Source organism: Tachyglossus aculeatus, chromosome X3 (assembly GCF_015852505.1).
Source record: "Tachyglossus aculeatus isolate mTacAcu1 chromosome X3, mTacAcu1.pri, whole genome shotgun sequence".
NCBI lineage: Eukaryota > Metazoa > Chordata > Mammalia > Monotremata > Tachyglossidae > Tachyglossus > Tachyglossus aculeatus.
The window spans coordinates 23,639,377-23,711,465 of record NC_052099.1 but is presented as its reverse complement, the minus strand read 5'-3'; positions in this window follow the sequence as shown (position 1 = coordinate 23,711,465).

Below are 72,089 nucleotides of genomic sequence, written 5' to 3'. Positions count from 1 at the left end.
AATGAATGAATGAACTATTGTATTCGCCCAAGTACTTACTATAATGCTCTGCACAAAGGAGGTGTTCGATAAATACCATTGATTGATTAGCACTTTATTTCTCTTAGAGTTGATCCAATTCATTAGCTCTCGGTATTTTACTGTTAAAGCTAGAGTTCCTTAACCAATCTTTCCACTCCTCTAACTGCAGGATTTACATTGCCGACTGCTGTGTTCATGAAGCTTCCCTCCCTAAATCCTTTCTTTTCTTTTTCTGTGTTTCAAGGGCCTCGGTTTTGTTTTCCGAACCCAGGTCAGCTGATTTTAATTTCTTCCCCTTATCCCTTAATCCCTACACATCTTTCCATCATTCTTTATAAATCCTTTCACTCGCCTTCTCTCAGTACTGCTTTTTCTCTTGCTCTTGTTCATGCCATGAGCCGTGATGTCTCTGCAGTGAGTTTCAGGCCTTTGCATTTTCCAGTTTCAAACTCCAAGATGAATTTAGATTAAATACCTCTCTATATCATTTAATCCTGGTGCTAAATTCATTCATTCAATCAAATTTATTGGGCACTTACTGTGTGTAGAGCACTGTACTAAGCTCTTGGAGAGTACAGGACAAAATTAAAAGTCACATTCTCTGCCCACAACAAGCTTCTGAAAATCCACATCTAATTCTTCTTTTCAGTTTTTGTAATGGTAAAGAGATGAGATTTTAACATGCTTTCTCTTCATATCTTAATTAGACACTATATCACATTCCTTCAGTGGTCTTGCAAATGATATCTATCATGTTGAAAGCATAATACCCCAATCTAGCCTAAATTGTAGAGATTAAAAATTACAGAACAGTATGTACCAATAAAGTACCATACTAGTAGAGCTATGCAATATTTTCTGTCTTTAAAAAGACTTTTAAAGTTCATGATACTCTTTCCCATGAGATGCATTTTTAATTTATTCGTTAGCATTTCTAATTTGAAATATAATGTTGCTGTGCAGCATGGCATACTGGATAGAGCATGGGCCTGGGACTCCACCACTTTGCTGTGTGACCTTGGGCAACTCACTTCATTTTTCTGGGCCTCACTTACCTCATCTGTAAAATTGGGATTGAGACTGTGAGCCCTATGTGGGACCAGGACTGTGTCAAACCAATTTGCTTCTATCCACCCCACTACAGCTTAATACAGTGCCTGGCACATAGTAAGTGCTTAACAAATGCCACAGCTATAATAATAATAATTATTATTATTATGCAGACAGCCTATCCATTCAAAGGGTGAGACTCCACAGGCCAATTGGTGAACTAATAAATATATTGTCCTAGCGATCGAGCAGTATATTCTTATAGCAAGTCAGTGATCTAGTTATGAATACCTTTAAGGTGTGTGCCTGTGCAAAAGCAAAGATAGGGTCTTTCTTGCAGCACTAGAGCTAAGTTCTAATACTAGTAGAACTACAATTTACTCCACTCTGTTGAAATTAAAGGGCTGGTTTCAAACAGCTCCTCGGGTTATGGTCCTCCTCCCAGACTTCTCCTTTTCTTCGGTGCTATAGGAACTTAACTGACATATTATGTGGGCCAGACAGGAAAATTGCAAATTGGATGGACAGTTGTTTTCATTTCCGTTATTAGACATGAAGACTATTCGTGTTAGGGATTCAATTATCTTGACTGAACCTTAAGTTAACCCACTGTTAATGCCCTAACATATGAACAGCTAGAGATGGACAGGAAAATATTTGTCCCTTCTTTCTTCTTCATTATCACCAAAAAGGGATTTGGCATTTTATCATTTTATATTGGCTTAAACATGAGTGCTAGTTTGGCTAGTTTACCAGCCTTTAGCAGTGCCCATGCAGGCAAAGAGAAGTGAAATAATTATAACAATTAATGTATTTGGTAAATCTTGATCAGTCTGGACAACCTGACTTCTCTGAACATTTCTAGGAAGTATTTGTAGACAGGCATGGTCAAGTGGAGATTTAAGAACGTGGGGATAGGAGTCAGAAGACGTGGGTTCTAATCTTAGATCTGCCATTAGCCTGATGGATAGACTTGGAGAAGTCAGGGAGCCTCTCTGTTCCTCAGTTATCTCATCTGTAAAATAGGAAGAAAAGACCTCTTCTCACTACCTCTCAGATTGTGAGCCCCATGTTGTCCTGGAACTGCCTGGTCTAATTGTCATGTCCCTACTGCATCACTTTTTTTGAATGGCATTTATTAAGAGCGCTTACTATGTGCAAAGCACTGTTCTAAGCACTGGGGAGGTTACAGGGTGATCAGGTTGTCCCACAGGGGGCTCACATTCTTAATCCCCATTTGACAAATGAGGTAACTGAGGTACAGAGAAGTGAAGTGACTTGACCAAAATCACAGAGCTGACAATTGGCAGAGCCAGGATTTGAACCCATGACCTCTGATTCCAAAGTCCATGCTCTTTCCACTGAGCCACGCTGCTTCTCAGTACACACTTAGTACACAGCTTGGTAAATTGGCACTTGATAAATACAGTAGTAATTATTAATGAACATTCATTATCAATTATTTTTGAATCTTTAATGAGAAGCAGCGTTGCCATGTAAGAAGTACTGTGGCTTAGAGGAGACAGCAGAGGACTTGTGCTCTAAATCCCAGCTTCACCATTTGTCTGCTGTGTGCTCTTGGGTAAATTGCTGAAATTATCTATGCCTCAGTTACCTCATCTGTAAAATGTGGATTAAGACTGTAAGCCACATTTGGCATATGGACTTTGTCCAACCTGATTACCTTGTATCTGGCCCAGCAAATGGTACACTGTTACCCCAGTGCTTAGTATGCTGCCTGCCACATAGTAAGTGCTTAACAGATACTATTAAAAAAAACTATAATTATTTCAAAACTGCAGGATAAAAAAAGTTCAGTACAAACTAATTGTATTCATTGAACACTTACGTGCAAAGCACTGTACTAAGCACTGGGGAGAGTACAGTATGGCAGAGTTGGTAGACATGTTTACTATTCTATTTATTTTGTTAATGATGTGCATATAGCTTTAATTCTATTTGTTCTGGCGACTTTGACACCTGTCTCCATGTTTTGTTTTATTGTCTGTCTCCTCCTTCTAGACTGGGAGCCTGTTGTTGGGTAGGGACCATCTCTGTTGCCAACTTGTACTTCCCAAGCACTTAGTACAGTGCTCTGCACACAGTAAGCACTCAATAAATACGATTGAATGAAGAATGAATGTTCCCTGCCTACAAGGCACTTAGAGTGAAGAGGGAAAGAAAAGCCCATTAATTACTCAAGAAAAGTGGATTTTGAGACAGAGTAATTCATAGTGGCCTTTTTTCTTAGTATGTTTTTCAGCATTTCAATCTGCCTGGGTAGACTCAACCGGAATGCTCAGATTTTCTGGCTGTTTCAGCCAACATTTAAGTCTATCCTGACCCCGTCGGGCACACTGTTCTATAATTGAACAGCATTGGAATGTTTGCTAATGCTCCTTATTGAGCATTAATATTTTCCTTTCATCCTCCGTGTGTGTTTGAGGTACCCAAGGGTTTTACTTGTTTAACTCTGGGCTCAGTGAGAAGTCTGCTTTCTTGGGGTTTTTGCATTTCTGTGCCCTTTTCACACAGCAGGGGAAAGAGGAAAATAAAGGCTCTCAGGGCCATCAGAGACCTTAATCCCCAGAACCAGGCTGCTATGGGAGCTGTGATAGCATGTCTTCAAAAACTTAAAAGACTTATGGCTGGAGGAAACTAGTGGTGACAGACCTGGAAGAGAACTGACAGCTGTCTTCTGTGCTGTCCCAGAGGCTCTGAAAAGAGTCACACTTCAGTGTTTCAGAACATTAAGAAGGGAGTGTGAAAATGGGAAAGTGCCTGTGAGTGTGTGTGGGGGTGTGTGTATGAAGATGGGGAGGACTGCTTTGTCTGAAACCTCTCAGTTTGGAGAAATGTTGAGGACGTGAAAAGCAAATTCCAATTAGGTATGTCTACTGTGTGACAGTCCTCGACAACAATCTGAGGAGAAACCATAACAGAAAGTTGAGCTGAAAAGCAATAGAAAGCACAGACAGTACATGGTCTCTCCATCTCTCTAGAGGGCACAACTGTCAAAAAGGAGACTGAATCCAGGATATAGCATGGATAAGTAGGTTGCAGTGCAGATGCAAAAACTGTCAGGTCTGGCAACACAATGGGAGAAGTCTATTGTCAGATGCTCTAGCCAGGTATCAGAGAGGGAGCAGAGTTTAGGGACAGAATATTCAAAGGGAGGGGATGTTCCAGAGGGATGTGGGGATTCTGTGGACCAGACAGAGCTGCATATCAGAGTAGGAGAAGGTCCGCTTGTAAATAGTTCAATTCAATTGCAAGTTTATTTTCTATTTCATAAAACTGCAGTGAGGCTTGCTCAGTGAAGGCACACAACATAGGTAGTTTGTCTCCTTTCCGTGCTTAGACAGGGCCAATCTTAGAGGAGAAAGGGAAAAAAATCTGATTTCCCTCAGGCTTCTGAATTGCACAGTGCCTGTGCAGTTATGCAAGGAAGATGTTCACGTTATATAGCTCTCATTTTTCTATAAGAAATTTGGATTCTGTCTATAGGGCAAGGATGTTCATATGTTCTTGGTCCCAAAACATTTTTCCTCCCCTCAGTTAAACGGACTGTATCAACATTTGTAATATGAAGACTCGAAGGGTTTAAGGGTGGCTTAAGGCAGAGACAGGTAGATAAAGATGGATCGAAAGATGAGGGAGAACGCAGAGGTATTTTTTAGATACTGTGAATGTTTCCACTAGCTTTCCTTTTACGCCCTAACTTTGAAAAGTGCAGCAACCAAGATACTCTGATGGCCAAATTGCTGCCAGGACAAAAGTTTCTTTGAGGACCACTGGTCTGTTGTGATGGATACTAAATCCTCGGTGTCTATGGATTGCCTTGTGTGAACCTTGATCGTGTTGCCTTCCAGGGAATGTCGTTCTAGGGAGATGAAGGCCAGCAGCTCTAAAAGTGCGGATCCCCAGGATGGCAGGTGATAAGGCAGTTGATAGAAGGGACAGGGCGATATAATGAGTAATTTCTTTTAACACGGGCAAACCTGGTTCACAAAAGAACCTGATTCACAAAAGTGATTCTCTTCCTTGAGTTGTGTTAATAATTGAACAAACTGGATATTTGCCCCAGACCCGTTGTCTCAGACTCTCCCTCTCCCTTTACAGCGCCTAGTATAGTCCTTCCACCTTAACTGTTTTCTGCACCATGCATACTCCTCCAGTCACCAGAGCTGTTGGAAGGGAAAGGACCTGAGTGAAGTTTGGAGTAATGTGTCTGCTCCAAGCGCTTAGTACAGTGCTCTGCACACAGTAAGCACTCAATAAATACGATTGAGTGAATGAATGCTCTAGGGAGGATAGAAGAGCTATGGACTAGTGAAAAGAATATAGGCCTAGGAGTCAGAGGACTTGGGTTCTAAATCCCTGCTCCACCACTGGTCTGCCTAGTGATTCTGGGCAAGTCACTTAAATGATCTGAACCTCAGTTTCCTCATCTATAAAATGGAGATTAAATATCTGTCCTCTCTCCCCTCTAACTGGAAAACTCATGTGGGAAAGGGACTGTGTCCTATATGCTTATAGCAACTCCACTTCTCAGTAGCGTACATGGCATGTAGTCAGCACTTAACAAATTCTATTGTCATTATTATTATTATTGTGAACTTTAGCTAGGGGTCATCTCTCACCCCCACCCAACCCATCTCCCTACACATTCTAGCCTCCAGTACTCAGAACACTTGAGAGTCTGGAATTTGTCCTGATCTTTCCCTATGACAATATCTCCTTTCTTCTCTATCTGCCCTGGTTCTTTTCAGGGTCACTAACTGTTCTGAAATATCTCCATCCTGGATTCTTCATTAGCTTTCCATGTTTTGCCTCCACAGAAGACTGAAGCCAACTGTCTGAGTTGGGTATGCTAAAGCCTCAGGCAACCTTTGCTTGTGTCAGAAGCTATAGCTCTCCCCACTTTATTTTCATTACATTTTCTACATCGGTGCATCAGATGTAATCAGACATATCACACTTCCCCTTCATTGTGAGGGACCAGACCTTCATTCACTAACTTTTCCTGAGATATTTTGTTGAAGCAAACTCGTTTTGCTCTTAACAAACCTATTCTTCCCTGAATCATGTCAACATGAGTTTTCTTATAGTTTTTCTTGAAGAATAGAGTATATGCCTTCTTTTAAAATAGTGCCTCAGTTGACCTCCTTGTTCCAACCTCCATCCTGTCTGAGCTCTCTCCCCCATCACATCGGACACATCGCCACTTTCCCTTTCTTTAAGGCCCTATTAAAATCACACCTCCTCTGGGGCAGCCTTCCCTGCCTAATCTCTTACCTCTCCACCCTATTTTCCCACCCTACTGTGCTGCCTGTGGACTTGAGTCCTACCCCCTGAGCATTTAAGTACTCAACCACCTCTACCACCACAGCTATTATGTCCATATCTTTATACTACATGTAACATATTTTCATTTCTGTCTGCTAGATTTTAAACCCCTTGAGGGTAGTTAGAGTATCTCTTCTATCATACTCTCCCAAGATATTAGATCAGTGTTCTCTGCCCAGTAAGCACTGTCTACTTTTTTCGTTATGGTAATTGTTAAGCATTTACTATGTGCCAGTACGTAATAAAGTTACATACATGCATACATACTTAGTACATCAGTACTAAGCACTGAGGTAGATATAAATTAATCATATTAGACACAGTCCCAGTCTCACATGGGGTTCACAGTCTTAATCCCCATTTTACAAGTAAGGTAAATGAGGCACAGAGAAGTTAAGTGACTTGCCCAAGGACACAGCAGACAAGTGGCAGAGTTTGGATTTGAACTCAGGTCTTCTAACTCCCAGGGCTGTGCCTTTTCCACTGTCATGCTTCTTCATAATAAATACCACTGATTAATGGATCCTTATACTGTACTTCTAGTCAGGCAGAAAGAATTAGCAACACTTCATTAGGGGAAGGGAAATTGGAGTTAATATCACACTAGCGAAGTAGTAGCCAAGTTATGACTAATGTACTAACTTTGCTTTAAGAACCTATTACCATAGACTATAAACTCCTTGTGGGCAGGTGGGGTGGGAATCACACTTCCTACTTGCTTTATAGGCTTCAAAGAAAAGAATGTAGCTAGGGAGTACTACCCTCTTAAATGGATAGGCAGTTTGCAGTGGAAGTGAACACCAATGGCCTTTATCACAGATACCCATCAGATTAAGAATCTGGTAGGGCTGGATCAGAAGAAATGCAATATGGAACATGCAAGAAATGGAACATGGTGAGCTCTTAAGAAATGCAATAAAAAAATGGTAGAGCTGGGATTAGAACCCAGGTCCTCCAACTCCCAGACCTATGTTCTTTTCACTAGGCCATGCAGCTTCCCATCCCATTTGGCTTCAAATTTGTCTAAAAACTATTTCCTCTTCCCATTCCTACTGACAGTTTACTGGCTTCAGATTTTTTTAAAAAATGGTATTTGTTAAGCGCTAACTATGTGCCATACACTAAGTGCTGGGTTAGATATGAACTAATTAGGTAGGGTACAATCCATTTCCCACATGGGGCTTGCAGAATTAATTCCCATTTTACAGATGAGGTAACTGAGGCACCGAGAAGTTAGGCAACTTGCCCAAGATCACACAGGTGGCATAATTAGACTCCGGGTCAATTTATTCAGTAGCCATTTGGGTATGCTTCTCTTATATCCATTCTGAGTTTTCTAGAAAAAAAGGATACCTTCCCTCTCCCTGCCCACCAAACCCTCCAGCTTTGGCTTAGAATGAATATACCCAATGTCAGGGGAAATACAAGCATGCACACATGTAAATTCTCTATAAATTATATTCTGTCTATTGGGTACTGCAAGTTTGGTTTTATAATTATTGTATACTTGACATTTCAGCCTGCCTTTTAACGGCATTTTACTTGTTTGTTCTCCAAGTTAGCACTCTCAATTTTTGATTCACATTTGTATTTTTATGAGGTAAGAAAAAAGTTTCAAGCTAAAACATTAGGGAAATTTCATCCATTTCTCTGCAGTCATTCATTTTATATAATCAGTTTTATTTATTGAGCTCGTACTGTTGCAGAACACTGTACTAAGTGCTTGGGAAAAAACACTAAAGTACAGTTCATTCATTCATTCAATCATATTTATTGAGTGCTTACTGGGTGCAGAGCGCTGTACTAAGCATTTGGGAAGTACAATTCAGCAATAAAGTTCATATGTATAGTGTAATTTTATGCCTGTATGAATTTTTTATATATGATTTTTTCACCATGGAAATATTATGACTCCTGATGTTTCTGTATTGTGTGTTCATTGTTTTCGTTGATACCCTGGTAAATATGTCATAAAGCTTTGCCCACAGTAAATACAACTGAATTAATACAAAAACCCCAAAGCTACATCTCTAATGTCGTTAGTTGGTTCTCATTATAAATGTCCATGAGTACAATCATTCTGAGCTCTCCTCGAGGAAAATAGTGCTATTTCAGAATAATTGTTGATTCTAAGCAATTCCTGCTGGTTTACAAAGGAATCAGAGTATTTAAGCATGTAAAGGACTTATGGATCTAAAGATGAAAGAGCAGATAAATCCTGGTTTAAGCATTTCCAAAACTCTACTTGAAGTGCCATGTTAACTCTTTGAAACCATTTGTATAAACAGTTTAATTTTACATTTTAAGATTTCCAAGTGTGGGACATTTTAGGGCCACAGCCACCATTATCTCTGGACACTGCCAGCTTTTCACTTGTCAGAACCACTGACCTGTTAAAAGTATTGTGCCAGTCAAATGGCTGGTAAAGAAATTTCAATTTGTGTGCCTCTGCATAAGTGTTGAGTTATAAATAAATCTCTCTCTTGAGAGTGGACATCACAACACATTCCATGGCTTGATTTCCAAAATTTTGACTTGAACTAAAGTGTACAGTGGTTCTGTAGAAATTTGTTTGCGACTACTGGCCCATCCAATCCTGTCTCTAAGAATTGGCGGTGCATTTTAATATTTTCATGGGGATAATAGAGGACCCCTATCTCAAGCCATTACTATATTTAGATGTGTCCAGGATATCGGGCTTACTGTGTGCAGAACACTGTTCTACGTGCTTGGAAAGTGCAATTCAGCAACAGAAAGAGACAATCCCTACCCAACGATGGGCTCCCAGTGTAAAAGGGAGACAGACAATAAAACAAAATTGAAAGAGTCCTAAAGAATCAGACTTTGGAAAACTTAACAACTGATTATTTTGATTGCTCGATTAACATTCCCTGTGATAGACTGCAAATAAAGATTTAAATATTTTGAGAGAGGCTGTCAGTTAAACTAGGGATTGAAATTTATTATTCTTGTAATAATGGGAAAATGATTCTGCAAAAACCTAAGGAATATGCAGTGCAATATCTATGTCATCGTGTGTATTTTCTGTGTAGATTCTGGCTACTTCATTTCAGTAGTTCAAATTCATGTAGCTTGATAAAGGTTTAGCCTCTTGCTGTGAAATCCTAAGCATTTTGCCCTCAGGCAGTTTGCTGAAGTCAGACTTTTGTTCGTCTTCAGTCAAAATGCTTAAAATATTGTATAAAAATATGTTTGCCAGGAAGATAGTCTCAGGACTAAATTGCAGTAGAGTCATTGTGGGTCATACATTTGAAAGTTAATTTGGAAGATGTTTATACTTTTAAATCATTTGTTGATGAAAGTAATTAGTGCTATAAATTCTATTTTTCCAACCATGACTGTTTTAGAACATACTGACCATTAATCAAAATTGTCCAATCCAACAAAGTACATCAATCATTAGTGGGGTATGTTAATGCACATTTGTCTCTTTCAGGATACTATTAGAAGTAATAAAATGAAATAAATATATCTGCAGCAGAGCACAGACACAAACATATACAGCAATGTTGTTAAATATCAGAGAAACTGTTTGTTTTGTTTTCAAATGCCTGAATTAGGATCCTTAAATTAAACAGTCAGTAACTAGGCACAAGAAGAACATCTTCCCTTGTCCCTTTAGGAGTCTCATATTCTTAAATTGCCCTTGTAGAGGGCCTTTCTAGGGTCAAGGCTCCACAAGACACATCTCCTCCAGGAGACCTTCCCTGAATAAGCCCCCACCCCTTTCCTCTTCTCCCACTCCCTTCTGCATCGACCAGACTTGCTCCCTCTGTTCTTCCCTTCTCCCGGTCCCACAGAACTTATGTATATCTGTCATTTTATTTTATATTAATATGTCTCCCTCGTTCTAGACTGAAGCTCATTGTGAGCAGGGAATGTGTCTGTTTATTTATTGCACTCTCCCAAGTTCTTAGTACAATGCTGTGCACACAGTAAGCACTCAATAAATCCAATTGATTGAATGAATGAATGAACTTCATGCCTTGAAAACGAAGAATCAATGCTTCCATTACTGAATGAATCTTACCCTCTTTTAATTCCTACTCTGACTTTACACTCCGAACACTAATCCGGCCTAAATTCTCTTTGGGATTTTCTCCAAATCCCTTCTTTGGGTAGATGGATAGACAGTTGTCAGTAATTTTGGTCTGCTCTTTCTACAGTAATGATAAGAATAGCACAATGCAACAGAATTAATAGACATGTGAGCAGTCTAGAGGGGGAACTCATAATATTAGCAAGGTTGCCTCCAGCACAGTTTGGCAGCCACAACACCGCACAACTCGTCTAGGGAGTGTGAGGTTTTGATTTCCTTTTTCACATGTGGAAGCATGAAACTATTCATTCCATTAATAATATCGAAGTGCCTGCTGGTTGCAGAGTACTCTGTTAAAGACAGTAAAAGGAAAAGAGACATTCTCTTTATCTTCAAGTTGTTTACAGTCCTTTTCCATTTTAAATCAAAACGTTGCCTTTCTGGATTAGAATAAACCAGAATTATCAGCATAGCTTTGCACTCTGTATAATTGTTTTAATGAAACTAGGAAAATGAATATTCACCTTATCAAAGAAGGATGCCCTAGGCCTTTGCTTGTTAACTGATTAGAGGCCCATTTAGTGGATACAAAAATTCCAAATGTAAAACAAAGTTATGATCCATCAATCCATTAGGTACAAATACTTAAGCTTCCATATACGTTCTGGACATGAAACTATTCACTATGTCTTCCATACACGCATAGTGAAAAATCAAATCAGATTTAGAGGGGAGAAGAAATTTCAATGCATTGAAAATATAGGCCATTTCAATAGAATGTTAGGGAGGCTGCAGTACAATCAGCTATAGCAGAATGGCCCCTACACATCAATCAATCAAGCTATTAAGCACTTTCTGTGGGCAGAGCACACAGCCTGAAGATGCTGTTGCTGGTTGGAAAATTAGGTGAGCTGATGTGTTTTCAAAACTCAACTGTCCAGGCAACTAGTATATTAAAATACCCAGGGAGACAAACCTTCAGAAAGTTTATCATTTGAAAAACACTTAAAAATAACTCATCTGTTCTGATACACATATAAGTACTAGATGATGATGAATTTAGAAAACAGGTGATAATACTTAGCCTAAGATCTAGAATTTAAGAAACCCTAAATTTTCTTGGAGCTGTTTAGGAGTTCAGTCATAAACATAGCTATACAATAATCCAGAGAAGAGTTAAGTTCAGCCAAAGTTCAATAAGTAGCCTAAAGCTGATACATGACCATACTCTAGAAGCAGTGTATATTTAAAAACATATGAATAGGTTTCATTTTTTTCCAATTTTATTAGGCACACATCATGTAGCCTTTTGGGTTTTCAAACACTTGTCAGACTCACAAAAATGACTTGGATTATAAAATTGTCTGTTTTCAGTTTGCCTGAAGATATCCTCCAAAGACTGTGAATGACCTCCTACTAATTTATCTTAGCTCACATTACCAATCTTTTGAATCATGGTATATCCCCAGACCAAAAATCTTATTAGGCTTTTTGTTTGAAGGCTTATTTTCCTTTGCCTCCAGCTTTTAGAAAATTCTAATAATTCATTATCCAGTGACAGTAGTAGTAATGTTGCTCTGCTCTTCTGGAGTGAAATCATACTTTTAAGTGTTTGTCATTAAAAGAACAGCAGGAAGCATGGGTATGTAGCATAAAGGAAGATCAGAACAAAGGGAAACTAGACCAACTCCTTTCAGTTGGGCATTAGTTGTTTAGGGGTTTTTTGTCTTCATTTTTTATGGTATTTATTAGGCACTTACTCTAAGCCAGTCACTATTCTAAGTGCTGGGTATATACAAAGTAATCAGGTTGGACACAGTCCACATCCCACATGGGGCTCACATCCCACATGGGGCTCACAGATGATGTAACTGAGGCACAGAGAAGTGAAGTGACTTGCACAAGGTCACACAGCAGATGTATGGCTGAGCTGGGATTAGAACTCAGGTCACTTTGACTTCCTGAACTGTGCTCTGTCCACTAGACCACACTGCTTCTCAGTGGATATTTCTGAGGAATTGGTGAATAGTCCCAATTATTTTTAATAAGCAAATATTAACATATTATATTTATATTACTCAGTTTATATTTCATTATTCATATTACCCAACATTCTAAAAGTGTTCCTACTCTCATGTTTCTCTAAACATTTGCCATTTTATCTTTCCTTATCCTTAAATGAGACAGGAAATATTTTTAGGGTATATTTTTGAGGCATGGATACATTATAGCTGTGATCAAAATATCCACCCTCCAGGGAGAAAACCTTCAGAAAGTTTATCACTTGAAAAACTCTTAAAAATACACTTAAAACACTTGAAAAATAACCATTATGTCTTGATACACATATAAGGACTAGATGATGAATTTAGAAAACACGTGATATTACTCAGCCTAAGATCTAGAGTTTAAGAATTTTCTTGGAGCTGTTTAGGATTTCAGACATAAACGTAGCTATATAATAATCAGGAAAAGTTAAAGTTGAATAAGTAGCCTAAACTCCCTCTGGCCATGCTTTGCTAAAATATATCTGCTATTATTTTAAATTCTAAAACTCAATTGTTGAAATATTTCCAATATTACAGTCGATGCTTCCCTCTGCATCAGTGAGAAATTAATAGATTTTAAAGTCTGATTTATAATTTCAGTACTTGTCAAAAATTACCTTGGGTGTACATCCCTTTTTAGATTGTTTTGCTGATGTAGTTGAAGTATATACCTTGGAGAGGGACGAAGAAAGCCACGTGGGAGAGAAACAGGGATCCCTTTTTAGATTGTTTTGCTGATGTAGTTGAAATATATACCTTGGAGAGGGACGAAGAAAGCCACGTGGGAGAGAAACAGGGAATTTAGGAATTTACTGCAAAGTAGTGAAGGAGGAGTTGATTGTGCTGTTGTTTTTGGTAATCAACCAAACTCTTGACAGAGTTAGTAGGATAGAGTGTTAGTGTGTAGGGCGGATAAGGGATTAGCAAAACCATATTGCCAGAGTTTAGCTAATCAACAAAGATTGAAATGGGGAGATAACTAGTGTAAACATTGGCCTTTCCATTGGGACCAGGTGCTTTATGAGACAGGAAGGGTTGATAAGGTTCCACAGTAGTGTCTTTTTCAAGGACTCCTATAGCACTTTACAAATATTGACTAACCACTTTGAAGTCAAATAGGGTAAATGTTCTCCAGTGGAGGAAACTTGTTTACCGAGATGTTAAGCAATCAGTTCCCGAGAGCAGGAAGAATGAATGGTCGGACCATTACCAGTTTTTCTTTCATGCTTTAACAATTAGAAAATGTTCCCTTCTAATGATGATCAAAACTAATTTCAAGGCACACTAATTTAAATGGGAAGCCTTGGAGAGCATACATTGGGGAACTAAGTCCTACCATCAATTGCAGGAAGTTTTTCCCCTACTATAGCCCATTCATACTTCTCTGTTAAGTCTAACTGATTAAGTCAGGGAGGAAAATTTCACTTTGTTGAGTTCTTTCCAATTAGGTTTAATGACTTTTTGTCCAATAGTGATCAGAATGTTAATCGGCTTGAAAAGACTTTCTTGGTTTCATCTGGTAACGGTGCAGCCTGTAAAAGGAAAGCAACAGCTCCTGGGAGAGAGAAGAAAACCAAGAAAGGAAAAAATCTCCAAACACATTTGCTTCCCTTTCTGCTCCACAAAGATGACTGCTCAGTGGTAGTCCTGGTCCTCTAGACTTTAAACTCGTTGTGGTCAGGGATTGTGTCAACAATCCTGTTACTATTTTCCAAGTGCTCAGTACAGTGCTCAGTAAATTCATTCATTCATTCATTCAATCTTATTTATTTAGTGCTTATTCATTCATTCATCCAGTGGTATTTATTGAGCGCTCACTGTGTGCAGAGCACTGCACTAAGCGCTTGGGAAGTACAACTTGGCAACATATAGAGACAATCCCTACCCGACAACGGGCTCACAGTCTAGAAGGGGGAGACAGACAACAAAACAAGACATATTAACAAAGTAAAATAAATAGAATAGCAAATATGTACAAATAAAATAGAGTAATAAATCTGTACAAACGTATATACAGGTGCTGTGGGGAGGGGAAGGAGGTAGGGTGGGGGGATGAGGAGGGGGAGAGGAAGGAGGGGGCTCAGGCTTACTGTGTGCAGAGCACTGTACTAAGCACTTGGAAGTACAAGTCGGCAACATGTAGAGACAGTCCCTTCCCAACAATGGGATTGATTTAAGATCATGCTGCAAGGCAGCGCTTTATCCGATCATCGAATTGTATTTATTTAGTGCTCACTGTGTGCAGAGCACTGTACTAAGCACTTGGAAAGTACAATTCAGCAGTAGAGAGTGGCAATCCCTGCCCAAACCGGGTTTACAGTCTAGAAGCAGGGAGAGAGACATCAAAACAAATAAACAGGCATCAATGTAAATAAATAGAATTATAGATATATGCACAACAAAACAAGCAAACAGGCATCAATATCAATAAATAGAATTAGATATGTACATATTCATTCATTCATTCAATCATATTCATTGAGCGCTTACTGTGTGCAGAGCACTGTACTAAGCGCTTGGGAAGTACAAATTGGCAACATATAGAGATGGTTCCTACCCAACAGTGGGCTCACAGTCTAGAAGGGGGAGGCAGACAACAAAACAAAACATATTAACAAAACAAATAGAATAGTAAATATGTACAAGTAAATAGAGTAAATAAACCTGTGCAAACATATATACAGGTGCTGTTGGGAGGGGAAGGAGGTAGGGCAGGGGGAATAGGGAGGGGGAGAGGAAGGAGGGGGCTCAGTCTGGGAAGGCCTCCTGGAGGAGGTGAGCTCTCAGTAGGGCTTTGAAGGGAGGAAGAGAGCTAGCTTGGCAGATGTGCGGAGGGAGGGCATTCCAGGCCACGGGGAGGACGTGGGCCGGGGGTCGACAGCGGGACAGGCCAGAACGAGGCACAGTGAGGAGATTAGCAGCAGAGGAGTGGAGGGTGTGGGCTGGGCTGTAGAAGGAAAGAAGGGAGGTGAGGTAGGAGGTAGCAAGTTGATGGAGAGCCTTGAAGCTGAGAGTGAGGCGTTTTTGCTTGATGCGTAGGTTGACTGGTAGCCACTGGCGATTTTTGAGGAGGGGAGTAACATGCCCAGAGCCTTTCTGCACAAAGATGATCCAGGCAGTGGTGTGAAGTATAGACTGAAGTGGGGAGAGACAGGAGGATGGGAGATCAGAGAGGAGGCTGATGCAATAATCCAGTCGGTATAGGATGAGAGATTGAACGAGCAGGGTAGCGGTTTGGTTGGAGAGGAAAGGGTGGATCATGGCGATGTTGCGGAGGTGAGACCAGCAGGTTTTGGTGACAGATTGGATGTGAGGGGTGAACGATAGAACAGAGTTGAGGATGACACCAAGGTTGCGGGCTTGTGAAACGGGAAGGATGGTAGTACCGTCTACAGTGATGGGAAAGTCAGGGGGAGGGCAGGGTTTGGGAGGGAAGGTAAGGGGTTCAGTCTTGGACATATTGAGTTTTAGATGGCGGGCAGACAACCAGATAGAGATGTCCTGAAGGCTGTAGGATATACATCTCTCTCTCTCTCTCTCTCTCTCTCTCTCTCTCTCTCTCTCTCTCTCTCTCTCTCTCTCTCACACTCTCTCTCTCTCTCTCACACTCTCTCTCTCTCTCTCTCTCACACTCTCTCTCTCTATATATACATAAGTGCTGTGGAGTGGGGAGGGGGGAAGACTAAAGGGAGTAAGTTGAGGTGATGGGGAAGGGAGGGGGAACTGAGGAAAAGTGAGGGCTTAGTCTGGGAAGGTTTTAGTGCTGCTTGCATTCTGGATTTAAAACACTTTATATTATGGCTTCTGTCTCCATGCTCATTTAGTCAAATATAGCAGTAAGAATGATGTTTAGCTGCCAATGTCTCCATCTTTCCAACAGAAAGTGAGCTTTGCAGGTGGTAAAGTGTGGACAAAGGAAGGCAGATAACATGTGTGCAAAACTCATCAACATATTCAGTACCTTTTTACAGCACAGACTCATGGGAGGGTGGATAGATGATAAAGAAAATAAGTGTTAATTTACTGTATTAGAAAGAATCAATATCACATGTATATCCATTCTTCCTTCTATTTTATTCTTCATATTCCAATTTTAGATATTAAAAAAATCCTTTCTCATTTTAAGTATGTTCTAGATTTGCAGTATCTACATCTATCTATCTGTCTAGTAAGATGACTGATTGATGCATGGAAAGAAAGCTGTCCTCTTTTGATTTTATTTTGTAAAATAAGGTGTTTTCCTTGTGTCCCAAAAGGAAATTGCTAATTGTGTTTTCGACGTCTCCCCACTTCACTGAATCCCAATTCTCAAATGCCTACATCACTAACACGACAATTTTTCTTAAAAATTCCATCTGTTCTCTTTTAATATAACATCCTTAAAAAAACATCACTTTAAGGAGAAACCCCATTGTGAATTTGTGCTTTGATTGAGACTCTGCAGTGGCACACAGCTGTTTCGTCCCATAGTACATTGACTTGTTTCCGGAAAGACAAGCCTTTTTAGAACATCTCCTAATACCTTAGCCTTAACAGCCATTAACTAGCTAAAATGTTAATGAAAATATACATCATGACAGAACTCACTGTATTCTGTTATGTTCATTTTGTGATCCTTCATAGAAAACGTCTGAAAGTCAAAAGGACCTGGGTTTAAATCCCAGCCCCGCCATTGTCTGCTGTGAGACCTTGGGCTAGTAATCAACTTCTCTGGGCCTCAGTTACCTCATCTGTAAGATTAAGACTGTGAGTCCCATGTGGGGTAAAGACTGTGTCCACCCTGATTAGCTTGTATCTTCCCCAACGATTAGTACACAGCCTGGTACATCATAATGACACAGCAAATACCTTAAGAAAAAGCATGCCACTTTGTCAGGGCTGAGGAAAAATCACCTATATTACAATCCTGGGGCCTAATTTTATCTTTTCCCACCCTTTTGCTTCACAAATTACTGTCCATTTTTAAATAGTGCTATTTGATAGTTGCTGGTCTTCAAATGGATGGCTTTATTTTATAAAACCAAAGTGCTGGGACTGCTATTGCTAAAACAAAGTAGATGTTTAGAGGTCAATTTTCTAAGCCACAAATGGGAAATGTATCACATTTTTTTCCATTCAGAATAGCAAGCCTTACAATTCAACATTCTAGCTCATTACTTTGAAATAGGCTCCTCATTTAGATTTTGTTGGTTGATGCAATGGATATAACTGTGATAATTATTTCAGAGTTTCTGTTGTTTAAAAAAACAAATTATGCAGAGAATTGGCTCCATTTAAATACACATTAACTGGTATTTACAAATGTTCTTGCTTTAAGCAGCACGGCTCAGTGGAAAGAGCCTGGGCTTTGGAGTCAGAGGTTATGGGTTCAAATCCCGGGTCCACCAACTGTCAGCTGTGTGCCTTTGGGCAAGTCACTTAACTTCTCTGTGCCTCAGTTCTCTCATCTGTAAAATGGGGATTAAAACTGTGAGCCCCCCTTGAGACAACCTGATCACCTTGTAACTTCCCCAGTGCTTAGAACAGTGCTTTGCATATAGTAAGCACTTAACAAATATCATCATTATTAGTATTATTATTAAGTATGGGTAATAAAACTGACCTCACAAAGCTGTTTGTCTTAGGAGGAGATTAGAGATTCATTCATTCATTCAGTAGTATTTATTGAATGCTCACTATGTGCAGAGCACTATACTAAGTGCTTGGGAAGTACAAATTGGCAATATATGGAGACAGTCCCTACCCAACAACAGGCTCATTGTCTGGAAGGGGGAGACAGAGAACAAAACAAAACAAGTAGACAGGTGATGTAAGACAGCCTTGCATTCTTGGGGAACCTGGTGCTAAATCTTTCATCCAGGGCCTGAATTTTTCAAAGATATAATAGAAAGTCTTAAGCATGAGGTCCGTATTCTTGCTGATTACTTCAGTTCTTCCATGAAGTGTATTTTTACCACAGTATTTGGGTAGAATTGATTGAAATTCTTGATTGAATTGATTGATTGAATTGATCAATTGAATTGAATTGATTGAATTGATTGAAATAGAATTGATTGAAATCAATTGAATACAATTGATTGAAATATGAATGAATGGTAGATGCATTCCCAGCCCACAATGAGCTGACAGTCTAAAGGGAGAGACGGTCATTAATATAAATGACAGATATGTTCCCAGACTGAGCCCCTTCCTTCCTCTCCCCCTCATCCCCCTCTCCATCCCCCCATCTTACCTCCTTCCCTTCCCCACAGCACCTGTATATATATATGCTTGTACATATTTATTACTCTATTTATTTATTTATTTATTTTACTTGTACATATCTATTCTATTTATTTTATTTTGTTAGTATGTTTGGTTTTGTTCTCTGTCTCCCCCTTTTAGACTGTGAGCCCACTGTTGGGTAGGGACTGTCTCTATATGTTGCCAACTTGTACTTCCCAAGCGCTTAGTACAGTGCTCTGCACACAGTAAGCGCTCAATAAATATGATTGATGATGATGATGATGATAGAACATTATTAGAGAACTGGGGAGTATTCGTCTGACATCATGTATCAGTCTGGATAGGACATGTCGTAATGTTGAAAGAAAGGGTTGTGCCTGTTTGGCAGCAGTGGAAAAACACATAACACAAATTTTCCTTGTGTAGGGATCAATCAGGAATCTAGCCCTGAGTTATATGAGAACTCAGTGTACACTATTTGCTTGTACTTAGAGAAGCAGTGTGGCTCAGTGGAAAGAGCCCAGGCTTGGAAGTCTGAGGTCATGGATTCTAATTCCAGCTCCGCCACTTATCAGCTGTGTGATTTTGGACAAGTCACTTAACTTCTCTGTGTCTGTTACCCCATCTGTAAAATAGGGATTAAGACTGTGAGCCCTGCATGGGACAATGTGATTACCCTGTATCTACTCCAGCACTTAGAATAGTGCTTAGCACATAGTAAGTGCTTCACAAATGCCATCATTATTATAATTATTATTATTTATCTTGCTGTAAGTAGTAAAAGTGTGTGGGTGTGTGTTTGTGGGAGGGGGGTGTCCCATAAAATTTAAATTACATTTCTTCCCCAAAATAAAAAATACAAGCAGAGTGGCTCAGTGGAAAAGAGCACGGGCTTTGGAGTCAGAGGTCATGGGTTCAAATCTTGGCTCTGGTAATTGTCAGCTGTAACTTTGGGCAAGTCACTTAACTTCTCTTTGCCTCAGTTCCCTCATCTGTAAAATGGGATTAAGACTGTGAGCTCCCCGTGGGACAACCTGATCACCTTGTAACCGCCCCAGCACTTAGAACAGTGCTTTGCACATAGTAAGCACTTAATAAATGCCGTCATTATTATTCTTATTATACCACACACTTCCACTGTGCTCACATTTTTTTCATTTTTGCTTCACTGCATCTCTACCCAAACTGCCAAATGAATGAGATTACGGGCCTCAATTCAAATCTAAGCTATGAATCTTTACTACCTTCCATTAAGAAAACTATTGCATTATTTTCCACATCTTGCATAAACTGGATTTTTTTTGAGTGCTCTGCTGTCTGTAGAAGGCTTTCTTCACTCAGTCTTTCTTATCTGTATTCATGGGTTTTTCAGGGACTGAGCAGTTACATGTCAGAATGATGAGTCCCAACCTTGTTTCAGGATGAGGCATCAATCTCCCTTGGCTGTGAAGTGGAGTCTGACCTAATTCAATTGAAGAGGTACTGTAGGCTTTCGGATTCCTCTTCAGAATGTAATTTTGAACTCAGGGCTCAGTCAGTGATGGACAAGAGGCTGTTCTATCAAAACGGCCTCTCAGACTTCAGGCAAGAGCTATCCGAGGAGTATATCTTGAAGGTTTTTACCAATCTATCCATTTGTGGATATGTACAGCACTTTTAGAATTGATCTTTTTTACCCCATGTAGTATGGAATTCTGATTATTTGTCTTGGTAAAATGAAATGAGTCAACTGTTTATTTACCTCAAAATATTAATCATCTTGTTGAATGTATTTTTGGGGGATGACAGCTATATCGGTATGTATTTCTACATCAGTATAGTTTTCTGTATTACCATCAGGTATTTAGCACTTTCTATTTGTCAAGTACTGTTCTACGTGCTGGCATTGATACAACTTAAACAGGTTGAAAACGGACAGACCTTGTTCCACATGGGGCTCTCAGGCTAAGGAGGAGGGAGAAAGGCAAATTGATTCCCTATTTTACAGATGAGGAAACTGAGGTACATAAAAGTTAAGTGATTTGCCCAAGATCACACAGCAGACAAATGGTGGAGCTAGGACACCCAGGCCACGCCGTTTCCGTATCTACCTAGGGGCATATATATATAATCTATATATATATATATATATATATATATATATATATATATATATATATATGGGTAGATAGATAGATCAAGAAAAGCTAGGTGATAGCTAGATACTTCTGTTGATTCTCACCCAAGCACTACATTTGTTTCTAAAGAGGCAGCAAGACCTAATGGAAAGAGCAGAGGACTGGGAATCAGGAGAAGCTAGTTCAAATCCTAGCTCCCACACCTGGGTGGGACCCTGGGCTAATCACTTAATCTTCCTGGGCCTCAGTTTCCGTATCTCTAAAATTGGGAGAAGATAGTTTGTGAACCCTATGTGGAACAGAGACTGTGTGTAATCTTGAATCTACACCAATATTTAACACAGAGTAAGCATTTAATTAATATCAATCAATTAATCGTATTTATTGAGTGCTTACTGTGTGCAGAGCACTGTACTAAGCGCTTGGGAAGTACAAGTTGGCAACATATAGGGACAGTCCCTACCCAACAATGGGTTCACAGTCTAAAAGGGGGAGACAGAGAACAAAACCAAACATACTAACAAAATAAAATAAATAGAATAGATATGTACAATTAAAATTAATAAATAAATACAGTAATAAATATGTACAAACATATATGCAGGTATAATACTATTATACTTAATTAAGTATAATACTTAATACTATAATTATTACTTAAACATGGAGATTTTTCAAATGATCACTGGATGTTTTCTTGAAAAACATCCTTTTATTTTGATGCACATCATTTACATAGGACGTATTATTAGGTCCTATGAAATTCATGAACATTACAGGCAAGAAATTGAAGTCTGGAATCATCTGTATTCAAAATGCAAATTTGGCATCTTCTGTCTCCTTAAAACAAGTTCAGTGATAATTCCTGGACAAAAATACATTTTTAAACAAACATTCAGTCAAACTTCATTGAAACTTCTCCTTCAAATTCACCAAACCACAGCTCTCCCCATCTTCAAAGCCCTTACGGAATCATAGCTCCTTGAATGGGCCTTCCCTGAGTAATTTCTAATCTCTGCGGATTGTATTCTCCTCAATCACAGCATGGCATAGTAAACAGAGTACAGGTCTGGGAATCCAGAGGACCTGGATTCTAATCCTGTCTCCAACACTTGTCTGTTGTGTGACCTTCACTGTGTTTCCATTAGTTGCCTCATCTATAAAATGGGGATTAAGACTGTGAGCCCTATGTGGGACAAATGTCACATCCACCTCTGTGCCTAGTACAGTGCCTGGCACATAATCAGCACTTAAATAATAATAATAATAAAAAAACTTGCCCCTTCAAGATTTCTGTATCACTTGTCAACTTATATATTTTCCATAGCACCTTTGTACATATTTTCCTACCCTATTACTTTTACCATTAACTCTTAAATTGGTCCCTTTATCTTCATATCTATAAATTATTTAGAATTCATCACCCCTATTAGATTATAGACTCCTTGAGGGCAGGGATCCTGTCTACTGACTCTGTTGTACCCTCCCAGGTACTTAATATAATAGACATTTGTATACCTTTGATGATTGAGCACAGGCATAGAGACAGAATGAGCAGCTTGTTAATTAGTATACAGCCACAGATTCTCACTTCAGCCATGCTTAGCTAAAATAGCTCTTCTATTCATCTAAACCCCATTGTTGAAATATTTCCAAAATTACATGTGATGCTTCCCTCTGCATCAGTGAGAAATTAATAGATTTGAAAGTCTGATTTACAATTTCAGTACCTGTCAAAAGTTACCCTGTGTGTCAATCTCTTTCTAGATTGTTTTGCTGATGTAGTTGAAAGATACAGTTTTGGGCATGATAAGACTTAAACTCATATATCTATCAGGTATTTTTCAGAGAGCTGAGGGAAAAAGAAACACGAATTCTTGATTGCTAAATCTGGACAGCAAAAGAGCACGAAATCACTTTTTTAAAAATCAAGAATCCATGTCAAATAAAATGAATGAAGAGATATAGAGTAAGAAGAAAAGTGGAAAAAAGAAACTTCCATTGATAAAATGATGGAAAAATTGTTTTCAGTAAATTAAGGAAAACACAGTTGTTTCTCATTAGTTGTCCAGAATGGCTATTACCCTTTGTTTAGTTTGAAACCTCCAAGTGAAAGTGATAAATACTTCATCATTCCAAGTGAATAGAGGGAAAGATGTGAGTCATTCTGTTTTAATCATGTTTTAAGGAGATATGAGAATTAAATGTCTCTTTAAATCATCTGAGTAATTAGGTTTCCAATTAATCCTCTATTCAAATAATGATTTTCTTTGCAATAAAGGATTTTATTTACCAGTAGAAAATGATAATGTGATCTGCTAATGGCGATGATGAACACAGTTTAGAGAACATCTTGGTTTGGCTCTCTATATTTTGGCTTTTATCTGATACTCTGCAAGGGACACGTTGCGATTCTGATAGTATACAGTTGACAGTTTTCTTCTATATTCTGCCAGGAGTTTTCTGGTTTGAGTCTTGCTGGTAATGGAAAGTGGTGAGATGTACCAATAGAGTCAGCAGTCTGCTCTCTCGTCATTCTTAATGAAGATGGTGACTATAGTGACATCTTTGAAGTCTTGTAGCATTTTTCTCAGGACTTCAGATGTGGAAGAAAAGCTTACAAAGGCATCTCAACCTGACTTTATCTGTTTCCAATTTTCTGCAGGGATGCCATCAGATTCTGGTGCTTTTCCATTTGTCACGGCTCTGTGGAAATTTCAGCCTCGATAGTCGGAGCTCAGGTCGTGTCTTCATGACGCTTGTAGGAGGGCCTCGACGGTGGAAGGTATGTTCAAGAATTTCATTTTCTTGCTGTCTATTAACGTGGATGTTGAGGGTGAATTGTTCAGTACTTTTCAGGGTCACCAGGGGGTTGTGGACAGGACAATAAAACTTCTTTAGTGATGCGGGAAAAATCCTTAATTTGGTGGCAGTCAACATGTTGTATGGTTAGTCCAGCCCTTGGTGTCTTGCATGACTGAGTGATCCTTGCTTGCTTCAAGCCCCACTGATGAATAATCTATAAAATTATAATCTGTAAGGTTTCCATGGCCCCAGCATTCCTGTAGGTTGCTTTGTGCTTTTCTGGAAGGCAGAAATTAGTGTGTTAGTGTGCATATAAGGTGATGCTTGTTCTCCCTGCAGAAGGGATGGTTGATAGAAAGAGAATATCGATTTGAATATTAAACTTCTTATTCTAAAGCATATCAAATTGTCTTATCTAGAGTTCTGAGATTCTGGAATAGGTTATTCAGGAAGACTGTGAAATTCCTTTTAGAGAAGCAGCATGGCTCAGTGGAAAGAGCTTGGGAGCCAGAGGTCATGGGTTCTAATCCTGCCTCCGCCACTTACCAGCTGTGTGACTTTGGGCAAGTCACTTAACTTCTCTGTGCCTCAGTTACCTCATCTGTAAAATGGGTATGAAGACTGTGAGCTCCACGTGGGACAACCTGATTACCTTGTATCTCCCCCAGTGCGTAAAACAGTGCTTGGCACATAGTAAGCACTTAACAAATACCAAAATTATTATTATTATTCCCTGGAGCTTTTGAAAAGGAGGACAGAAATCTTTATACTTGCATGAGTGATACACAGAAAGGCCTAACCAAACCTGTCTAAAGCACACTAATATATCCTTTCTACAGCTTCCAGTTGTTAACCAAATACTAGGTGAAGAACTGTTTCTTTACTTTAAATTTACACTTTGAAGATTCAGTGGTTATCCCCTCACCCTGGTTTGGTGTGATTTAGTGAGCGGCAATTCTGTGTCTGCCCTCTCCTCACCCTTCAGTGCCCCTTCAGTCTTCATCCTTCCAGAAGGAAAAGTCCTGATTTTATGCCACTTCACAGGGAAACTTTTCCATCGTGTGGAGGATTTTGTTTCCCCTTTCTCCACATTCCCTAGCTCCGTTATAGGTGGCCAGAACTGCAAGGAGTATTCGGATGGGAGAGTACTAAACTCATATGCCTATCAGGGATTTTCCAGAGAGCTGAGAATAGCAGAACTATGTTTTTCATTTTATTTTCTATGCTCCTTGTGATGATGCTCAGCATTTGCTCCTACAGTGGTAAAAACTAATCAGTTTGCACTGTATTTGTTCATGCTTCATGTATCATGAGTGTGGATGGCATTGAAAATTCAATGCACAATCAGTCACCTTTCCACACTATATGTGCATGAAGATTGCCACTTACCGTGCTGTTACATTTGCCCTTTATAGTAACTAGTACTGTTTTTGATGTCATCTCTTGAAAATTCTGGTCTATCTAAACTCACTGGATGAGGATTATCCTACTCCTGATTCACTCTTGCAAGTTTGATCTGATGTGCCTGAAAAGTCTACTTCTTAATATTATTATCATTCCTTGGGATTTGTTCCAAGCACTGAAGTAAATGCTGGGGCATCTACAAGATAATCAGGTTGGACATAATCCCTGTCCCACCTGGAGTTCACCTTCTAAGAAAGAGGAAGAACAGATATTTAATCCCCATTTTACAGATTAGGAAATTGAGGCACAGGTAAATGAAGTGATTTGCCCAATGGCACTGAGCAGGCAGGTGGCAGAGCTGGTATTCCTCTGCCAAATCATGGGAATAAGATTAAAATATTGTTATAATGGTAGATTTATACAAATGGTATTCATTAAGCACGTGTTATGTGCTGGGCACTATGCAAAGCACTGTGGTAGGTACAGTTAATTGGACACAGTCCCTGTCCCACATGGGCATCACAGTATTAATCTCCATTTTACAGGTAGGTACTGAAGCACAGAGAAGTGAATTGACTTACCCAAGGTCACAAAGCAGACTAGTGTCAGAGCCGGGGATTAGGCTCTCAGGCCCATGCTCTAGCCACTGAGCCACGTGGCTTCTCTCAGTAGCTAAGAGAAACTGCATTAATTTTCATAGCAGGGAAACAGTGGTAAATTAGTAATCGGTCATGCACAATCCTGATCTTGATTTTGCATTTAATGGAGATGGTAAGAGGGAAGGGAATTGGGCTGAATGGTCCCTGGTAGGGAAGATCCTTTCTCTTTGGAGAGGGTGATCTGGGAAGGCCTGACATCTGGAAACCACACAAGACACAGCCGAAAATGCTAAAAATAAGCCAGGTAAAAGAAGCGAGACCGGAAACATAAACTTGAATTAAGCATGCAATATTAAAGACCTGAAGCATGACGTTCCTTAAACACTGGCAGTAAAATTTTGGATTTAATTCTCTGGTGAACGGGAACAGCAAAATTTAGTTTCCAGGGAGGCCAATGTTATTGACTGTTTTTTTTGTGGGTTTTTTGGCTGCAAAAATGAATGTGTCATTAGTGTGGTCTTATCGGGGTTCTCAGTCCTTCCTATTTATCCTGATATGCCAAATAAAAATCCGTTGTGACCTATAATAATTCTGACTTATTGGATATCTGACATAAGGTATTTTTATTTGCATCTAAGGCAAATTATACTATTTGACTTTTAAGCATTCATAAAATCTTGCTGGCGTTAAAAATGTCATATTGTAGCTGAATGTTTTTGAAATTCATTAAAATTCAAATTGCATTGACATTTCTGTGGGGCTTTCTCATACATTCCATTCTTATTTTATGTCTAGCCTCATTACCTGTAAACAGGAACATTTACCATTGATTTCAGAAGACTTTCTCGCTATCTTGAGGTTCCTAGAAACATTTGCCATTTTCCTCATTTCTTATTAAAAGGCAAAGAAGAGGCTAGCTCTTGATTTTGTTTAGGGAAACTCTGGAGTCACTGACAGTCCCAGACTCGTGCACGTAGAAAGGTTGTCCCTCATTTGCTTTCAGCTTTGTGTGTACCCCTGGAGCACAGTCATCTGGCTTCCCAATTTATGTGTAACTGTCTCTGGAACTCTGGATGATACATAGAATCAGTTCTCAAAACTGCCACCAAGCCTCTGGTTACATCCTTCAGTGTGACTGCAAGAACAAATTGAAGAGAGCCAAGCCCACTATACTCCCCTGCTTTACCACTGGCAAGGGGAAATAGATTGGGCAGGACACTAGACTGTAATCTTGTAATGGGCAGGGAACATGTCCACTATTGTGTTGTACTCTCCCAAGTGCTTCGTACAGTACTCCTCATATAGTAAACTTTCAAAAAATACCATTGACAGATTGACTGACACCCCCCAAATCTGACCCAACTAACTATGCTGTCAGGTAGAGCCTTAGTAACCTTTAGATTATAATCTCCCCATGGACAAGGATTGTGTCCACCTACTCTATTGTATCTCTTTATAGTATTTGGTAAGCCCTTACTTGGTACCAGTCACTGTACTGAGCACTAGGATAGATACAAGTTAATCAGGTTGGACATATTCCCTGTCCCACAGCCTTAATCCCCATTTTACAGATGTGATAACTGAGGCACAGAGAAGTTAAGTGACGTGCCTAAAATCACACAGCAAAGAATTGGTGGAAGCAGAATGAGAATCCAGGCCCTTCTGACTCCCAAGCCATTTGTTCTATTCACTAGACCACCCCGCTCCCCGTGCAGTAAATACAACTGATTGATCAATAAACATTTTCTGGCAGCCAAATTTATTAAATAGTTTCCAGAATCCAGATCTACTGATGGTACTAAATGCTGAGCCCACTGTTGGGTAGGGACTGTCTCTATGTGTTGCTGACTTGTACTTCCCAAGCGCTTAGTACAGTGCTTTGCACACAGTAAGTGCTCAATAAATACAATTGATTGATTGATTTCAATAGGACTATCAAGCAATCGTATTTTTTAGGTGCTTACTGTATGCAGAGCACTAAGCACTTCAGAGAGTACAAGGGAAGACCCTCTCTGACGTTTGACTGCTGTAGTCCATCCCCTCATTGCGGTGACCTCAGGGCCAGTAGGGGAGGTGCTCAATGAATGTTGTCAAAGACGACGATAAAAGTGATGTGTACATTCAAATTATTAGAACACAGCCTGTTTTTCTCTCATTTAAGTATTTCCCCAAATCACATTAACCAGGCACTCCATAAAGATTGTTGAAAGTGTATTTTCATAGGCTTGTGATTTGATACTGTTCCAGTACCACATGAAAATGAAACTCAAATAGCTATCCAGGCACAGAGCTAATTACAATCTTAAAAGACTCATTTTAGCATAAAAACTGCCCTGATTTCATTTATTTGTGAGTGAGAAAATATTAGCTAAACATGAAGGTAAGTGCTGGTTAACCTGGGATAAGCACTATTTTTCCATCATTGTGCCTGAATGCTTGATATGTCTTCCGCTTTGTGTATTCTTGCTCTGATTCGGAATGAAAGATACTGTTTGCTCTGGCAAATTAGTAATTATAGAATCACCAGGCTAGAGATCCTCACACTGTGATGCTTTGAATGTGCCTGATGCAGACACCTTGAATTGTCTGTTTACTTTCTGTTAGCTTGGTGAGGACAATACTATTTGAAACAAATATTGTGATTAGTTTAATAAACCAAAGAATTTTTAAGGTTTTTAATTGTCTCAAAGTTGTTCACATCCCTTTTTTCAACCCTGTGTAGAATTTAACCTTCTGAAAAAAATATGTACTTTATTATTGGAGTCATTTTCAAAGGGACGCTAGTTCTTGCCAACTTGACCTCAGGCAAGTGACTTAACTTCTCTGTGCCTCAGCTTCCTTTGACGTTTAATGATTATGATTATGGTACTTGTTAAGTGCTTCCAATATGCCAAGCATTGTTCTAATTCATTCATTTATTCATTCAATCGTATTGAGCGCTTACTCTGTGCAGAGCACTGTACTAAGCACTTGGGAAGTACAAGTTGACAACATATAGAGACGGTCCCTACCCAACAGTAGGCTCACAATCTAGAAGGGGGAGACAGAGAACAAAAGGAAACATATTAACAAAATAAAATAAATAGAATAAATATGTACAAATAAAATAAATAAATAGAGTAATGAATACATACAAACATATATACAGGTGCTGTGGGGAGGGGAAGGAGGTAAGGTGGATGGGGAGGGGGAGGAGGGGGAGAGGAAGGAGGGGGCTCAGTCTGGGAAGGCCTCCTGGAGGAGGTGAGCTCTCAGTAGGGTTTTGAAGGGAAAGCACTGGGTAGGACATGGTCCTTTCTCTCATGGGTCTCACAGTCTAAGTAGGAGGGAGAACAGGTTTTTAATCCCCGTTTGACCATTGAGGTAACAGAGCCACAGAGAGGGTGACTTGCCCAAGGTGGGCAAGTGGTGAAACTGGGATAATAATAAGAATAATAACAATGATAGTATTTGTTAAGCGCTTACTGTACGCAAAGCCCTGATCTAAGCGCTTGGGGGATACAGGTGATCAGGTTGTCCCATGTGGGGCTCACAGTCTCAATCCCTATTTTAAAGAAGAGGTAACTGAGGCACAGAGAAGTTAAGTGGCTTGCCCAAGGTCACACAGCTGACAAGTGGTGGAGCCTGGATTCGAACCCATGACCTCTGACTCCCAAGCCCGTACTCTTTCCACTGAGCCACACTGCTTCTCTAGGGATTAGAACCCACTTCCTCTCGCTCCTAGGCACATCCTCCTTCCACTAGTCCACACGGCTTCTATCTTTCCAGGGTAATAAGTTACCTAGTCCCCCTCCTAGTTAGACAGTAAGCACCATGTGGGATAAGGACTGTGACTGACCTCATTATCTTCTGTTTTTCCGATCGCTATTACAACGTTTGGTACATAGTGCTGAACAAATACCATTATTATTATTATCATAAGAGAATATTCTCTTTCAGAGTGGTTCCATGCATTCAAATAAAAGCAGTATAAAAAGTTTTTGGAAAGAAAATTGCTTTCCCAAGGAGCATTGAGAAAGGTTGTCGGAATCACCTTTTTAAGCACAGCACAGATCAATTATCCGTAGAAGGATGAATACTTTACTGGTCTTTTCAAGCTTAGCCAACGTGGGTTCTAAAGCTAGAAAACTAATAGTCCATCACAAGCCCAAACTATAAAAAATCCCTTCTGTCTTCTATTTAAAATAGTAATATATTTTGAAGACGCAGACCAGGTTACAAAGTGATTGTCAGTTCTTACCGTTGCCTTTTCTAGAAGCTAAAGTTGTGCAAGGCGTAACAATCACAGTAAATCGTTCATTGCCTTTTCTGTTTTGATACCAATTTATTTATCTCTTCTCTCTGACTGAGTCACTAAAGGAAGCCATTTCTCTCCTTCCCTTGTTCTCTGCCAGAAGTATCACTCCTTGGAGGCCCTGCCCTGGAAAAACCCAGGACATAGCCAGCTCTAGGAAACCTCCTGTTTCAAGCCTTCTCACTTCCCTGGATTCATTTCTCATATTGACTACGATGCAGGGATATTATGTGTCCAAGTGGCATTAAGTCATAGCTCTGTGGTATCTTTCCCATTCTATCTAGTCACTAGGTTGGTATGCATAAGTCTAAACTAGTTTCTTTCTGTAATGTGTTTTACAGATTCACGGTAGGTAGTATGACACTTATTTTCCCAAAGCTCTTTCACGTCAATTGCTTTATTTTCATTAGAGGAAACATTATTATCCTCATCAAGCACTTAGTACAGTGACAGGAGCTTAGTACAGTGCTGTGCACACAGTAAATGCTCAATAAATATGATTGAATTATTACCTCTATTATACATATGAGCACCAAGACCCCAGAGAGGTTAGGAAACCTGCCCAAACTCACCAAGCAGGTTACTAGCAAAGCTGGAATTAGAAGACAGCTCACCTCTATTCCAGCCCCCTTCCCGCTCCACCAGACTACATTGTCACGTGTTTCCCTGTCTTTCTTCCAAGTAATCATTGAGCTAGTTAATAATAATTGTGGTGTGTGTTAATTGCTTACTCTGTTCCAGGCGCTGTACTAAGCACTGGGTCGAATGCAAGCATTTCAGGTTGGACACAGTCCCTGTCCCAAATGGAGTTCACAGTCCTTATCCCCATTTTACAGACGAGTTAACCGAGAGAAATAAAGTGACTTGCCCAAAGTCACACAAGCCCAAATCCGCTATTGGATCTGCAGAAATCCAGCCGGTGGGAGATTGAAGAGTGAGAGAGGGACAGTGAAACACCCCAGTTTAGTTATCCCAATTCTACTGCTGTTTGCAAATCTCTTTCCTCAATTCAGAAACAGGCAGCCCGAGCTTAACTGGTGATCGAGGACTCCTTTAGATTGTGAGAGCTTGGTTTTGACATGACCAATATGCCATGTTAAATTAGCCACAAAAATCTTGTAACACCACATACCTGGACTTTCATTTTCTCTGTTTTCAAAGCTCACTGCTGAATTTCAGAATAGCAGATGAGATCTTCCTCTGTGTAGGTGGGTGAAATTACTCTTAGCCAAAAAACAGGTGTTCAGTTGGTATGTATGCTGTGAACTTTTCTCAATATTTTATTACCTTGACACTGTGTCAGAAATTAGAACAATTCCATGCAGAACGGTGGGTCCAGAAAGAGAATTTGGTGATGATGATGGTAATAATAATAATAATAATAATAATGATGGCATTTATTAAGTGCTTAATATGTGCAAAGCACTGTTCTAAGCACTGGGGAGGTTACAAGGTGATCAGGTTGTCCCACAGTGGGCTCACAGTCTTAATCCTCATTTTACAGATGAGGTAACTGAGGCACAGAGTATTGACTTGAAAAACGTGCCTGTGTTAGTGGTAAAATAGTGAGTTTTGTGGCACATTTCCTTTTGAGAAAGTGAAAGGGAGTTTTTTTTTTAGAAAGGAAGTGTAAAGAATATTGCCAGTTTCCCTTGATTTCATTGGGACTGTGAGGTTCATTGGATTTTTTTTTAAATAATTTATTAAGCGCTTACTATGTGCAAAGCACTGTTCTAAGCGCTGGGAAGGTTACAAGGTGATCAGGTTGTCCCACAGGGGGGCTCACAATCCTCACCCCCATTTTTACAGATGAGGTAACTGAGGCCGAGAGAAGTTAAGTGACTTGCCCAAAGTCACACAGCTGACAGTTGGCAGAGCCGGGATTTGAACCCATGACCTCTGACTCCAAAGCCCGGGCTCTTTCCACTGAGCCACGCTGCTGATTTGAATTCTGTGGCAGTTCCTTCCAGGGAGCAAAGTCTAATTTAAGGGCTACATCTTTCCCCATCATAGCCAGGTACCCTTAGATGAGGGGAGTGATCCTGTTTAGTGAGAATATCACAGCCTCCCACTGTTAATTTCCATTATTATTTCATCTCAGAAATCTGCACATTCCCAGTTATTAGTGTTAGACTATCTTGAAATATGTATATAGTGCTTGTTGTTACTTTTCTTTCCTGTCCTCTGAGATGTACTATTATCCCCATGCCCTGAAGAATGTGAACATAAATTTCCTCGGGTTAATGCTAATTCAGAACACTATCCATCATTTTTTGCCATTCTCATGAATTTTACTAGGCACTAAATATTCTATAAACTATATCAATGTCCTACAGGGCTTAAGGATGAAAAAGATTTGCTTTCTTATCTTATTAGAAATGGCATGAAAATGTTTGTGGTTATTTGGATAAAATATACTCACTTCTGCTACACCATTACTAGAGTTATGTGCTTTTGCTGCTGTGAGAATTATACAGGCAGGGCTGCCCATATGCTTGATGGCTTTGATTCTCAGATTTAGTTTTTAATTCTCCATGGGTAAATGAAAGTTTTCCTGAAAGGATAATATTTTTTTCTAAACTTTGTTTTACCATTCCAAGGGCTATTTTTCAAAAGACATTAATTTATAATGGAAAGCCCACTTGATTTTCCAAACCAAAGCCCTCTTTTTATTAATTGATTTTTTTTCTCATCTTAAATTTAAGCAGTGCTTATCTTAGGCAATAGAAAGCTGCAGACACATAGGATAATTTATTTCTCTGTTAGCTGCCCGGTCATGAAATAATTTTAGTAAGGAAGGATACTCTAGATTCAAGGATGTTTACCCTTTGTTCTTGGAGAAGATACTAACTCTAGGCATTCTTGTCCATCTTTTTAAGTTCTTATAACTTTCAGGAGCTTTTAAGGGCTTAACTTGACCCTGTCGTAATTCTTAGCCTCATCTTTTTGTAAGGTGGAAATATCTATGGATGAATATTCAAAAAATGGTCGTTTACCCTACTTGATTTATTCATCACATAGACTCCCCAAAAAACAACATCCAGAAGCTAAAACTTTAACTTTTGATTTCACCTTTGAAGTCTTGTACTGTATTTGGATTGTAGACTAGGTCTCTTAAAGCTGTCAACTATCCTCAAATTTCCAGAGGAAATGAATCCACAGATAGACTAACTATTTTTTAAAATTTGTTTCATATAATTGAATGAGCCATATAACTCAGTTCTGTGGTGACCCTTTTTACAATACTATTCCAAATATATTCTCTCTCCTTCCCTTTTTCCACTTGGATTAGTTGACTTGGCAATTTCAATATGTTTCTCCAGGTACTATTTTCCTTCCCATTCACTCGTTACATTTTGCTATGGCTTATTAAATTCTATTTTTTTTCAATCTTGGCAAGATTTGTTCAGAAGTGATAAAAACATCCACAACAGTCCAGTAGAATTTTTCTTCACATTGTTAGACTGTATACCTGATTTTTCTGACCCAGTGTTTCAATGGATTAATGGATCCATTTAAATGGATCCATTTAAATGCTTCCCTTATAGAACTGATAAATCATTTTCATTTCATTTAAGCATGATTTTATATATATAATATATATATATATATATATATATAACATATATATACACAAATAGGACCTAAAGACAAAATAACAGCCTAATCATATAGAACATCAATGCTATAAATGGATTCTGGCCAATAAAAAGTAAAGCTGTTTGAAATTTTCCTGTGAAAAGCAGTCATTAAATGATTCAAAGATTTTTTTCTGACCAGTGTTCAAAGTAATGCTCATTAGAGATTGGTTCCCCAACAGTGGTGCAGTCATTTTACCGACATGAATGGAACCGATGAGTTTTCCCATGTTGCCCAACATTGTTTCAGTGAAAAGGGAAAGAAATGTGTTACAGCAGAGAGACTGAATTCAGTATATTCAAATCACGTTTGCTTCATTCATTCTTTCATTCCTTTATTCTTTCTGCTTTAGTATAATATATGCATAAACTGTACTTTTGTGTGTTTCCTGGAACTGACACTGAATGCAATCCTGCTTTTGGTGTTTTTATTTAGGTGGGTTTTATTTGTGGGAATGCTTGAAAAACAAGGGGAGTGCATTCAATTGGGCAGAGAGAGTTGGCAGAGAGCTTTGCAGCCCTCCTCTGCTAAGCAAGTATCCGCAGACTGCATGAAGCTTTGGAATTGGTGGGAGCGGAATTGGGTGGGGAAGTGGCATCTAGAGGAATGCACTCTTTTTACTTGGAACTGTCCCTCCCTTCTGAACCCCAGGGCTACTCAAGGCCTAAAAGTACAGAGAGAACTGGTAAGTCCCCTCATGCCTCCAACTGAACTACATATTGTACTCTCCCAAGCACTTAATACAGTGTTCTGCATACAGTAAGTGCTCAATAAAGGTGGACTGAAAGAATGAATGAATGAATGAACTGGTGGGGGCTTTAAGGCACTCAATCAGTTCTCTTACCCCCAAACTTCTTATCCTTGTTTCTCTCCCTCTACAACCCAGCCCACATGCTTCACTCCTCATTCATTCATTCATTCAGTTGTATTTATTGAGTGCTTACTGTGTGCAGAGCACTGTACTAAGCACTTGAGAAGTACAAGATGGCAACATATAGAGATGGTCCCTACCCAACAGCGGGCTCACAGTCTAGAAGGGGGAGATAGACAACAAAACAAAACATATTAACAAAATAAAATGAATAGAATAAATATGTACAAGTAAAATAAATAAATAGAGTAATAAATATGTACAAATATATATATATACATATATTCAGGTGCTGTGGGGAGGGGAAGGAGGTAAGTTGGATGGGGAGGGGGAGGAGGGGGAGAGGAAGGAGGTGGCTCAGTCTGGGAAGGCCTCCTGCAGGAGGTGAGCTCTCAGTAGGGCTTTGAAGGGAGGAAGAGAGCTAGCTTGGTGGATGTGCTGAGGGAGGGAATTCCAGGCCAGGAGGAGGACGTGGGCCAGGGGTCGACAGTGGGATTACGAGAACAAGGCACAGTGAGGAGATTAGTGGCAGAGGAATGGAGGGTGTGGGCTGGGTTGTAGAAGTAAAGAAGGGAGGTGAGGTAGGAGGGGGCGAGGTGATGGAGAGCCTTGAAGCCAAGGGTGAGGAGTTTTTGCCTGATGCATAGGTTGATTGGTAGCCACTGGAGATTTTTGAGGAGGGGAGTAACATGTCCAGACCGTTTCTGCACAAAGACGATCTGGGCAGCAGCGTGAAGTATGGAATGAAGTGGGAAGAGACAGGAGGATGGGAGATCGGAGAGGAGGCTGATGCAGTAATCCAGTCGGGATAGGATGAGAGATTGAACGAGCAGGGTAGTGGTTTGGATGGAGAGGAAAGGACGGATGTTGGCAATGTTGCGGAGGTGAGACCGGAAGGTTTTGGTGACGGATTGGATGTGAGGGGTGAACGAGAGAGCAGAGTCGAGGATGACACCAAGGTTGCGGGCTTGTGAGACGGGAAGGATGGTAGTGCTGTCAACAGTGATGGGAAAGTCAGGGAGAGGGCAGGGTTTGGGAGGGAAGATAAGGAGTTCACTCTTGGACATATTGAGTTTTAGATGGCGGGCAGAGATCCAGATGGAGATGTCCTGAAGGCAGGAGGAGATACGAGCCTGGAGGAAGGGAGAGAGAGCAGGGGCAGAGTTGTAGATTTGGGTCTCATCAGCGTAGAGATGATAATTGAAGCTGTGGAAGCGAATGAGTTCACCAACGGAGTGAGTGTAGGTAGAGAACAGAAGGGGTCCAAGAACTGACCCTTGAGGAACCCCTACAGTAAGGGGATGGGAGGGGGAGGAGGAGCCCGCAAAAGAGACTGAGAATGAATGGCTGGAGAGATAAGAGGAGAACCAGGAGAGGGCAGAGTCTGTGAAGCCAAGGTTGGATAGCATGTTGAGGAGAAGGGAGTGGTCCACAGTGTCGAAGGCAGCTGAGAGGTTGAGGTTTAGGATAGAGTAGGAGCCATTGGATTTGTCAAGCAGGAGGTCATTGGTGACCTTTGAGAGGGCAGTTTCAGTGGAATGTAGGGGACGGAAGCCAGATTGGAGGGGGTCAAGGTGAGAGTTGGCATTGAGGAATTCAAGGAAGTGCGTGGAGACGACTCGTTCAAGGAGTTTGGAAAGGAATAGTAGGAGGGAGATAGGGCAATAACTAGAAGGTTAGGTGGGGTCAAGGGAGGGTTTTTTTTTTTTTAGTATGCCAGCATATTCACTCTTCCTCCGGTTGATTAGCCAGATCTTAAACACAATATGCCTTTAATGGGAAGTCTTGCGGAGTCAACAGGAACTTGAATATGGACTAATATCTCCAGAACTTCTTGTTCTATTGAGAACTGGGTAGCTACTATTTCAAATGCTTGAAAATGTAGGAGGCGGTCTTATCCTACTGAGTTCAAAAACAACAGATGCACAGGTGGTACTTCTTTCTCCTTGCTTAAATTGTGTGCTACTGTTTGGATAGAAACTAAATGATGGAAATTAGATTGTAAACAATTGTGATTTCTGTTTCACTCCTCAGACCCACAAGGAAATATTACTATTGCCGTCCATGATTTAAGAGGGTTATTATAGCCTCCCAGATAAAACAGGTAATTAATTCCCTAAGGAAACTAATGAGGCTGTGCTTTGCCATAATCATCTTAGTTTTCTGACTGCTTAAAGAAGGCACTAAAAATTGGACAGCGGTAATATTACAATCCATTAGAAATCAGTCTGATTCTTTAAGCCGCAACATTAGACTTTTAATCATTTGGTTAATTTCATGCTGGACATCATTTCACATAAAGTAATCAAATTCCTATGCACTTGTGAACTAGATTTTTCTGGAACTCCATATGTTCTTCTCTTACTAGTGACTCAGGTTGCATTTACTTAAAAAAAGGTTTTTTTTTCCTTTCATCTTTTCTTCCACCCCTTTACCCTCTGTCCCTTCTTTCTCTTTCTTCCTTAGATTCTTCCCTTCCCCTCTTTCTTATTTCTTCCTTTTTTCATGTTAGCCTCTTTCCTCCCTTTATCTTTCTTTTTCAGTATTTATTATATTACTCAGAATCATATTATATTCAATGAAGCCACCAAATGATTGCATGACATCGGACCACGGCATCTCTTTCCTTGCCCCTTTCCAAAAATGGACACAGTTGGATCCCTCTAGAGATGTGCACCTTCCAGCCATGCAGGCTACAGACCAATTTCTCAGAATACTGGGGTCACATTTGTGCATGTTAGAGCCCAAAGCTCAAAGTACTAAATCACTAAATGTTAGCAATGAAGAATCTCTTTTATCTTCTTATACAAAAAGACCTGCAGAGCCCAACCATGACTGGTTTTTACTTCCTGATTCTGGGGATTTGGGCTTATTAATAATAGTAATGATAAGATAATGTGTTAATTATGCAGTACCAAGTGCTGGCTAAGCCCTAAGAAGAGCTAAGAAGAGAAGCAGGCTTTGTTCCAAACAGGGCTCACGGAGAGAGAAGTGATTATTTTTTTCCATTTTATTGATTGAACTGAAGCACAGAAAAGTTAAGTGACTTGGTCAAGGTGACACAGCAGGCAAGTGGCTCAGCCAGTAATGGAATCATAGTGTCCTGACTCCGAGGTCCCTGTATTTTCCAACAGACCATGCTGGACCCCTATAGATTTCCACCAGTTGAAAAGAGATCAAACATGAAGATGAAACTCAGTCATTTTCAGAAAGGTTGAGTAGAATAGAGCTTTTTGAATCCGTGATGTTTCTTTCAAAAAGGTGATTTTTAAATGGATTCACACAAAATTTAACTATAGCATTGTGACTCTCATAGGGCTCAATGGCACAACTCATTCCAGAAAGGTCAGAACAATGAAGACTATTTTAAAACCAAAGCTCTTTTTCTGGACTGGAGTGTTTGGATGTGCACAAACTAATTTTGCTTAAGAGATGATACATCAGGAGCTTAGACGGAGCCAGAATTGTTACTAGATTCAGTTATGATGTTACCATGGGGTCCTTTAGAGAGACTAGCATACTCAGCCATTAGGTTATTTATTTAAAATTCATGTTCCAAACTTTATATCACTGCATCTGCTGTTTCATCCCTTAACCAAGTAGGTGAATTATCACTTTGGAGATGAAGTGGAAATCCCCTTGGTTTCAAGACTCCAAATATTAGAAAATATTAGAACATCCATCATTTTGAATAGTTTTTCATTAGTTTCCAAAAATCTTGGAAAGGAACACAAACTGAATTTGGCAAGAAATAGATTTCAGTGTGCATTATGTATAACTCCATTTTCCTAGTTAAAATTCTGGTAGTACATGAGAAAAAACTGTCATGATCTTTCTTTTTTAAAGGAATTTGCAGTACATCTGAATCATTCCTGCTTGTGCTCTTGCTCACTCTCCTTTTCATTCTTCTATTTTCCAACTGATCACTCTTATCCAATTTAACTTGAAACTTTGCTTCACTTTATCTCTAAAGTATTTCTTCTGTCCACCCTGTTCATTCTAACTCCATTCAGTTCATCACAGAGCCACTGCCTGGATATTCTGTTGTTATTTGTTTTCCTAACATTCCCCATATGATGAAGTGATCACTCTTGCCATCTCTAGGCTTCAGTACTCCCAAATATATCAGTCAATCAGTGGTATTTATTGAGCACTTACTGTTTTCAGAGAACTGTACCAAATGCTTGGTAGAGAACAATGCAACAGAACTTATAGACATGTAGTCTAGAGTGGGTGACAGATGTTAAAATAAAATATGGATATGTAAGTAAAGGCTGTGGGGCTGAGAGTGTGGTGAATATCAAGTTCCATGTGCAGTGGTGACACAGAAGCGAGAGGGAGTAGGGAAAATGAGGATTTAGCTGGGAAAGGCCATTTTGAAGGGATGCGATTTAATCAGACTTTGAAGGTGGGAAGAGTGGTATTTTGGTATCCTGGCATATGTAGAGAAGGGTATTCCAGGCCAGAGGGAGAGTGTATGCATGGGGCTGGTTGTGTGATAGATGAGATGATGGTAAAATGAGTAGGTTGGCAGTAGAAGAGTAAAGCATGCATACTGGGCTGTAGTAAGAAATCATCATGGAAAGGTAGGAGAGAGCAAGCTGAGTGCTTTAAAGCTAATGGAAGGAGTTTCAGTTTGATGAGGAGGTGATGGGCAACCACTGGAGGTTCTTAAGGTATAGGGAGATTGGACTGAAATTTTTTTTAATAAAAATGATCCAGGCAATGGAGTGAAGTATGGATCAGACTGTGGAGAGACAGAGTTAGGGAGGCAATGTTGAGGTAGGTAAGAGGTAGGCTGATGCTATAATCCAGGTGGGATATTAAGGGCTTGGATCAACAGGGTAGCAGTTTGGGTGGAGGGGAAATGTCTGACTCTAAGGATGTTATCAAGGAAGAAATTGCAGGATTTGGTGACAGATTGAATATGTGAGTTGAACAAGAGAGATGAGTCAAGGTAAATTCCATAGTTAATGGACTAGTGGGACAGGGTGGATCGTGGGCAGACGGGGGCAAGACAGAGGGAGGACGACAAGGTTTCTGTGGTAAAAGGTGTTCTCTTTGGACATGTTTAGTTAAAAGTGTTGGTGGGACATCCAGATAGAGATTTCCTGTCAATAGGAGAAAATTTTAAGACTGTAGAGAGAGGTCAAGGCTGGAGATGTAGATTTGGGAATAATCTAGAGATGGTAGTTCTCCACAGGAGTCGGTGTAGACAGAGAATAGACAGGGACACAGAGCTGAGCCTTAAAGGACTCCCACAGGTAGAGGGTGGGAAGCAGAAGAGCTGCTTGTGAAAGAGACTGAGAAAAAGTTACTACAGATAGAAGAAGAATATATGTCTGTTCAGTTATCGATTTTGATCCCTTTACCTGTAATGGCCTTAACTTTCTGTCTCCACTGCTGGATCTTAAACTCCTTGAATGGGAGTGATCATTTCTACTATCACTGTTGTATTCACCCACCTGGGTAAATGCTCAATAATTACTATTGATTGTTTAATTGTCATATATCATACCGTAGAGCAGTTAAAAAACAAGGACCTAATGTAAAACAAAGATTCTTGAATGATTAATTACATAGATGAAGGAATTTCATATGGTGCAGAGGTCTTCACTGTACCCTGCTAATCCTCAAGTAATCCAAATTGGAATTGTGAACCAGTGGCAGAGATGCTGGGACTAGGGTAATAATTATTGGGGTACTCGTAAAGGGTTTAGATAGGAGATAATCAGGTCATACACATTCTCTGTCCCACAAGGGGCTCCCAATATTCAATACCCATTTTACCAGTGAGGAAACAGAGGCACAAAGACATTAAGTGACTTGCCCAACGTCACTCAGCAAGCCATTGGCAAAGTGGGAATTAGAACCCAGGTCTTGACTCTCAGGGCTGTGCTCTTTCCACCAGGCCATGCTGATCCCCCCCTTAGAGCATCTAAAAAAAGTTCATATTCATTGTTATGAAGATTACCCTTGTAAAAAAATAACTATACAAACTATTTTAAGTAAAGTCAGGTTTGTAGTGTTTAGGTTCTCCTAATTAACTGTCGAGTAGAATAGCTTCCACATTTTCCATTAACCAAAGGCAAAGGGAAGATGTTCTCTAAATTCTTAATCTGTTTCTGCTGAAAGAGTTTAATTGTTGACCCCTGATTGCTTATAGATCAGTAATTAATTTTTCTGTGAATAATCATAGCACTGCTGATCTACTATTTCTTTCTCAAGAAGTACTTTAATTTCCTTCAGCTGAAGAATGCAGATATTTGTTAGGTTATGCACACCCCCATATTACTAATTGGAACAGTTTCCATTGATCTTCCAGTTGTGTATTATTAGGCCAGAATGTGTGTAGAGAAAGTAAGATTAATGATGGTAATTAATGAATTGCAGTGAACTTGGCTTGAAGTTTGGTAGGTTTTACATTAGATTGATTGTAATCTGTGGATTTGCAGCAGGGATGTAAAGCTTTTATTTCCCTGTGAACGAATGCTTTTCAAATATCAGTAAATCTGCTTAATGAGTCTAAGTCAGCAAGAACGGTTTTGAAAGTGTGTTACTGGAAATGTCTGCTTAGATTTTGGCAAACTGAATCTTCAGTTGAAAGGGTCTGCAACTCTTTTGTTTCCATCACTTAGTGATATTTAGACACATCCTGTAAGATGGGATGCCTTAGGAGAATAAAGCTTTACACTCTGAAACTGCTAATTAAAATTGATCCTGGGTACTGTGGGAAGGATGGGCAGTGGGGAAACCTCCAAATTTGAAAAGATTCGTCTTGAACTGATTGAGGTCAGTGGATTTGTGGAAGGGCCCCAGTTACGTCATTGGCTAATTAGAGAGTAGGTGCCAGGATCTTTATTTCACATAATGTGGGCTGTACTCCAGAACTCTTCAAATGGAGTGGGTGAGAGAGCTCAGAAAGCAATCAGGCATTTATGAAAGTCCTCTTCTCTTCTTTCAAGGTAAAGCTTCCCCTTTGACACACTGTAAGTAGCTCATATTAGTATTCTTCACTGTAAGCATTCAGGAGATGTAATGTGGCCATCTATAGCCCAAAGGATTTTTGGCATAGCTTTGCTAATCTTGGAATATAATTTATGTTCCTTAAGATCCTTGTGGGCAGGGATTGTGTTTCCCAACTTCATCATATTGTGCTCACCCAAGCACTTAGTACAGTGCTCTGCTTAAAGTAAGCAATCAGTAAACACCACTGGGTGATTCCCTTAATAATAATAATAATAATGATAGCATTTATTAAACGCTTACTATGTGCAAAGCACTGTTCTAAGCACTGGGGAGGTTAGAAGGTGATCAGGGTGTCCCACAGGGGGCCCACAGTCTTAATCCCCATTTTACAGATGATAATCCCCAGTTTACAGATGAGGTAACTGAGGCACAGAGAAGTTAAGTGATTTGCCCAAAGTCACACAGCTGGCAATTGGCAGAGCCGGGATTTGAACCCATGACCTCTGACTCCAAAGCCCGTGCTCTTTCCACTGAGCCACGCTGCTTCTCTAATCCCTTGTAAAGGAGTTGTAAGGACACATTTGAAAAAGGTTCTTTGCAGAGGATGGCGGGAGCTGCAGAGTCATTCTGAAGGCTGGAGGAATTAGTTGATCAGAATGACTATCGCTGTCGTTTATTGAATACTGATATGTAGAGCGCTTGGAGAACACACACAGAACAGTAAAAGGTGCAGTTTGGGTCACAAGATGTTTACAGCTAAGGGCAAGGAATGTAGACATTAATTGTTGAATTTCGGTCACTGAGTGAGCTCTTTCATACAAATAACAGATGCAAATAGAAAACAAGTAAATATATAAATGCTGTAGTGAATACATGACCAGCAAGTAGGGTCAATGGTATGTTTACTAATTTATAGAAACAAATTGCACTTTTTCATTGAATGTAATGCTTTTTAACATCTTTACAATTGACTGACACACCTCTGTTTAAACTAAACTTTGAAAAGCATTGCTCTCAAACTTATACATTTGAAATATTCCAGTATCTTTCCTTATCTTGTCTTCATGTTATTGAAGCCAAGTTAAGCTCACCTGTTGTGAAAATCAAATATTTTCAGATATATCCAAGGCAGATAGTAGTAATAATCAACAAATGAAAGGTATTCATTGAACGCTTACTGTGCGCTCTGCACTTACACTTTACTAAGCCCTTGGAAGAGTACATCACAACAATATAGACACATTCCCTGCCCACAACAAGCTTAAAGTCTAGAGAATAATAAAATGTGTTTAAGACTACTTGGCCTGTGAGATACAAGTGGGACTTGTATCTTGTATCTACCCCAGACCTTGGCACACACTATGCAAGTGGCAAAAACTCCTCACTCTCGGCTTCAAGGCTGTCCATCACCTCGCCCCCTCCTACCTCACCTCCCTTCTTTCCTTCTACAGCCCAGCCCACACCCTCTACTCCTCTGCCACTAATCTCCTCACCGTGCCTCGTTCTCGCCTATCCCGCTGTCGACCCCTGGCCCACATCCTCCCCCTGGCCTGGAATGCACTCCCTCTGCACATCCGCCAAGCTAGCTCTCTTCCTCCCTTCAAAACCCTACTGAGAGCTCACCTCCTCCAGGAGGCCTTCCCAGACTGAGCCCCCTCCTTCCTATCCCCCTCCTCCCCATCCTCCCGCCTTAACTCCTTCCCCTCCCCACAGCACCTGTATACATGTTTGTACATATTTATTACTCTATTTTACTGGTACATATTTATTCTATTTATTTTATTTTGCTAATATGTTTTCTTTTGTTGTCTGCCTCCCCCTTCTCGACTGTGAGCCCGCTGTTGGGTAGGGACCGTCTCTATATGTTGCCAACTTGTACTTCCCAGGCGCTTAGTACAGTGCTCTGCTCACAGTAAGTGCTCAATAAATACGATTGAATGAATGAATGAATGAAAAGAGCTGGAGAAGATTTAAGATAATCAGATCAGACCTAATCCCCTTCGATACGGAGCATGCAAGTGAAGAGATAGAGAAGCAGATATCATTACCATTTTACAGTTGAGGTAACTGAAGCCCAGAGAAGAGAGGTAAGTGACTTGCCCAGGGTCAAACAGCAGATTGGGATTGGAACCCAGGTCCTTCGGACTTTTAGGCCCAAGCTGTATCCACTGGGCCATGCTGCTCGTCATATGGGCATCCCTTGTCTACATGGTTGAGCTGGGACCAATTTACAAGTTCATTCTGGCGGTCTTTGGTTCTACTGCCAATGTTAACAGAGGAACAGCTTTTATTTAACAACATGAGCTTATAAAACAGACCAAAGTGCGTCTGAGGTTTTCCTGAGTTTAGCTGATTTTTCTATTAAAACTAATTCATCAGGGTGGGCTTAAAGAGCTTTAACAATGAAAAATATATCTTAATATTTACTCTCTTGGCTCCCCTTAAATCACATTTTCTTTGTCCTACCTACCCATTTTTAACTGCTAGTTAAATCATTTAGCAGTACTGTGGTGAAACATAGTTATATTTAGACAGAAAAATTAATTCCAATTTAATTGATGGTATATTGAGAACATTCCCTTTGAACTAGTTACAAGCAAAAATAGAAATCCTCCTTAGGAACTCTCTAATTCTAATAAAAAGAAATTACAATAAAGACCAGAATGGCAACAGGGCTGCCTGCATTTTCAACCAATAACAAGTAAAAAATGTCTTTCTGGTTTCTCTACTACTTATTCCGTTGGCAAGTTAGCTATGTATTTAAAGGGATGGGGAGGGAAATACTATTTCTTATAAGTGGCATGTGAGTTATAAAAAACTGAAATAACCTTGGGCTGTCCCAGAAAGTTCAAAAGTACCAATTCATTTATTAGTTCAAAAGGACCTTTTAAAGTGATACAGTGTTCATGAAAGGGACCCATTTTCTATTTTCCCACTGTTAGTGGAAAATCATTTATAGAGCCATACCTATTGATGGTGAATAGAAATGTGATTGTTTTTGTTGCTATTATTATTAGGCACAGTAGTATGTTTCTGTTCTGTTTTTAAATAATGTGATTTCTCTATGACTTTTGGAGAGCTATGAAAACGTAATAATATTCAAAAGATCTCTTTAAGATAAATAGAGGAATATGAACTAAACCTTGTATCTAAAGAAATTGAGGGCCCAAAATATTAAAAGTGGCTTATCTCAATTCATAAAAAGTCAGCGAAGCCTGGAAATTTCATTGTTTAAGGAGTGGATATATAAGATGGCTTTTTCCCCATTTTCCACTCAGTTTTGGATGGGTGTGTGTGTATGTATGTGTGTGTAAGTAATCCAGAGGTTCCCCAATAGTAGATTTCTGTGGTGGTTATCTGAAGGGTCCCCCATCAGTGGGTATGTGTAGAGGTTATACTGAGGGTCCGTCATCAATGAATGTGTGTGGAGGTTTATCTGGAGGGTCGTCAAATAGTGGATGGGGCTAGCGGTTGTCCGGAGGGTCCTTCATCAGTGGATGTGTGTGGAGGGACTTCAGCTAGTGGATATATGTGGAGGTGATAATAATAATAATAATGATAGCATTTAAGTGCTTTTTATGCGCAAAGCACTGTTCTAAGCACTGGGGGGATACAAAGTGATCAGGTTGTCCCTTGTGGGGCTCACAGTCTTAATCCCCATTTTCCAGATGAGGTAACTGAGGCACAGAGAAGTTAAGTGACTTGCCCCAAGTCACACAGCCGACAAGTGGCGGAGCCGGGATTAGAACCCATGACTTCTGACTCCCAAGCCTCTACTCTTGTCACTGAGCCGTGCGGGTCCTCCATTAGTGGATAAGCATGTACGTTATATGAAGGCTTCTCAAATGGTGGATTTGCATTGGAGGCCACCTGGGAGGTTCTTAAACGATGAATGTACAGAGGTTACCTGAGGAGCCTCCATCAGTGGATATGTATGGAGTTTATTTGGAAGGGAGAGACCATAGAGAAGCAGCATGGTTCAGTGGAAAGAGATGGGCTTGGGAGTCAGAGGTGATGGGTTCTAATCCTGGATCCGCCGCTTGTTGTGTGACTTTGGCGAAGTGACAACTTCTTTGTGCTGCAGTTCCCTCATCTGTAAAATGGGGATTAAGACTGTGAGTCCCACCTGGAACAACGTAATCACCTTCTATCCCCCCCCAGTGCTTAGAACAATGTTCGCACATAGTAAGTGCTTAACAAATGCCATCATTATTGTTATTATTCAAGTACATGATTTGAGGGGTACTCAAATAGTGGATTTGTGCAGAGAGTATCCATAGGGGCTTCGATCAGTGGAAGTGTGTGGAAGTTATGTAGAGGTAATAGTTGAGGTGCCCCTGTTGATGGATGTATTTGGAGATTATGCAGTGGATGATGGATTGGATGGTTTAGTGAGGTCCTCGGATCGGACCCCCTCGGGGGTCGGCCACAGTGGATGTGTGTGGGGGTTGGCTGGAGGGACCTCAACTAGTGGATGTGTGTGTGAGTTTTCCAGACTGGTAGTCCTATCCAATTTCTTGGAGGAATCCAGGTGTCCTGATTATAAATAGCCCACTCTGCTTTCAATGCATCACACCTTCAGGGAACCTTGCAAGAACTGCAATGTCATATAACATCTTTAGTGATTCACTGTACGTAGGATGATGTTTCTCTTAATAGTAAAAGTGCCTTTTTACTTAAGTAGGCTATAACTTTCAATTACATCAACCACATTAATCAAATTTTTCGTTTAGAATCATTATGCTCTCCATCCCCTGGACTATGAAACACAATTATTCAGCCAGTGATTCAAAGCTGTGGCTTAAAACCTTATTTTCTTTTTATGGAACATATTTTCACTTGCAATCTCTTAGAGATCCATTTACATCCCCATTTCACTTTCTCATATTGGACACTTTGATATAGATTCTTCCAAACAGTTTTCACAGCTTGTTTTTCAGAAAGAATGATCTCAGATCTACAGACTGTCCTCAGACATCTATTAATTTGGTTTCTCCTTCGCCTCGGTTCTGGTATCTCTTTCAACAGATGTGATTAAGCAAAGTAGCAAATCAGCATAGACCTTGAGTCAGAAAGAACTTGGCTTTGGCCCATTAAAAGTAGTTGAACCCATCCTGCATGGCCTTCGATGGACTCAGTTCAGTCAATCATACTTATTAGCACTCACTGTGTGCAGAGCACTGTACTAAGTGTGTGGGAGAGTACAATATAGTGATAAAAAGACATATTCCCTGACCACAAACACATAAGGTCACTACTGCCAGATCTAACCTAGGCAAATACTTTTCCATCTGGCTATATCATTTGGCCATAAATGATATAGGGAATGATCCAGGGAAGCAGCATGGCTCAGTGGAAAGAGCACAGGCTTTGGAGTCAGAGATCATGGGTTCAAATCCCAGCTCCGCCAATTATCAGCTGTGTGACTTTGGGCAAGTCACTTAACTTCTCTGTGACTCAGTTACCTCATCTGTAAAATGGGGATTAAAACTGTGAACCCCCCGTGGGACAACCTGATCAGCCTGAAAAATCTGGTTATCAAATCTAAGGTAATTATCATAATGACATGACATGCAAGTGTAGATTCAACCAAAGATGCACTAGTAAATGATCCATTGCCTGGCAAATAACTTCTAACTTGAAAGTCTAGTTTACATTCAATTTGTTTCTTTGCAGGTAGGATTAATGAAGTATGTGCTGTTGGGATTTTTACCAATGGAACCCCAGAGCACAGTCCTTGAAAATAGTTCCCACTGCTTTGTGAGGCATTGTGGTCGATGAAAATAGTGAAATCAAGGCTAAATGCAATAGAAATCTGCAGACAGAGAATCCTTCAAAAAAGCTCTTGGTACTATTTACATCACCACGGAAGATGCAGACAGCAACTGAATAAGCTGAAAATTCTTCCTCAGCCTAACCAACTCAAGCACAAATAGGGCAGCAGTGTATAGAAATGTTTGAAACATTTGACAAGAATAGAGCTCAAAGAGGTTAATAACTGCAGTTAGTGCCACTGTAGTTGGCTTGAACTGAGTGTTCTACAAGAACAGTTTGATCTAATGTACTCAGTGTGACAACATTTTAAATTTAAGTGGCATGTGGGCTTTTTTTTTTCTTTCCATCCAAGGTAGAGGAAAAGAGAGTGTTTGGACTACAACTGGAGTGGATTAACAAATGGGTAAACTGCGATACTTCACTGACTTGAGAACAATATAGCTAAGACACTCATCTGACTGCTGAACCTGTCTGAGTCAGTAGGTTAGGTCTTACTATTGATGTTAAAAGGAAACTTGTCTTTCCTGTCTGCAAGTAATTAATATAATTGAGTTTGTATTAGGATTTCTGCTCTTTAATTACTCATGTTGACAAATGGAGTCAACAATAGCATATACATTGTCATGGCTCAATGGGAGACTGAAGTATGTTGACAAAACCAATTTTTCAATTTCAAAGGGACAAGGTAGCTTTACAGCAAGCTGCTTGTATTCTCTTTTGGCAAAAATAAGTAGGCAGAGATGCTGCATCTTGAAGCTTACATATTTCCCAGCTACACTGGTGAGTGGTGACAGGAAAATGAAAAAATGAATTTTAAGAATACTTAGAATTTGGTTCTTCAAACACGGAGTCTACTGAAAATTTCATCTAATTCTCCTGATTGAATTTCCTGACTGAATTCTGGAGGCAAATGAATTCTCCTATCCAGCACAAAGAATAAAAACACATTCAAGAGGTGAGTGCTGGATTCTCTGCACAGAGGATGCAACCTAAAACTGGCTTGATACATAATTGTGGTAGAGAAAGTTTCTGTTTTATAGACTTAACAGTAAAATGGAAAATACTTGCATTAAATGAATGATTGCGGGATAGTATAATAAACTCCTTGAGCTAGTTGTCTATACCCGCTGCCTTCACTTCTTTCCTCCAATATTCTCCTTGACCCTTCCAATCTGGCTTCTGTCCCTTCATTCCACTGAAACTTCCTTCTCAAAAGTCACCAATGACCACCTTCTTGCCAAATCAATGGCCTCTAATCCATCTGAATCTTACTCAACCACTGAGGTACTTTAGATGCTGTTGACCATCCTCCTCTGCTGGAAACAGTATCCAGACTTGACTTTACTAAAACTGTCCTCTCCAGTTCTCTCTGGCTGCTCGTTCTCAATCTTGCCGACTCCTCTGTGTCTCACTCTGAAACTGTAGGAGTCTCTCAAGGCTCAATTCTAGGTTTCCTTCTATTCTCCATCTACACCCACTCCCTTGGAGAACTCACTCTCTCCCATGGCTTCAAGTAAGATCTCTATGTGGATTTTTCCCAAAACTACTTCTCCAGCCATGATCTCTCTCTGTCCTTCTCTGCAATCTCATATTTACTCCTGCTTTATGGACCTTCAAACCTAACATGTCCTAAAGAGAACTCCTGATCTTCCCACCCAAACCCTGTCCTCTCCCCGAGTTTCCCATGACTGTAGCAGCACCATCATTCTACTTGCCTTGTAAGACCATAACCTGGAGCAGCGTGGCTCAGTGGAAAGAGCCCAGGCTTTGGAGTCAGAGGTCATGAGTTCAAATCCCAGTTCTACCAATTGTCAGCTGTGTGACTTTGGGCAAGTCACTTAACTTGTCTGTGCCTGTTACCTCATCTGTAAAATGGGGATTAAGACTGTGAGCCCCCTGTGGGACAACCTCATCACCTTGTAACCTCCCCAGTGCTTAGAATACTGCTTTGCACCTAATAAGCACTTAATAAGTGCCATTGTTATTATTATTATTATTATTATTCATCTCCCCCAGTCAACCCGCATACTCAATCTGTCACCAAATCCCATCAGTTCAAGCTTCAGAACATTGCTAAGGTCCATCCTTTCCTCTCTATTCATACTGCTCTCATGTTAATCCAATTGTTTATCCTATCCCACCTTGACTCCTGCAGACCTTATCTCTTGTCTCTCCCCATTCCAGTCCATACCACATTCTGCAATAGATCATTTTTCTGTAGAAATGTTCAGTCCATGTTTCCCATTACTCAAGGACCTCCAATGGTTGTCCATCCACCTCCACATTAAGTAGAAACTCCTTTCCATAGGCTTTAAAGCATTCAGTCACCTTGCCCTCTCCTAGCATACCTCCCTCATTTCCCACTACAACCCATTCCACCCACTTTGCTCCTCTCTTGCAGTCCTACTCATTGAACTTCGATCTTGCCTATCTTGCGCCTACCCCTTGTCCATATCTTGCCTTTGGCCTGGAGTGCCTTCACTCTTTATGCCCAACAGACTCTCACTCCTTTTTCTTTCAAAACCTTTTTAAATCACATCTCCTTTAAGAAGGCTTCCTCCACTAAGACCTTGTTTTCTCTTTCCCACTCCCTTCTGCACTGCTCTTGCACTTAGATTTGCTCCCTTTATTCACCTCACCCTCAAGCCCTGTAGCACTTATGTAGATTTCTATGACATTCATTTTATTAATGTCTCTCTCCCCCCTCTAAAGTGTAAGCTTGTTTTGAGTGTAAGCTCTGTTATATTGTACCCTCCCAAGTGCTTAGTACAGTGCTCTGCATACAAAGCACAGTTGATTGATTGTACATAACTGTGGGGTTTTGAGATTAAACCTTTCAAAATGCATGAAAATGTTTTTGAGGTTTTCTTTTATGGTTTATCTCATTCATATTCTGGTTAGCTTGACATTCCAAAGAAAATGAATTTATAAATTCCTTTCATACTTCGTATTCTTTTTCACTCCTTTTTTCTTTAATATATTAAATTTCTTCCAAGCAATTGTTCACCTTTCTTGTTACTGTATAAGTAGTTTTGAAAAGAAAACAACTGTTTTGTATTTCACTCTGAGATAGCAAGACAAAAAAGAATCATTAAAGTAAAAGATGGGAATGCAGGAAAATCAAAGAAAGTGAGAATCAAATAATACGATGGAAATCTTTTTCCGGTTATCACCTACAGTGTATCAGTGCCCATCTTTTTGATAGCTTCTGGTTCACAGGTGGCTCAAACCATAAATACCCGGGGCAAGGTAATATTTGTGTTATATACATCTAGAATTAATATTGTCAGATCACACTATTTGTATTGAAAACCAAGGCAACTCAAGCTTGCCTGCCTTCCCTTCCCTCCCAGCAGTTTTAGACATGGAAGACCATGGAAATTAATGGCAGTATGGGGATAAATCCCAGAATTCTGTAATGCCAATAGCTGCTAGTGTTTAGCACAGTGCTCTGCACACCGTAAGCACTCAATAAATATCTTTGATAGTACAAGCCACAGTGGGAACTGTAAACACTGGAACTTGGACAAGTGGAAGTATTTAAAGAGCTATCCCTCCATTTCTGGCTTGTGCCAGTGAGGTTTGTTCCTTGTCGAACCACTTTTGCTAACTAACTGTTGTTCTCTAAACACAGTAGGCAATAATTAAAAATGATTGATTAATCTGAGGATTATAAAGCACTTGATCTTATGACATTTTGGCTGAGATCTCCAAGTAGTGTATAACAGTGGAAGAGAATCAGAGCCACAATCTTGTTTTCACAAGGTTGTGAACACAGAGTGGAAAAACAAACTTACCTTTGTTTTAGCAACCTTGTCCAAAGTCACAACGTCAGTATGACTTTATGGAAGTGCTAAATCTGGTAACTTTTTATGTTTTAATATGCAGAGCAAGTATATTTAACTCAAGATATATTAACATAATTGCAATATTTAGCTCTGCTGAAATATTTATGGTTTGCTATACTCTGTGATCATATTAAGGTGCTTTATTATTTTTCTCTTAGTGTAATAATTCTTGCAACATTTGGCCAACTTCCAGGGGTCTGGCATAAGAGCTGTTTTTGGGTGATGAATTAGACACATTTCTGTCCATAGCTTAGCTACTTAATTCTTAAGTTCCTATAGAAGATTTGAGTGATTGCCATAAGGATTGGGTGATTTTGTTGTGATTTAATTTCTCAAGCTATCCCATTATCTCTTCTTTAAAAGTCTGTCCATGACAAAGCCTCCCTTCACTTCTTATATAGCATAGGCAGCAGTTACATATTTTCTATATTATTGCAGCTAGCATTATAACCTAATAATATAGCTTCTTTGCAATCTGCCAACATTTTAGTTATGCCTTAATGACTTAGCAAAGGGGCTCCATGCAGATGAGCAATTGCTTCTAATTTCCTTTTCTCAAAGCATAGTGGCAAAACAACTGGCTTTGAGCAGAATCCCTCCCTTTAAAAATAGTTAGTACTTATGGGGAATATCATCTGGACATAATTTCATTTATTTCTTATTTCAGAAGGGAAAAACTAAAAAAGAAGCCGCCCTTTACTTTCTAGCTTCTAGAGAAAGTACTTTGTCTAAATAGCTTTTTGTTCATTGAATTCAAAATGTATGTGTGTACAGAAAGAGTGAGAGGAAAATGTATTTCTGTATCCATATATAGTCATGTCTATGTATCTACATGTGTATCTCTAACTATCTTCATGTTCAAACTGATGCTACTGTCAGTCATGCCGGCAAGTGTAGATTAAAAAAAAAATTCTTGAATTCTATTCCATTCCTCTTTTTGCCCTGGTATATTTGTCACTCAGAGTACCTGCTGTTTCCATTTTAGCTCCTTGATCTCTTGATTTTCCTGAAGCTTCTGTTTAAAGAGAATATATAATAATAATAATGATGATGGTATTTGTTGAGCGCTTACTATATGCCAAGCACTGTTCTAAGTGCTAGGGTAGATACAAAGTAATCAGGTTGTCCCACGCAGGGCTCACAGTCTTAATCCCTATTTTGCAGATGAGGTAACTGAGGCACAGAGAAGTTAAGTGACTTGCCCAAAGTCACACAGCTGACAATTGGTGGAGTCGGGATTTGAACCCATGACCTCTGACTCCCAAGCCTGTGCTCTTTCCACTGAGCCACGCTGCTTGTCTGCTTCTCTTTATATTTAAAGATCCTTCAAGAGGTGGTATACCACTTCTTCTCACTCTACCCCGTCCACCTACATCTCAACCCCATCCCTTCTTTCCTCCGATTGCAAACCTCACTGTGCACTTTCCAATGATTCCTTCCCTACTGCTTTCAAACACGTTCACTTATTCCTTGTCTCAAAAAAAAACCCTCTCCCATGACCATGTGCCACCCTCCAGTTATTGCCCCATCTTTCTCAACCATCAACAGTGTTGTAACCTCTGCCAGTGATGACGGCGTCATCAAAAGCTTCTTATGTTGTAAGTGTAAGAACTGGCAGAGGCACTGAATATGAATGAAAATAATGGTATTGATTATTATATGCCAAGCAAGCACTAAGGTAGACTGAAGACAACTCTTCAGTCTACCTTAGTGCTTGCTTGTGCACAAGGGAAAAACAAGTCAAGAATGGTAAGTTCTTTTGCTGCATCAATAGGATGCCAATTTGAACCAAACCCCAAGTCTACAGAGCAATAGTAGAAAGCAATTTTCTAAGTTCTAGACCTATCAGAGGCATCATAGCAGTTCCATCCATTTAATGTCAAATGGTAGGTAATACAATCAAGATCATAAACAAAATAGTCCTGGAGGGCAAAACCTTCCTCCTTGTAAGGAAAAAGTAAAGGGGAAGTAAACAAGGTGAATGGAAGAAACACTTTAAAGATACGAGGAAAGGCAAAACTTCAAGAGTAGTGGCTTTGATAAAATCTGATAAAATTTTATCAGGCACACTGATAAAATCTCTCAAGTCTAGGTATCATCACCTTCAATTCTGAAGCTCAGTTTTAGTAAGTAACAGTCATCTTTCAGGCAGGCACACAATCTTTTATGGCCCATGTAGAAAACTTTTCCCTCGAAGGCATGAAGGTGTTAAGATAACTTCCTGATGTGAAAGTTCTAATCAAAATCCTTCATTCTGTAGTTATAGCCCAATTTCTCTTGTTCTAGTCAATGACACTGGTGAACAATTGGAACATTTCCTTATTCAATAACTTTTCATCAAGCTGAAGAGAATTTAGACTTAACCTCTACTTCCTCTTCTACAGACTAGCAACTTTTTCTGTCACATTGCTTCTAAAGTCTTATTTACTCATCATAATTGTTCTCTACGAGCACTCTTGGTTATCCATATCCTTCTGACATAGAGAATCCAAGAATCTGACAAGATATTTTATTAAATATGGGAGAGCGGTATTTAAGACTGATTTGCCCAAATGAGTAGCAAATAAATATTGTTTCAGAAGGTTTTGCCGTGACATATAATGATGGTATTTGTTAAGCGCTTACTATGTGCAAAGCACTGTTCTAAGCACTGACATGCTTCTACTAAAATGAAGTACACTTCATTTTGTGTAAAATTACATAAAGGGATTACTTTAAAAAGGAAAACAGTTTCAGTAAAAATGAAACTTCAGCCAATACTTGATACATTGTTTTTTTTTCCATAATCTCAGTGGATTGCTACAGAAAATTACAGGTGTTCTGTCAGTTAAAAGATGGTGCCCGTTTCATTCGATAAATGCTTGAAAAATAAACAACGCAGCTGCTAATGACAGGATGAGTCAAATACATTAAAGTGATAAGATGAAATGTACATTTCCCAATTGAATAAAAGGGCCTTTAAAATTTCTTTGTAACACATTGAATGTTGTAGTTTTATATTGACTTTTGTGGTGAAAATTTGATCATATTTTCATTAAATATTGAAGCTTTCCACACACCCGAAGTGGGTGGGGAATTTTTTTGCATGCAGAAAAACGCATTCTGGATAGCATTATTCAAAAGATACCCCTCCTGGGTGCATGATGGACCCATTAGCTCTCAGACTTTTCCTGCTGTTTGGCTGTGACAATCAGACCAGAATTCTCCAGGCAAGGAAAATTTCTCTTCCCTGTGATCAATCAATCATTCAAACTCCTGCTGCGCAGTTCAATTAAAAGAAATAGGCAGGGTGACAAAGCATTGGCTTAGAATATTGTCTACACGTGGCGTGCTCTAGAGGAACTTTAGTACAGCATACCTATTGGATAGAACACCGTGGTTTTAATCCTGGCTCAACCACTTGCTTTCTGTATGACCTTGGGCAAGTAACTTAACTCCTCTATGCCTTGCTTAGGCATAAAATGGGAATTAAATATCTGTTCTCTGTTTGCCTTAGACTGTGAGTCACTCCTCGGAAAGTGACTGTCCAACAGGATTATCCTGTATTTATTATATAACCCAGTGCTTGGTAATTATAATACTAAGTAGGCCTTCCCAGACTGAGCCCCTTCCTTCCTCTCCCCCTCGTCCCCCTCTCCATCCCCTCCCATCTTACCTCCTTCCCTTCCCCACAGCACCTGTATATATGTATATATGTTTGTACATATTTATTACTCCATTTATTTATTTTACTTGTACATATCTATTCTATTTATTTTATTTTGTTAGTATGTTTGGTTTTGTCTCCCCCTTTTAGACTGTGAGCCCACTGTTGGGTAGGGACTGTCTCTATATGTTGCCAATTTGTACTTCCCAAGCGCTTAGTGCAGTGCTCTGCACACAGTAAGCACTCAATAAATACGATTGATGATGATGATGATAATAATGATGATGGTATTTGTTGAGCACTTACTATGTGCAAAGCACCGTTCTAAGCGCTGGGGGGGATACAAGGTGATCAGGTTGTCCCACGTGGTGGGGCTCACAGTCTTAATCTCCATTTGACAGATGAGGTAACTGAGGCACAGAGAAATTAAGTGACTAGCCCAAAGTCCCACAGCTGACAAGCCGTGGAGCTGGGATTAGAACCCATGACCTCTGACTCCCAAGTCTGTGCTCTTTCCACTGAACCATGCTGCATACTGCAGTTATTAGATTTTTAAGTAATTCTAATGAAGCTCTGTAGCCCTGACATCTTCATAATGATAATGCAAAAAAATATGCTTCTCTTTTGAATTGTTACCAAATGTTTCCTAGCATAGTTTTTCATGTTTAAACCAAGGAAAATTGATGGCAGCTGGATCTTTAATTAGTACTCAGACAATTCCAAAAAGAGTGAATGGAGCTTATGAATACCATACAGGGGCAGGCATCCTGTGCTGTTCACTAGCTTAAAGTCAAAACAATAATCAGATTATTCATCAGATTTCACAATACTGGAGCTCTTTTTAAATAGCAACTATATTCAGTGTAATAATTAGTACCCACTTGTTGAGTCCCAAATGTCTTTATCATCTTTGATAGCATATTATCTATCATGCCTGGAAGGAGCAATGGTCTGGAAGTCTTAGATCAATCTCCAGTCAGCTCTTGGACAATATAGGAGACAGAAATCCCCACCTTTAATAATAATAATAATAATAATAATAATAATAATGGCATTTATTAAGCACTTACTATGTTCTAAGTGCTGGGGAGATTACAAGGTGAAAAGGTTGTCCCACGGAGGGCTCACAGTCTTAATCCCCATTTTACAGATGAGGTAACTGAGGCACAGAGAAGTGAAGTGACTTGCCCAAAGTCACACAGCTGACAATTGGCAGAGCTGGGATTTGAACCCATGACCTCTGACTCCAAAGCCCGTGCTCTTTCCACTGAGCCACGCTGCTTCAACTGCCACATGAACTTCTGCAACATCTAAGCCGTCAAGTACTCACAACCCCAGTAGCACTTTTGAATGTATCTTTATACTCTTTTACTTCTATGTGAAATATATCTTAGCTTCTGCCTCCCCTGCTAGAGCTCGCTCCTGGAGAACAAGGATCATGTCTATTAATGCTCTTACTCTCCCGAGCACTTAGTCTAGTCTTCAGCATACGGTAGGCACTCAATAAATGATATTGAATGATATCGTGGTATTTAGGTGCTTACTACATACCGAACACTGTACTAAGCACTGGGGTAGATATAAGATAATCAGGTCAAATGCAGTCCCTGCCTCGCATGAAGCTCATGATCTAAGGGGGAGGGAGAACGGGAGATATCTTATTCCCATTTTAACAGAGGAGCAAGCAGAGGCCTAGGGAAGTTGTGACATAATAATGACATTTATTAAGTGCTTATTATGTGCAAAGCACTATTCTAAGACTTGATCGAGGTCACATAGCAGGCAGATGAAGGAGCATAGGTCTGTTATGTTCTAAAGTCTTCGAATTGTAATTGCAGATTTTGGTTCCAGATTCTGGAGCTGACAAAAAAAAAAAGAGTTTCTGCATTTGGTAACCCTCGTTTGTCTGCCTAGTTATATCATCAAGTGGCCCCTAAGAGCTAGCCAACATATCTGTCCTTCTCATTTGAGCTGCTGTCAATGAAAAGCAACCCCATATTTGGAACAACTCAAAATTCAACTCTCCCTTTATGTCAAATAGCATCATTCATAGTTTTTACAACCTTTTTAAATTCTCAGTTTGGTTAATAGATTTGCAGATTCAATATATTAATAATGATAATGATGGCATTTATTAAGCGCTTACTATGTGCAAAACACTGTTCTAAGCGCTGGGGAGGTTACAAGGTGTTTGGGTTGTCCCACAGGGAGCTCACAGTCTTAATCCCCATTTTACAGATGAGGTAACTGAGGCACAGAGAAGTTAAGCGAGTTGCCCAAAGTCACACAGCTGACAATTGGCGGAGCCGGAATTAGAACCCATGACTTTGGAGTCCAAAGCCCGGGCTCTTTCCACGGAGCCATGCAATATATTGCTGGCCTCTTGCTGTATGTCTGTATGACTACAGTACAGTAACAATGCTCCCACAGGTCGAACTCTATAGAAAAACATTTCAGAAATGGCCCTGCATCTTGGTGCATGTTGTATATATTTGCTTAAAATAGGCCTCCGTGTTGTTATATTATGAGTTAAATAGTAATTTGTATTTCATATTATTGTAGCTTCCATTAAACTGAGTGATTCATTCCAACATTCTTTGGTTATTAGTTTCTGTAAGTCACTTTGCTGTTTACTTATTTTCATTTCTACTCCCCAGAGTTTTTATTTTATTCATAACATTATAAATCCTATAAATAAGCTTTTTAGGCAGGTGGTATTTGAAAATTTTCTAACTCATTATTTTTCACTCGATTTTTTTTTCTTTCATACATTTACAGCTTGCTGCACTGATACCCCAAAGGCAGCACACTCTTTACAAAGTCAATAATAGAGAAAATTGTTATTGTTTTGTAGATGTAATTTTCCAAAATGCTAAGAGTTGAATGTACTAGCTACTGCATATCGATTTGACGAGCCTTGTCCCCATTTATTTTTTCATGCTGATGCAACCTAAAGGTTGGAACTTTCAAAGCTATTGAAATTAAACGGTTTATAGTTAGACCTGGACGTAATTATTCCACTGGCTAGTACTTGGATTTTTTAAATGGTGATGGATTCTCCTTCTGGGCTTTGAGAATGTACTAAAATCCAGCTCTGCCATTTGTCTGCTGTGTGATCTTGGGCAAGTCACTTCACTTTTTTGTGCCTCAGTTCCCTCATCTGTAAAATGGGGATTAAGACTGTAAACCCTATGTGGGACAGGGACTGTGTCCAACCTAATTACCTTGTATCTACCCCAGGGCATGGCACGTAGTAAGCACTAAACAAATACCAGAATTATTATTATACTGTCTCATCCCTTCCCGGTCAGGTACCTACTGGGAACATTGGATCCAATGAATAGTCAGGCAGGGTTACAGCACACGTGAAGTACACAGAAGAATTTTACAAAAAAATCCACAGTCCATTACAGTGACGGTGGCATTGTAGACCAATAGCCGGTAACTGCTGCAGTTTTGACTGCTCATATTAGCTATTGTTTGAATCCCTGCTGAGGCTGGCCTTCCCATCAGATAAGAAGGAACATGCTGGAAGAGAAAGAGCCCAGGCATAGGAATCAAGAGACCGAGGATTGAATCCCCAGTTCTGCCATTTGCTTGCTATGTGATCTTAGGCAGTTCACTTTGCTTCCCTGTGAGTCAGTTTCTTCTCCTGCAAAATGGGGATTAAATACCCATTCTCCTTCTGCCTTAGGTCTTTGAGGATAATGGAGGCAGGAGGTGAAAAGACTTCAGTTAGTAGTTGTAGAGGGCAGTAGAGTTAGAGCTTATAGGCAAAACACTCCCATGTTTTCACACACATAACAGGATGAAGGGATCCGGTCCCATCAGTGGGCATATTTCACAATGGGTCTATCAGTTATATTTCTGCATGAATGCTTCATTTATCTGTAAAGTCTTTCTCTTTCAAAGAACACACATTGTTGATGAAAATTCATGCCAAGGTCACATGATCTGTTTTGAGCTGATGGTCGTGTGGGCTTCAAGTGCCACTTTCGTCCCCTCCGTTCAGCGTAAGGGCCCAGTACATGTTCCGCCGGCTGGTGCCACTGGGGATGCTTCCAGTAGAGTCCCAGTGCGTTGGAGTAATCAAATCTGGAAATTATAAAGCCGTGAACAGCTGTGGCTTGCTCTACATCAGGGAGAAGAGGTTATAACCTCAGTGTCAAATGCAGGTGCAGATTTATTCTGTTGCTCCAGAACTAAAATTGATTCTCCCTCTTCCCATCACTGCACATCAAGCAGCAAATTACATCTTGACTTAGAGTTGGACTGGAGTCAGGGGTTTTCGGTAATAGTCCAAATCAGAAAGGATTCATGACAGTGTGACTAAGCTGGGATCCACTTATCTTCAAAGCCGCATTTCACCCACTTCTTTTAGGAATTTCACTACATTCTTGGTTATCTCTACGGTGTGTGTCAACTCTGTTTTCTGCCTGGTTTAATGGATTGGCAGCCTGAATCTCAGGCTCATTTTCTAGTTTTAGTATCAGGCAAGTATAAATCCGGGATTCGTGTTTGGTATGTCGAACATACTATAACTAAATAATTGGTTAAGCTTTCTGGTTAAAGAAAAAAAAGGAAAAAGAGTATTCTCCATCTTCCTCACCTCATGATTAAAGTCTGCTAGCAAAACTAAGTGGAGCTTTCATAGGACAGGGGATTACTCAAAGCCAAATGACATCAATGGATAACTTCTTCCTAGAAATCAATAATTGAGTCGCTAAGGCTTTTAAGTAGACTCCCAATTAGGTAACAAAATGGGATGAATTTTACAGATGAAACTTCTTTATCCATAGTGTGTAATCGGTTGTCAGAAAAATGCCAAAGAAGAAGACCCCTTTTCAGGTAGAAAAGCAGATAGTTCCCCTAACAAAAAAATGAATACAGACACATTTATGTTATCCAATAATTTGTAGAGACTACACTTAAACCATAAAGTGCTAAATAATTACAGCTGGCCCATCATACCCATTTCTATGGTGGGTTTGCTTAAATGATTATATTTTTTCATATTGGTTGCACATTAAAAAGCAACAGGTTAGTAATACATTTTTTGAGTAATGATTACAAAATAAGGGATCATTTTTAAATAGAAAAAAAAGGAAATTAAATTAATAGAATCCTTTACTTTTATATACTATTCATTCATTCAGTCGTATTTATTGAGCACTTACTGTGTGCAGAGCACTGTACTAAGCGCTGGAGCACTGTACTAAGTGCTTGATACTATGTTAATGGAAGAAGCTTCCAAGGAGGAAGTGACTCAAGTGGAGGAGTTAAAAAGCAAAACAGAAATGGAGAGAAAGAGATAGAAAGCAGCACTGGGAGATAGCAAAGGAGATTTCAGAGATAGATACACAAACCTTACACAAGTTCTTTCTCACAGACTCACTCATCATACACACCAAGACACATTAACACACACTCAGCCGGATAATAATAATAATAATAATAATAATAATGATAGTGGTATTTGTTGTGTTTACTATGTGCCAGGCAGTGTACTAAGTAATGGGGTAGATACAAAGTAATTGGGTTGGATACAGTCCATGTCCCACATGGGATTCACAGTCTTAATCCCCATTTTACAAATGAGGTAACTGAGGCACAGAAAAGTTAAGTAACTTGCTCCAAAATGCAAAAATTCTCAGCATGATGCTTGTACAATCCCATGGTCTACACCTCATCTTGGAACCTAAAGAATATTCTCCATTATTTAGAGAGCTTTCATTTCTGAACTCTTCCTTGGAATTTGTCAGTTAGGACAAATTCTGGAAGAGATTGGAAGTGAGAGTTGAGAACATTACATCACTTTTCCTCCCACACATGGTTTGCATGGGATCAGCAGGGTATGGAATTAGTCACAGAAAATGCTAGTTGAAGCAAATGGAAATGAAAACATGTATTTCAAAGTAGCACTTACAGTTCCATCTGGCTTGCTGAGACCCCAAGACATGCCCTGGAATCTTAGAATGCAAGAAGGTTCAGAACAAAAGGACAGGCCCCAAAGTCTTATAGTCCTGCTGCTGCTGCATGAAAGCAGAGATGATGGGAAGTTTTGGGCTTCCGCTCCTCAAATCTCTATTTTTTCTTGAAGCTCTTAAAAGAGTTCTGCGGCTTTCCTGTAGAGGGTCTTTCAAATAATCTTTCAAATAATAATACACACTTCAGCAGACTCTTATTTTTCTACTAATCAGGTTCTCCATAATCACTCACCCAGCTGTCTCTGAGTCCTCTCTGCCACATAGTCTCTCACATCACTTTATAAACACTTGCAGGTTTTTTGAAAAACAGTGGAATGCATTTGGAAAAATATTCCCCTTTAGAGCTTATATGGAAAATGCAGTCACCATGCAGAACAGATAAATGGCAGGCCTTACAGCTAAAGCAGTAAAAAAAACTGCATACCTGATGCCTTGTTTATCTGTATTTACGTAATAATAAGTTGTGGTATTTGTTGAGCACTGACGATGTGCCAAGCACTATACTGAGCCTTAAGGTAGATTCCAGACAACTAAGTCATATATAGTCTCTGTTTCACATGAGACTCAACGGGTAAGGAGGAAGAAAATGGAATTTCATCCCCATTTCGCAAATGAGAAAACTGAAGTACAGAGAAGTTAAGTGATGTAGCCAAGATCCCACAAGCAGGCACATGGTGAAGGCAGAATTAGAACCCAGGTCCTCTGAGTCAGTCAGTCAGTTGTATTTAATGAGCACTTACTGTGTGCAGAGCCATTTGCTAAGCACTTGGGAGAGTACAATGTGACAATAAATATACACATTCCCTGCCCTCAACGAGCTTACAGTCTATACGGGGAGACAGATATTAATATACATAAATATATTAAGCCTGGGCTCTTTCCATTGGGCTATGCTGTATAATATACTAGATCTTACTAGCTACTAGGTAGTATGTGTCAAGAAAATGTCAATTCATCACAAAAAGTTAACACTGAATCTTTGTGAAGTAGTCCATGATGAATCAATCAGTTCTACTTTGAAAACTCATCTCTTCATGGTGTATAAATTCATTTAGCAAATCAATGACAGGGTGTGTACCTAATAGTCTACATCATTAAAATTTAATGTGATAATGTATTTATAGTTTGAACAAATAGAGTTATTGTTTTCATCAATATGCAGTTGAAAGGGTAAGAGATTTTTCATGTTAGTTCAATCAAAAAGTTGGTTTCAATGTAAATTAAATGAATTTTCAAAAAGACTATAATGTAGTCTCTACGGGATACATGTCAAAAGAAAAGCCTGCATTTCAAAAATTAATTGATATTCAATCAAATATTGTGTAAATCATTTTTACATCAATGCCCAAAGAAACATATCAAATTTCATTTCAAGCCTAGGAAGGATTAGAGATTTTCAAAATAGCATTAATCTATAATGAATAATGAAAATAAAGATATTTTATCTTGAGGCTGTTAACATGCTATAATCATTAATAGTATTTCATGCATTATGGGATTAAGTGTTGACAGTCTCCCATTCACTGTGCTAGGCACAGGTACAAAGCAAGATTAGACAGAATGTCTGCTCTATATGGGGCTCACAGTATAGCTAAGGAGGTCAGACATCTTAGTAGGTGTTATTTGTATGCATACTTATACATATATGTGCATATGTAGATATAACAAAGTTGGAATGCATTGCCATTGTTTTTATGATTAACAAAGAAGCTAGGGTGATTATCTAATCAATTTAAGATTTTATGCCAGCCTACTTTGGCATTCATTCTTGGTTTCCTCTGTATCTGGAATACACGCTCGTTTCTCACAGAGAACGAGCAAATAAAGTAGAAAGGGGACTAATCAGAGATTTAATTAGATATTTTTCTCTGCCTTCTTTTACTAAACTCTCCCTTCAACCAACAAAGATTAAAGTATCTGGCTGTATTTGCATGGGGTAAGCAAATCCAAGTAAAATGTGTTATTCGCTCAAAGTCATTTTTACTAGTTCGTCAGTATTCTAGTCACTATACTAAGTGAGGGGATAATCAGGTTGGACACAATGCCTGCCCCCATGGGCCTCTCAGTTTATGTTGGAAAGAGGACGATTTAACCCCATTTTACAGTTGAGGTAACTGAGGCATAAGCAAGTTAACTGACTTGGCCAACATCACACAGCAGGCAAGTACTGGACTGGGATTTGAATGCAGGTCCTCAGACTCCGCAGCCTATGCTCTTTCCAGTAATTCTTATACTGGTGGATTTTGGAGAGACTGTCACAGCAGAAAACCAGCCTAGTGGACAGCATTCAGGAGAGAGATTGTTCTTCTTGAACAAGGGTTTTGAGAAGATGAGGTTAGCATGAGGAATTTTAAAGAATGGCAATAGGCCTTACCAGCAGCAATGCAGGAACACAGTAAATGAGCTATCTTTACATGCATATCTTTACGTCCTCTGGACTATAACCTCACTGAGGACAGGGCATATGTCTAGCAACTCTGTTACACTTTTATATTGTACTTTCCCAAGCATGTAGTACAGTGCTCTGCACACTAAGTGCTCAATATGTTTTTTTATTTCTTTAGGGCATTTCTTAATCTCTTACCGTGTCCTAGTCACTGTTCTAAGCTCTGGGTAATCAGGTTCGACACAGTCCAGATCCAATATGGGGCTCACAGTCTTCATCCCCATTTTACAGGTGAGAGGTCTGAGGCACAGAGAAGTTAAGTGACTTGTCCAAGGTCACACAGAAGACAAGTGGTGGGGTCAGGATTAGAACTCAGGTCTTTCTGACTCCTAGGATCGTGCAGAATCCACTAGGTCATGCTGCTTCTCTGTTGTTAAGTGCTGCCTGTATGTCAAACACTGTTCTAAGCACTGAGAAAGGCACAAGTCCATTAGGTCGGGCACACTGCATGGGGCTCACAGTCTAAGTAGGAGGGAGAAGAGGTGCTCCCGTTTTACAGTTGAGGAAACTGAGTCACGGAGAAGTTGCGAGTTGCCTAAGGTCACACAGCAATCGATTGGCAGAACTGGGATTAGAACCCAGTTTCTTCTGACTCTCAGGCCCTTGCCCTCTCCGCTAGGCCATGCTGCTTGCTTGCTTGATTGATTGATTTGATGCAAACTGTGGAATCAGTCACCCATTGGTCTTCCTCCCATATGGTAGGATCTCACTGTCAGTAAGATCATCTTCAAAAATGAAGGCAGACAAACCTAAATGTGTTTATGTGAGCCTATTTTAATGTTGGAAGATTCTGGAAGTTAGGGCCTATGTTTATCCATCTTTGTAGACTAGTCAGCAGAGCACAAGACAACCGTTTATTACATGACTTAAGAAGTGACAGTGATAATGCAGACAATGGTGATGCGGTGATAATTGTTAAGTACTCGGTATGTACCCAGCACTGTGTTAGGCACTGGGGAAGATGCAAACTAACCAGGCTGGACACAGTCTGTGTTCCATAGGGGGATCGCAGCAAAAATAGGAGGCCGAACAAATATTGAATACATATTTTACGGATGAGAAGAGAATACTGAGGCCTAGAGAACTTGAGTGACTTGCTCAAGGTCACACAACAGGCAATGCCACAGCCTGTGGTTAGCAGGCCTGTGCTCTTTTCCACTAGGCCACGCTGCTTTTCATGGTCATGGTAATGTCTATAAATTTGATGGTATATACCAGAGCCTTTCCAAAACGTGAAGTTAAACTGAAGTGACGTATTTCTGGGTGGTGGTGTTTCTTCCCTTTTTATTGGCCTCCACAGCCTCACTCCTGCTTCATATGTCTTCCAAAATAATGGACTAGTGGACAGGTCCTTAATTGGACCCCTCAGCCCCCTTCTTACAAAGGAGCAGATCAGAGGAGCCTGTTATCATCCTATCAATTATCATCCTATCAACTGTAAGACATTTGGGACTAAGTACTAATGACCAACTGTAAGGCATTTGGGACTAAGTACTAATGACCAAAGCCTTCTTCGGGAGAGCGATAGATAATGATAGCAATTGCTGACAGAGAATGCTAATATGGAATACTTTCAAAATGGTATTTTTGGTCATGTAATACCCGACATATGAACCCTAAATTATTTTTTGAGTGCAAACATGGCACTATATTTACAATTTATAATCAAGCCTTGGCCGTACACTGAGCGATGTACTGCCAACAAATTCAAATTCTTGTCACAGATAGTTACCTGTACTTCTTGACTCACAAATTACCCATTATGGCCAAAGCCTTGCTTTATACACACTGTAGCAATGTGTTCTTCTGTTACATGCCGTGTTAATTTGTGAAACTGTGAGCTATTTGGACTTCATGGTAAGATTAAATTGTTTTCTTGCAGTTTGTCTTCCCTTTGACACTGTTAGCGACTTCTGCAGAGTTCTGACAGAGATAGCACATCTTACTCCCGAGATTTGATCACCTAAAGGGGATGAATTTAACCTTCCACAATTTTTTGTGATGTTTGTTTTCAGGGTTTTCTCCAAGGGATTTTTACCTGTTGGTCAGAAATCCCTGAACTATTATACAGTGAAGCTTATGTTTGATTTTCAGCCTGAACCTTTGCAAGTACGTGCTTTCTTGGAGTGCCAAAATGAAAGCTGTCACTGCACAAATTCATTGTAAGCCATCGCGGTTGCTTTCAATTTGTTATTCAGAATGCTAAGTAGAAAACAGCCTATTAATCCATCAAAATGACAAAGAAAGCTTTAGTTACATTGCTTCCATGGCTTGGTCTCAGCTTAATACTTAGTGTAAATCTTTTTTTAAGGATCATTTAAACTCTTAGTACTCTGAATGCTGATTGTCTGTTAACTGCAAAGAAACTAAACAGTGCTTCTGTTGACGTCAGATTACTGCTGAGAGCATAATGGTGCCAATTTATACACAGATTAAATATATAATAAACAAACATTAAGGAACAGAGTTCATAGCCAATTAAATGGCAAAGTCAAAGGCAGGGAAGCAATGCAGCATGAAAAATAATGCTGGCATTTTTAATTTTGCCTTTTCTTCTGAATTATTTTACCCAGTACTCTGGACCCAGGAATAAAAATTTGATTGCAATTTGCCCTGATTAGGGAAATTGTCAAAGTATGGGCTATTCTAATACACAGGGCACCTTAGCTATATAGTACTGTCATTCTCCTATAATGAACTTTCATTACTCCTTGTGGCTAGAAATCTACAGAAAAATAGGGAAACATAGTTATCAAAATGCAACTCGGACTGGTTCTGACTTGGCTGTGAATTGCTCATCAAACGATATGTATGTAGCTCATGCAACTTTGGCCAAAGCAGCGTGGTCTATTGGAAAGAGCATAGGCTTTAAATTAGGGATCTTGGGCTTTGATGCCCAGTCAATGACTGGAAATAAAAAGAGGAAAGAGGGAAGAGAATCAAGTGGGAACAGATTGTGTCTACCACCTCTATTGTAATCTAGTCTCCCAAATGCTTAGTACAGTGTTGTGCATACAGTAAGCAGGCAATAAATTGTGTGGCCTAGTAGATGGAGCACAGGACTGGGAGTCAGAAGAACCTGGCTTCTAATCCCTCCCTGCCATTTGTCTGCTCTGTGACCTTGGACAAGTCACTTCACTTCTCTGTGCCTGTTACCTCATCCATAAAGTGGGGATTAAGACTGTGGGCTCTATGTGGGACAGGGACAGTGTCCAACCTGAATCACTTGCATCTACCCCAGCGCTTAGTACAGTGCCCGGCACACAGTAAGCGCTTAACAAATTCCATAAAAAACAAAAATACCATAGATTGATTGAATGAAAGTCTTAGAAATCTTTGTGTGTCACTGAGAGAGTTCATGTTACAGGAAACTATTTTTGTACATTGGTTTACTGTTTTGCCTTTTGTCTGCTTGGGATGAAAAGATATGAGAAATCTAAATACTCAGCTATAATGAATTTCCATCCCCAAGTGAAGTGGTATAAGTCAAACCAGAATAAGATACAGCAAATCTTTTTTTAAAATTTTGTTCCCGAAAGTATGATACATAATTGCAGCTTTAGTCTTTAAATAGAACTGGAAAAGACCTTAGTAAGATACTGCCTCTGTTGCAGCCCTTAAACACGACATATCAGTGAAGCTATTTTATTGTAATTTATAAATTTGAGCGATGTTCATTTATAGGCGACAATTTAGTCTAAGTAGATAAGTAGACATTAATTAATGCTAAACAATGATGAAATTGCTATTGAATAGCATTACATCAACATTAATTAGCCCAATATTAGCAAAACGTTAACAATTATAAAAGTAAAGGGGAAATGTTCCCTTCATTAATGCACTTTTTTCACATTAATTAAAGGTTTTTCTTACACTGGGAACTTTTCACCCAGCACTTGGAACTCAAGAACAGGCCACTAAAATCTCAGGGGATTTCACATTTGGTTATTGTTTGGTGGTTGCAGGGGTGAGAATTGTGCAGATCCAAATCAGCCGATACTATTAAGCTTTACTAAAGCTCTTCGCTGTTGGACTTCTTTAAGCCATCACAGGTTCCAAGGCACAGATCTGCTGCTTCATTTCACGTGGCATCTAGCGAGATCAGGTTTGTCAGGGTGATTTGGAAGGGACCTGAGAAGCATTTGTGATACCTCCAGTTACCTAAAACCTAGGACATAGAGATGGAAACCTATGCTAATGTCAGTGAAAAATAAATGGGGAAAGCTTATGCAGATTAAAATGCCCATTTGCCCTACACAGGCTTTGATATCCAGACAAATCATTATCAGTCAAAGACATTTATTAGGTGCTGTCTATGTGCAGAGTATTGTACTAAGTGCTTGAGAGACTACAGTGCTAAGAGTTTAGTATAATAATAATAATAATTTTGGTATTTGTTAAGTGCTTACTATATCCCAAGCACTGTTCTAAGCACTGGTTAGATACAAGATAATCAGGTTGTCCCACATGGGGCTCACAGACTTAATCCCCATTTTCCAGATGAGGTAACTGAGGCACAGAGAAGTTAAGTGACTTGCACAAAGTCACACAGCTGATAAGTGGTGGAGCCACTTTGCTCCAGAGTATGCAATATAAGTATGCAAGTATTCTTGCATACTTATATATAAGTGTATATACTTATATACATATAAGTATGCAAGTATGCAAAGTATGCAAGTATACTTGGTATCAAAGTATGATGCTTTGTGCAAAGTAAGCACTCAATAAATACGATTGATGAATTAATACAACACAGTTGGTATAAACATTCCCTTGCCCACAAGGAGTTCACATTTTAGAGCAGGAGACAGGCATCAATATAAATAAATAAAAAACATGGATATGTACTTACATGCTTCAGGATTGAGGTTGGGGTGAATATCAAGTGCTAAATGAATACAGATGCAGGTGTTTAGGTGACACAGAAGGGAATGGGGGTATGGATAAAAAGGTCTTAATTGGGGAAGGCTTTTGGAGGAGTTGTAACTTTAGTGAGACGTTAAAGGTGGGGAGAGTGGTTGTCTGTCAGATGTGGACAGGAGGATTTCCAGGGCCAGAGTATTTATCTGTTTAGGCAAATGTTGGATGTGCATGTTTACTGGTAAGTTAGCAGTACTTTTAAAGTCTGACCCAGGAGGGAGAGAGAGAGAGAGAGAGAGAGAGAGAGATTCCCTTTCCTGAATTCAAATGAATCTGGCTAGGTTTGCTGGTCACAATCAACCGATCAGTAAGTCAATCAGTCATATTTATTGAGTGCCTTCAGTGTGTAGGGGCACTGTACTGGCACCTGGGAGAGCACAGTGTATGACTTTTTTATGGTATTATGAGAAGCAGCGTGGCTCAGTGGAAAGAGCACGGCCTTTGGAGTCAGAGTTCATAAGTTCAAATCCTGGCTCCACCAATTGTCAGCTGTGTGACTTTGGGCAAGTTACTTAACTTCTCTGTGCCTCAGTTATCTCATCTGTAAAATGGGGATTAAGACTATGAGCCCCCGGTGGGACAACCTGATCACCTTGTAACCTCCCCAGTGCTTAGAACAGTGCTTTGCACATAGTAAGCGCTTAATAAATGCCATCATCATTAATATTAGTAGTATTATTATTATTACATACCTTCTATATGTCAAATGGTGTACTGAGCACAGAGGTAGATACAAGCTAATGAGTTTGGACACAGTTCCTGTACCTCATGGGACTCACAATCTTAGTTCCCGTTTTACAGATGAGGTAACTGAGGCACAGAGAAACTAAATGACTTGCCCAAGGTCACACAACAGATAAGTGGTCAAACAGGGATCAGAACCAAGGTTCTTCTGGCTTTCAGGCCCCTGTTCTATCCACTAGGTCACAAGGCTTCTCTACGTTGGTAGACACAGTCCCTGACCACAAGAAGCTTACAATCTACAGAGGAGTTTACAAGATCATCATCATCAGTGGTGCTTAATGGGTGCAGAGCACTGTACTAAGTGCTTGGGAGAGTACCTTACAAAGTCTGCTAAGACACATTCCTTGCCGACAATGAGCCTTAGACCCTGATAATAATAATAATAATAATAATGGCATTTATTAAGCACTTACTATGTGCAAAGCACTGTTCTAAGCGCTGGGGAGTTTACAAGGTGATCAGGTTGTCCCACGGGGGGCTCACAGTCTTAATCCCCATTTTACAGATGCGGGAACTGAGGCCCAGAGAAGTGAAGTGACTTGCCCAAAGTCACACAGCTGACAAGTGGCGGAGCCGGGATTTGAACCCCTGACCTCTGACTCCAAAGTCCGGGCTCTTTCCACAAAGCCACGCTGCTTCGCTGATGATTCCGGAAAGTGTAAACCTGGGCTTCTGCAGGTGCTGCATGTCTAAGTTTCCTACTCCATTTTCAGCCTTTTAATCTCAAGAAAAGCAGCATGGCCTACTGGATACAGCACAGACCTGAGAGTCAGAAGGACCTGGGTTCTAATCCTGGCTCCATCACTTATCTGCTATTTGACCATGGCGAAATTACTTAACTTCTCTGGGCCTCAGTTACCTCATCTGTAAAATGGGGATTAATACTGTGACCTCTATGTGGGAGATGGACTATGTCCAACATGATTAGCTCGATTTTACCCCAGCGCTTAGTACACTGCCTGGCACAGAGTAAGTGCTTAACAAATGCCAGTTAAAAAACAAAACAAAACAAAAAGCCCTCTACCTTCATGGAGCCTAAGCAACCAGGTTCAACTGCATTTTAACTACTCAGTTAAGCCTTGGACAAACCATGCTTATTACAGCATGGTAATGGTTCTAATTGTTCTCTCACTCAAATGTGAAAAAAATGATCCATTGCCCAAATACATGTATTGAAGTTGCTTGCAATAATCCTTACTGACCTAACTTGTCTATGTGTCTAATCTGATTATCCTAAATCTAGCCCAGCACATGGTACATGGTAAACACCTAATAAGTATATTAGAGAAGCAGCATGGCTCAGTGGAAAGTGTGTGAGCTTGGGAATCAGAGGTCATCATCATCATCAATCGTATTTATTGAGCGCTTACTATGTGCAGAGCACTGTACTAAGCGCTTGGGAAGTACAAATTGGCAATATATAGAGACAGTCCCTACCCAACAGTGGGCTCACAGTCTAAAAGGGGAGACAGAGAACAAAACCAAACATACTAACAAAATAAAATAAATAGAATAGATATGTACAAGTAAAATAAATAGAGTAATAAATATGTACAAACATATATACATATATACAGGTCATGGGATCGAATCCCGGCTCAGCCACTTGTCAGCTTTGTGACCTTGGGCAAGTCACTTAACTTCTCTGTGCCTTAGTTACCTCATCTGTAAAATGGGGATTAAGACTGTGAGGCCCCCTTGGGACAACCTGATCACCTTGTATCCCCCCCTGCCCCCGCCAGTGCTTAGAATCGTGCTTTGTACATAGTAAGTGTTTAGCAAATACCACTATTATTATTATTACTATTATCATAGCATTTATGCCCCATGACCTGCCCCCTACTCAGTAATATTTTTTGAGCACCTACTGTGTGCAGAGCTCTGTGCTTGGAAGAGGACAACACAAATGAGAGAAATGGTCCCTGATTTTTCAGTTTACCATCTAAATTTACACACAAGAATGGCCATATATCCAATGGGGAAACACAAGGAAACAAGAGTGTTAATACATTAAAACAAGAGTCTTCATTTTACTTTTGGAAACAGTATGTCCCTTTCAGTATTTCCCACTTTGTTGGGAGAAACAATATGACTCTTATCAGGTCATCAGTGTTGATTTGGAAGTATGCCCTTAAAAAAACCTTGCTGAATAGGTTAATTGACCTGAGAGCTCTGATGGTCTCCTCTGATTTGGGAGAGAAATGCTTCCTCTTGACCTTGAGGAGGGAAGATGCACAATTCCTATTTCCTTTTTTAAAATCATTAAAACCTAACATGCATCCCAGTTGTAAGATCACAGAAAAGAGGAGACCACTGGTAGTAGGGAGTTTAGTGAGTAGGAAACCTATAGAATTGAAATGAGGCTCATGCCCTGCACATTTTTTCCTATGTGAATCCTGTGGATTCTGACCACAGGTGATGCATAAAAGTTAAGCGAAGACCATAATTTCAAATCAGAATTTATCCCTGTCACTTAACAAACCTTTTAAAGAGTCCTTCAGCACACCTTGAAACTCTTTTTAAGCCTCTTGAACAAGTTACTTTTTTAAAAAGATTAACTGTAGAATGTAATATCAAGCATATGTTCACTTTAACAAGTTTGAAACCAATGATGCCATAATGTTAAAAATATGCTCTAAAAACTGTATCAAGGAAAGGGATACTGTTACACTGGTGGTGATTTTTTTTTCATTTTACTTGAAAAAACAATAATAAAAAAATGATGCCTGGAAATTGTGCTGGGACTTAACTGGATATAGCTGAGAGACATTGCATTTCACAGGGATTTCAATAAATCTTTTAATTCATTTTGATACATATAGCTGCTCAGCCATTTAGTTTCATTGGAGATTTTCAGTTTTCTTTGAAATTTCACAGGGTATGATCAGGGAATGAGAATGAAAAGTGGGCCCTTTGGTTCATTTTGATTTATACAAATGTGGAGATATTTGGAATAGGACCAAAAATCAAATGCAAATAGCAAATGCCATGGTAGTACTGCCGCGGTGCCATGCTAAAAAATAAAAATCATAATAGTAATTGTGGTATTTAAGTGCTTACTATGTGCCAGGCACTGTACTAAACACTGGGGTGGATACAAGTAATTGGGTTAAACACAGCTCTGGCACAGAGTAAGCGCTAAACAAATACCACAGTTATTATTAGTGACTTGCCTAATCAAGTCAGGATTAGAACCCAGGCTCTTATGATTCCCAGGCCCGTGCTTTATTCACTAGGCCACGCCATTTCTCTAAAAAAGTGAAGTATAGGTC